At 42.1% G+C, this 72,089-nt stretch overlaps 1 long non-coding RNA gene across 1 annotated transcript; it reads right to left on the reverse strand.

The window, feature by feature from the left end:
* Positions 1-22,601: 22,601 nt before the first annotated feature.
* On the reverse strand, positions 22,602-51,819 carry LOC307226497. Its single transcript, XR_013843473.1, has 3 exons — positions 51,771-51,819; positions 26,656-26,829; positions 22,602-22,786 (listed from the first exon to the last, which is right to left on the reverse strand). It is a non-coding gene; the product is annotated as an uncharacterized lncRNA (long non-coding RNA).
* Between the last annotated feature and the right edge of the window lie 20,270 nt (positions 51,820-72,089).

Here is a 72,089-nt window from a genome sequence, read left to right on the forward strand (position 1 = left end):
GTGAACCTTTTGAGGGTTGGCACATTTTAAAAATTATTATTATTTATTTGAAATAAGCAAAAAGATGAAATAAATAAAAAACATAAAAGAAAATTGAAGAAGAAAGACGAGTGATCATCATTGTCGTTTTCGTCGTCATCACTGTCAGCTCATACTGAAGATAAAGTAACCATCAGTACACAAATCTGAAAACGAAAAGGTAAAATAAGCCCTTCAGATGTCCAGCATTGATGCCTGTATGAAATAGGTTTGAATGTACTCAAGGCAGTGAGGTCCACAGACCATGGTGTAATAGACGGTGGGTCCAAAATGCAGCAGGGTGATTCCTATGTCACCTGAGCAGTGTAGCTGACATTTTGACATGGCTTTCAAAATGTATATTCTATATTCTTTGTAAACTGCTTGGAGGTTTTATTTATAGTTAACCAGAATACAGATTTTGTCAAATAAAAATAAAAATGGTCTGTTGGTCAAACTGAGCTCAGCAGCAGACCTGATTTGGCCTGTGAGGAGATTTTCCACAAACCGTGTCCATCAGGAGCTTGGACAGGCAGGGCTAGTTGTGAGCACCAGCCGGCTGACGCCAAGCCCTGCTCAGATTGGCTGCATTTTGCTGTTCCTAATCAGGTACACCATAGCGCAACCACAGGGCTTGCTATAGGAGCAGATCAGCTGACTGGTGCTAAGGTGCATCACTAATCTGATACAGCAGGCTGCTGCAGGTGTCAGAGCGAAGCTCTTGTGGACACAGTGATGGCAGAGAATGCATACTCTCCAACATTTCTCCAATGAAAATAAGGACATCTTATTCAACAACAAGGGACGCGGGTGGCGCTGTGGGTGGCGGGTGGCACTCCTTGCCTGCTCTCCAGCAGCTGCTACAAGGAAGGAGGTCAGTAAGGACAGCTGTGGAGAGGCCAGGGAGAGGCAACGGGATGTTTCTTTGCGGCCACCACTGCTGCCGCGGTTGCTCAGAACAAGTGCCTCCTCCCTGAGCTTGGTGGCAGCAGCACTGGCAGGGGAAATAGGGACATTCCAGAATGAAATAAGAATCTGCGATGGCTTTCATAATTCTGGGACTGTCACTGGAAAATAGGGACACTTGGAGGGTATGAGGTGGTAGAGAAATCAATGCCTGATCTGCAGGGCTTTTGTCCTGTGATATCTGCTGCTTTGTCTTAGCATGGCTCCTGTACCAGGTGTTAGCAACCTGTTTTGGGTTCATGGACACATCTGCAAACCAGGAAATAAATGGTGTGTGCACCATGTACCTATCACAAGCTATTGTATTGAGTATCATAGAATGTATCATTGAGGTGGGGGGGAGGAGACCCAGTGAGCACCAGGGAAGATCTGTGGGCGCATGTGCACCCACATTTATGAAGCATGATTTATAGTGTGCACTAATAAGAAGCAGAATCTATCCATATGTTTCCAGTCACAGAGGAATTTAGATCTTTGAGTTTTGTGCTTTACATGTATGCTTACAGGATGTTCTAGTGCCAGGTATAAGGGCTCAGAACAAATTGACAAATGCATGTTTTGCATGACTTCAGCATCAAATGATAACTTGAAAGTATGAGATGGCCACCAGGAGATCAAGCAGCACAGACTGATCCTTAATACCATTGCATCGTATCACCTCACATTACAACATGGCCAAGAACTAAACTAGACATGATGTCTGGTATGTATTTACCATTTAAGAATTAGCTGGTGTGGGGATCCTGATCATAATTGTACCTGCACTCTGCTATTTGCAATGAGAGAAAAGCTCCCTATTAGCATCAATATTTTTTAAAAGAAAAATCTTGCACGCTAGCCAGGGCAAATGCCATGTCTAGCTTGGCCTCGAATGAGTGATAGGATATTAAGTGCTGCACAGGAGGCTGATACTGCAATTAATCTCTTTTCTGACCATTTAAAATCCCTCAGTTGCATTTTTAAAAAAATCTTCCCAGTCCTTGCTCAACAATGTTTTTGCTGTTTTCCCTCACAGCAACGGATGCATCTCAGTCTAAGCCAGACAGGTCTCCATCTCTTATGAGTAATTCTGAGGCAAAAATCTCTTCTCGTGACCCTTTACTATACTAGTGGAAAGATGCTTCCTGATCAACATACAATACAAAGGGCATTTCACAAATGACAGCAGTGAGAGATGCAGGATAAGGAGCCTGTTAAAGAGGTCAGTCACCTTCTTGGTTAATTAGCGAGAGTCTTCTGGACAAAACCTTGAGATTTGATTATTAGTGTGTGGTGTCCTCGGAAGAGGTGTGACTCACTTGCAGCTGACAGCCTTGTTCCCCGCAGCTAAAGGATGTTTTTAAGGGTAACATATGATAAAAAGCTGAAATTGGATTTCACAAGAGTGAGGCACGCCATGAGTAATCATATTGCTTCAGGCGTGATAGATGCTGCTTTGTGCAACATTATTTCCCTCAGCTCCACGGTTCATATACAGGCACACAACATAATCTATAATTGCACTAAATGGTGTGAAAGGGAAACATGTTCCAAGGGTGATATGCTAATGACACATAGCTGGTAGTTGAAGGAGAGAAGGGGAAAAGGCTGGTATCATGAGGTGCATATTCAATTGTTTGCTGGCTTTGAGGACAGGTGAATTGGAATCTTCTTAAATATGGTATTGAATGAATTAATGCTGTTGGGTTTGCGCGCACACACACACACACACACACACACACTACTCTGGTCAGCCATCCATCAGCTACTTTCCCATTTGCAATGTTGGTGCTTTGATGTTGAACTGGACCAACTAAATGCTTCCCATAACAGCAGAGGGCAGTGCAGAGCTAAAACTGACGCTCAAACCAAACAGCTCCCTCCGAGCGCCTGCTTCAAAGCATAGGGCTACTTTAGTCACTGAGGAAATTAAACTGCTAATTATGTGTGTGTAAACAACTGAATATGGTCTAATTTGTTGCACATGATTTCAAAAGCATCCAGAGCAGTTTCTTTGGCTTAAATTTTAAAGCATCAATGGCAATTCATCCACTAGTAGTTGTTGCATGGTGCGTGTGACTTGTGTTTTCCAGGCAGATAGATCAAAGTTGATCAGCTGGTCACCTAGTCCAGCACTCTGTCCAAGGCAAAACTTGCCACTTACTAACTACACAGAAACCGTCCCACGTAATGCATATCATGCTAGAGTTGCTGCCAAATTTCACAAAAAAGGAAGTTACACAGTGAATCTGAAAGCTATAGGGCCCATGAACTGTGAACCAGGAAGTCCCCAACCCTGGCTTCTGTCGTGAAATCACTAGGTGGCCTTAGGCAATCCATGCTCTCTTTGCTTCACTTCCCACAGAGGCACCAGCTTCTGAAGAATGGGGGGCTGGCAGCACGTGACGTCCGAATGTTGTACATGTGGTGTCAGGACGTTGGAGGGGCAGAGTTTTCTCCCACTGCTGCTGCCATCACCAGTCTGGGGCTGCATCCTGCCTCCTTCCCCTCTGTGGGAGGGGGAGGAGATGGAGACAGCCTGAGGCTGCTCCTTGCTTGGCCTCCTCTACCACTTTTGGACACTGGGGGGTGGTCTCCTCCCAATAAATATTCAGGGAGCACAAAAGGGCTTGGCCCCTAGGAGAGGGAGCCCTTGCTTCTCCATATACAGTGGTGCCCCACAAGACGAACACCTCGCAAGACGGAAAACCCGCTAGACGAAAGGGTTTTCCGTTTTGGAGGCGCTTCGCAAAACGAATTTCTCTATGGGCTTGCTTCGCAAGATGAAAATGTCTTGCGAGTTCCTGCGGGTTTTTTCCCCTTCCCCCCCCTTTTTCTAAGCCGCTAAGCCGCTTATCAGCTGATCCGATAATCCGATAAGCCGCTAAAAGCCGCTAAGCCGCTAATAGCGCTAATCCGTCAATGGGCTTGCTTCGCAAGACGAAAAAACCGCTAGACAAAGAGAATCGCGGAACGGATTCTTTTCGTCTTGCGAGGCACCACTGTATATAACATACGAATATTACTGAGTTACTTTGCACAGTTGCTGAAAGGTAGAGGTGAGGGCAGGCTTCTGGGCCTCTCTGCCCTGCCCTTCTTACTCTCCCTCAGCCACACCATCTCTTCTCAGATGTGACAGCTGATCCATTTTTAAGTGGCTAATTTAGCTGGCTTAGTTTGTTTTTAAATCGCCAACTGTTTTTAATCTGTTGTGGTTTTTTTACTGCTGTTGAATTGCTTTCAGTGCATTTTTTAAATATTGTATTTTGACTTTCAGATTTTGTAAACTGGTGTTAGAGAGTAGGGTAGAGTACAAATACGAAAAGCAAAATGAATACACTACATTTGTTCAGAAGTTCCTTCTGGGGTGAAACGTAATTCTAAGGTCCATTTAAAAAAAGATGAGACTGCATAAATTTCACTTGGGGGGGTTCTGTATCACCCTAAAACATGGTGTAACACAGAGAACAAGCACAGCATAGAATGCCGCTTAGTTACAGGGCAAATAACTCAAGACAGGCTGTGCCAATGAGCTAAAATTACACCAAAGTGCAAAGACAATGCACAAAACTTACCAAACAATGTGCATAATCTGGGCTACACTGAGTTATAAGTGAGAGTCTAAGCCGGACCAGCTATGATGCAAGTGAGGACGTTGCTTCAGGTGGCAGCATGGCCTTGGGTGCCCTGCCTCCTACACCAGCGACATGCCATCAGTGCCCATTCTGGGCAAGATGGCAGCCATTTTGGGAAAGTTCTCATCCAAAATCACGTGATTTTGATCTCAACGTGATTTTGGGTAAGATGCCACCCAAACTTGGCGTAATCTTGGCCAAAATTGGCACCGGTGGTGGTGCTACTCACCAGTGGCTGATGGGGCAGAGTATATGGTGCCGACAGAGGAGGTTGTATCAGCAGGGCAATGTGAGACTTCCTGTTACACCACAATTGGCAAAAGGGGTTGTGTCACCCCTGGTGAAAGTAGCACCTCTCATCAAGGCCTTTGGTTTATCCTGGCACAAGTGGGAGACATTTTTTACCTACTACTTTTATGTAAAGAGCAAAGTTGCAGCTGACACTTAATAAATATCAATCAATTAATTAATTAATCAATCAGTCAATCCAGTTTAGGAAATCCATACTTGCTGAATAATATGCCCTGTGTAACCTGCAAGCGGAGTGCTAATTGATTGCGGTCAAGACTCCATATATAGCAGCATTGAAAATGTAATTTTCTCTCTTGAATTAGCCATGTGCTCCCAGTGTGGGGATTAATTAAATAATTAATATTTGTAAGCCACAAGCATGTTTAAATTTAGCACCAATTCTTGTACATTTAGCAGCTGAGATTAATTTGTTTACTGCATAATTTTGCCATATGCGTGTAGGAAATTTCTGTATCTGAGATTACATATTGCTCCTTCTTCTTTGAACACGGCTGGTATAAGGCAATGGACATGGACATGAGGATACTCCTTATTCCCAAATATTTTTACTGCTTTGTCAGGCTATATCGTCTGACTCATAAGAAGCTTCTTATGTTCCAATAGTACTGTACATGTAGACTCTAACACCAGCCTAAAGTCAATCATCATCGTCATCACCATCATCATCACATTGTGCTGATGGCTTAAGAACTGATTTGCTCTGATAGCAAGATTAAGTGGCAAAGGAAGGGTTAGTGCCTGACAGTCCCATCTTAGGAAAACGCTATGCCTGCAAAAAGGGGGGAGGGATGCATGGGTTGGGGTTTATTAAAAACAGCATGCTAACCTGTTGTGTATGTTGGACTTTCAAGCAAGCCTGGGACATTGCCTTGGGACACCTGAGTGCTGGAAGAACAAGATGTTCTCATCAAAACAGAATTGCCACAAAAAAGGCAGCAAGTTCTCTCCCTCTTTTCCTTTAATGGCTAGGCCCACATATCAATGTTAGGACACCATTACCAAGTATTATTATTATTATTATTAAATTTATATACCGCCCTATATCCACAGGTCTCAGGGTAGTTCGAATTGTGCTTTTTCTGCTCCCATCAGTAGCAACCATCTGATACAGGAAGCAAGGAAAAGCACATACTGTATGCTCCAACATTTCCCAAGAAGAAATGGGGACATTTCTTGCCAGATTCCCCCCCCCCATACATAATCACCACCACAATGACCCTGCTTGCCCCGCACAGAAGCCCTGCGCACTTACTTGGAAGTAAGCCCTACTGCTGCTCCCTCCTAAGCCTGTCGGTGCACAGGGAAGCCGAGCTGTAGCAAGTGGGCGGCAGTGAAACCAGGCGCTCACGTGAGCAGCTAATTGAAATTGAGTGCAAATAAATGGACAAAGAAGGTAAACAGTCCATAACAGTGACTTGTCCCAGAGCTTTGTGCTCTGTGACAATTGAAAGCAGGGTTTGTGCCATTGGGAAGGAGTTTGTTTCTAGGTGCCCTACACATTGTAGATGGAGAGAGCGGGGGGGGGAACTTCCCTCAATTCATCCAAGCCACCAACACAACCTGGCCACAAGTAGCCGCTGCTGCAGTGGCTTTTGGAGAGGAACTCCCCAAGGCAAGCAAGGACATGGAGCGTGCTTTGCTGTTGAGCAGTTGGAGGTGGAAGAGGGTTGTTTTGCAGCCACTAGGCTCAAAGCGCAGGTATCCTGAGACAGGGAGGAGGTACTGGGGAGAAGGTGCCAGGGACTCCATTCACCCCACAGATGCTAGGCCAGTTTCACTTGTCTCTATGGTCTACGGAGCTCATAGAGATAAAAAAAGTGACCATAGAGTTAGTAGAGTCAAACACAATTCAGAACATTAGAGACAAATCTGTGATAGCTCATGTTTTTCCGCGATTGTCCCAGCCAAATTGTGGCACTTGGAGGGTATGAAAGCACATTACGGTTAAGTGGTCCAACCTCTGTGGAGGGTGTCTTCTCTTCTGCTGTTTATGTATGAACACATTATGAGCTGAGGTGAATTAAGCTTTACTCTTGAGGAGGCTTGGGAGTCTGCACTGAATGGAAACTAACAGCAGGCCACACCTCTGAGTCAGATGTTCTCCAGGAGCTGGCCTCCTGGGTCATAGCTGTTTCTCTTTGAGGGGCCACATGCCAGCTGTTGAATTGGTAATGCATACATTACAGAGAGGTCTGCTGATTTGGGGTAGTTCTGCCCTGATCTGGTGGTACTAAATATGAATGTTTTGAGGCAGAAAAATACATAAACAGATCACTGTCTTAAAACCCCCAGTATTTGCTGGTCACGCCTCTCCTGTTTGCCCAGTACAAACAGTGATACTGAACAAGCACTCCACATGATAATGACTGTTGGACAAGCTGCTTTTTAGATTAGAAAAGGTCAATTAACAACTGTCCCGCTGGACAAATGCAGTGATGAGAAAGGAGTGAGCTTTGACTTAATGTTCCATATTATCTATCTATCTATCTATCTATCTATCTATCTATCTATCTATCATCTATCTATCATCCATCTATCTTCAGTTATTTGTCTAGGCTTTTAAGGGGCTTTCTTGCAAAGATAATGATGATCCATTTTACTTATCCAGTGAGAGCTTTGAACTGAAGGCTTTTTTCTTGAGTGTATAGTTGGAGCATTAAGGACAGTATTGGGTAGAACAGCCAATCAGAGTAATGAGTCTCCACTGCTTGGGAAAGCGAGATTAATCTAAATCAAATACTTTCCACTATGGCAATTTTAACTAATTCCCTCATGAAAGTACAAGAGATATGTGAAACCCCTACAGTCAGCATAAACCTCCTGGTAGGGCTAGACAGGTAATACCTTTTAAGCTTGTTAATGTCTTATCCTGCTGGTTTCTACAAATGATTCAAAGAATAGCTGAGTACTTTTCAACCTGTCATTACAGAGAAATGCAACTTTCAGCCTGGAGATGGAAGGTGCAGTGTTGTGTGATGTGATTATATCTATATATCTATATATCTATATATATCGCGCATGCGAGCACACACACACACACACACACACACACACACACACACACACACACAACTACAGCATGATAACAGAGAGATTGTTTCTGCTGTCTGTACTGATTTAATTAATGTCTATATTATGCACTTCCCTACTCGCCCCGAGATATTTATACACCTTGGGAGCCTATAATATGGAAAGCTATCGTGAAATAGCAGCACATTTTCATGTCAAGGCTTTTAGAATAAGAAGCAGTTATCCTTAAGATAAGAGAAATGGAGGGGACTTGATAAAGGAGGGAACTGATAATCCATATTCCCCTTTACAGAACTGGGCTCAACAACATAGGTAGTATAAAGGGAAGCAAGAGACAGTTTAAAGAGGGGGGGAGTCTAAAGTAGGTCTGGTGGGGGTCTTCAATTAACAGCTCACAACTGAAAGCAGGTAATAGGAGGCTGTGCATTCCCTTAATACACGGATGAGGAAGCCATCCCTCCATCCCCAGCCATTAGCCATGCTGACTGTGCTGATGGGAGCTGGAGTCCAGCAACAACTGGAGGGCCACAGACCACTCACCTTGCAATATAGGTTGGATCCAGACTTAGTCAGGTTTAAAATAGAGCCAGTATAAACAATGAGTCTGCTGTAAGCATGACTATTGTCTGGACAAGCCTGGATCTACCCCACCATTAACTCTGTGACTTAAGTAAAGAATGGGTGACATTGGGGCATTGATCCAGGACGTACTTGAACAAAGCTTGTATAGTTCATGCAAGTAAGGGCTGGGGAACATGTGCCTGTTGGACTCCATCTCCCATCAGCCTGTTGGCATGAGCAATGGCCAGGAATGATGGAGGTTGTAGGTGTAATCCAACAAGAGTGGGGGGAGTGGGGGCACAGGTTCCTTGCCTTGATAGCATTGCAGCTTCTGCAATAGGCTTGTAAATAATGTATAGTAATGTTACAAGCCCGGGATCACATGGGAGGGACCCACACTATGCCTCTTTCTGTAGCACTGTTTTTCCAGTTCCTGAGAAGGTCAGGGATAGCTGTGTCAGCCTGTGTTGCAGCTAAAGCAACAAAAAGTACTGTGGCACCTTAAAGATTAGCAACAACAACAACTAGAGTCCACTTCTTCACACGTGCAAAGGGGTGGGGAGATTGTAAACAGGTCAGAGGGAAAGAATATTCAGAAAGTACAGACAGTGACAGTGAGTTGTTTAACAGTGGACATTCACAAAGAACGTGTAGGTCAGTGGTTCTCAATGGGTGTAGCAGGATGGCAGGTGTGGCAGGAAGATTCAAGGATAATGAAAGAAAGAAACATTTCAGTGTAGTATAGTATCAAAATAATTGTTTTATACTTACTGGGTGTCCCATGATCATATAATAAAGTAGTTGTGTTATATGTTATAAATCAAGCTTGGCTAGGATTTCTTTCTTTTTGTTTTCCAATGCATTACTCATCAATTAAAAAATCGTGACAGAAGCAAACTTTTCAAACTGAAAGTGTGACCCAGAGGAAAAAGTTTGAGAACCACTGGTGTAGGTGATAACACAAACATCCCGGCCCTGCTCAGCTAATTAGCATGTGTCTAGAAAACCATCCTTTTCTTACATTCATCTCATTCTTACATGAGAGTAATCACCAAGGAACACAGTAAGACTTACTTCTAAGTTCCCCCCAATCAAGTAAATAAATAAAAATACTGAACTAACTGACCAATTGTGTCACAGATAAATCAGTTCTGCCTGCCCCCCCCCCAAAAAAAAACATAAAGCCTGCTCTCCCTAAAATAAATCCTGGCTATGCTCATTGACACATCTTGACTTTTACTACATCAGTTTCACATGGGGAATAATTTGCTTAGAATTGCCCCAGTATTGCCCCAATGGCTGAACTAATTGTGTCAAGGCAATGACTAGAAAAATTAAGCTTCTTGTTCTCATCAATGAAATCAAGTATGAACTCTAACTTCTGATTCCAACAATTATCTGACTGAAAGATGCATCTTTTCTAGCAACTTTAATATGGATGAACTCAGACAATCATTTTGATCCCTGCAGGCATTTGGTTTTTGCAATCACTGAGAGGTGGCGACAAATGGAATGTAGTTATCTGAAGTGATCCAGCATAAAATAAGACTCTGTGGCCATTACATTTTGGGCAAACTGCATGCTCATTGTCGATTAATGTCCTGTTCACTCAGTAGTGCCATGGCCACCAAACTTAAAACTTTGCTTTTGGCAAATATAACAAAACCTGTTTTCTCCCTTTCAATATTGCTAAAGTATGCAGATATGCCATCCATAATTCTATTTGTGTAACCTCACATTGAAAAGGATATGATATAGTATCTCACATATAGTGTTGGTTGAGAAATGAAATATTTGACATGCGTTTCAAAGAGCTGTCAGAATAAAACTCACCAGTTATACATCTGTGGTGGAAAAATAATTGGATTAGAGCTGTATGAAAATGTTGTTTTTCATACGCCTGCATTTGTGAGAGATACTTGTGTTCCAAACCAAACAGAAGTGCAGATACTCTGATGATGATAATAATAATAATACTGTATTTCTCTGTGTTGAAAGAAAAGGTATTATTAAGAACCTAGCAATTTATCATACTAAAAGCTCAACTACTGGATAGAGCAGCCATATTTTACAGCAAAAAGAAGTATGATGACAGAATAAAATAAAGAGGTCCTTGGTTTGAGAGGCTGCATATAATTATCAGTGTGAAACAGATTCTTTTTTGTTCAGACCTAAGACCTAGTCAACTGTTCAAAGAACACATACAGTGACTAGAGGGTGCAGGCGAACACACAACTTCCCTGTCACTACCAACTCCACTCTTGACCAGCTAGCACGGAGTGGGAAGGTCTGTGTGATGTTGATGATACAAATTTTTAGTTGCTTGTTTCACAAAAAAGGTATGCAAGTGCCTTACTGCATATTTAAAAACACAAACAAAAAATGGATTATAATAGATGCATTCACATGTAATCACATGCAATTCATTAAAAATATGCAAATCAGCTCCCCATAACAGCAACAGAAAACTTTGGCAGCACATGAACAGCAAAACAGCCAGTAGCAGATGACATGGTGGGCCACCACTACTCTAGTCCAGGGCCGGATTTAGGTTTGATGAGGCCCTGAGCTACTGAAGATAATGGGGCCCTTTATATGTCCAGCTGTCCTTTGTCAACAACAAATTGCTGCTGTTTTTTGTGTTGAATATATTGTTGTTGTTGTTGTTGTTTAGTCATTTAGTCGTGTCCGACTCTTCGTGACCCCATGGACCAGAGCACGCCAGGCACTCCTGTCTTCGTTGAATATATACTATATGGTAATTTATAGACCTAATAGGTATCTAAAGCCATTTGCAGATAACAAAATATGTATTTTATCACACTGGTTTTATTTTATTTGTTTGTTTATCTTATATTTTGGAAATGTACATCCAGGTTTTTTTTTACTTTAATTATTTTTGGGGGGCCCCAAGAGAGTTGGGCCCTAAGCTATTGCTGGTTTAGCTTATACGTAAATCTGGCACTGCTCTAGTCAGTCATGATGCTGTTTACTGGGAGGTGGAGCTGAAATGTGGCAATGAGGTTGGTTCATATCCATTAGCGGAATCAACCCAGTGCTCCCACTGCTGTGTCTTCACCATGGTGACCTCGTTGTTGCCTCACCCATTTCTAGATGTTGAGATATGGAGTAAACTTGAATGGTTTAGTGGATACTAACTTTTTTCTGTGACTGGAACAGAGTTCATGGGATGCTGTGGGGTTTTCCTATGTCTCCGTTGCCTTTCACTGCCCTCTGCCCAACCCCCCCCCTTAGGAATGGTGTGGGAGGTTACAGATGGGGGCATTTGCTCCTTCTGTGAATGGGAAAAGCATCTTAGGAGCCAAGCCGTAGTAAAGATGTAAGAAGGTATTGTTTGCCATTCCTACCTGTACTGATTGCATGCAACACTGTTTCTGTTCCTCTGCAGCTTATCTTCTGCCAAAAAAAAAAATGTTATTCCTCTCATTGTCTGCTGCGGCAAAATTATGTAGCTTACATAATTTACATAATTAATTAAACAATGTATGTATATTACACTGTCCCATTCATTTCAACGTAAAGGAAGCACCGTGCAAACGCAGGAGAACATAATCTATTACATATCATTTGTAGACTTAAAGCAACAGCAACAGTGAATTCCAATCCTATTCACTGGCTTGACTTCCACTCTGGACATGGAACTAATAAGTGAACTTCAGCAATTTCCATTCCCATTTCCAATGGAACTCTCCAAGATCCCTAAGCTATAGTTAAATATGCTCCAATAAGTTATGTAAGAGCCAAGTCACTAGAGGTAGCTTTTCATATAATGTTCTGTTTACATTAAGGCAATCAGCACCATGGACCAAAGATTGGTTGCTTGGTATTTAAAATTTGTATTTCATTACATTTATGAGATGCATTTTCTCCAGCTTATTGGACAACCTCAGAGCTAAGAGCTGCCTCTGTTGGAGGTATTCCCAGGCTTTTTGTGTGGTTGGTTGCCCAGAATATTTTGGTAACTCTACGAATTTCAATATGTTTTCCCACAGAACTTAAGCCAAACCATTCAGTCAGAGACACTAATTGTCCAAGTACAAGTTGGACATGCATGACCCACCACATTTTGAACTATCATGGTGAGCAGAGAAGATACAAAACAATTTATTAGTTAACATCCATCAAGTATCCTGGCAACTGTAGGTGTTAGAGACAGGGTTATGTTCCTGCCTGAACAAAAATGAGTGGTAAACAGAAGATGGAATGTCAATAAAGAAAAGAATAGGTTTTTTATAGATGCTATGGAGAAATCAGTAGAAAAAAACATTATTCATGCTGGATCACCACAATATCTGAAACAATCTGAAAATAGATTCTGGCATATACAAATACCACTCTTGCAAATACATTGATTTAACTTTGCTATAACTTGGGTTAGGGAGTACAATATTTTAAATTATAGAGGCACCAAAGATCAGGGGCTGCCATGTTTTGGAGGCTCAACAGAACATTTTGAATTTTGAGAGGGTGCCATGGAGGGAGCCTTCTGCTTACTTCTTATCCTCCTTCCTATGTTCTTTCCCCATCCTAGGCAGTTAAAGAGAAAGTAGGTATATGCACTCATACTCACATAGTGTCTTTACTTTTCCTTGGGGCAAAAATTGAATCCAGTAGAATAAAAACACATATTCCCCACTCAATCAAATCAAATCAAATCAAATCAAATCAAAGCTTGTATTGATAGACTGCTCAGTAAAGATCACTGTTCTTGTGCATTGCCACCTGCCTGGGCATGGCCCGCAGCCAATGTCCAGCCAAGCAGCAAGGCACTGCCCCTCCAGCGAGGTCTCTGATTGGCCCATTTTATCTTGACTTTCTGCTGGGAAATCCGCCTTGGTACTTCTACCAGGCAGGGAATTCCCTGAATGAACAGCCAACACGTAGGCTTCTGCTGCTGGGGATGCCGGATGGGGTGAAGGTCTGTAACTGCTGCCCACCTGAGAAGGGGGAATGGCCAATCTTGTGCTTTCCAACAGGATGAAAAAATGAATCCAAGCTGTAGATCTTCCTGATTTTTGCGTAGCATGACAATAGAAGATCTCAGGGGCTTTGTGGGCATGAGGGAGAGTCCTCAAGAGTGCTGCTGCATCTGTGGGTCCCAGCCATACAGTCTTTTTTCTAACCCACTCTCTGAAAACAAGGAGCAAGGTCTGCCTCTTAGCTGGCAAGATTGTGGTGGATATCCCTGTATGGTTAAGTCCAGTCAAAGGCAACTATGGGATGTGGTTCTCATTTCACTTCAGGCCAAGGTGTTTGCCCACAGACAGCTTTTCGGATCATGTAGCCAGCATGACTAAATCGCTTCTGGTGCAACAGGGCACCGTGACAAGTGCCAGAGCACACTGAAACATCGTTTATCTTCCCATCTCAGTGGTACCTATTTATCTACTTGCACTGGTGTGCTTTCAAACTACTAGGTTGGCAGAAGTTGTGAAAGAGCAATGGATGCTCACCCTGTTGCAAGCATTCATCTAACAATACATATAAAGAAATAACTGTAGATAAATTTACTACTGTCAAGCAAGAGATCATTAGATGCTGACTGGCATCACAAATAATTCAAAATATCTGTTTGAAGTCAGAATTAACAACTGGCAGTTTACAGAGCACATGTTCACCAAGGCCAAAACAGATAGAATGTGGAACACATCACTAAAGTGCTGTCACTTTTTACCACAATAAACAACATTTGCTACTGTAATTTGTTAAAGGTGCTGGAAATTGTAGCTCTGTGATTGTAGCTCTGTGAGGGAACTCCTAAAAACTCTCAGAACAAATTACAGTTCCCAGGATCCTTTGGGGGAAGTCATGACTGTTAAAGTGATATAAAAGTGCTTTACAAGTATGGTGTAAATGTGACCCTTTTCATTTGAGTTGTGGTACTTGTGGTACTTCATGGCCTCAGTGGAAGCTCCCCACCCCCCTCAGGAAATAGCAGCTTCAGTGTGCGGGGAGACATTGATCAGGACTGTGGCGGGGGAAGAAAGACTTAATCCCATCCCTGCATGCTTTAGCCTCCAAATCTCCCTTCTCCCCTACCTCACACAATGTTTATGTATGTGTGTACAAAACCCACAACACTTGGAATGATGCATTTAGTACAACTTTTAGTTTGGTCCAGAGTAAGGGAATGGAAATGGCATTTTAGAAATTGCATTAGCATTTTGGGCCAGTGTTCTAGCAGAAACATCTGACAAGAAACTTCAAAACAGAGCTTTAAAAGAACTGTACAGAATACAAGGCCAGTGCAAAGCTTAGCCTGAGACCAGGCTTCCTCAATCTTGGCCCTCCAGATGTTTTTGGCCTACAACTCCCATGATCCCTAGCTAGCAGGACCAGTGGTCAGGGATGATGGGAATTGTAGTCTGAAAACATCTGGAGGGCTGAGGTTGAGGAAGCCTGGCTTAGCCTTTGGCAATAGGACTGGTTTTTAGAGTCCAAAAGTCTATAATATTAATATAATAAGCAGAGATCTATTTCCCCCTATCACACACACTCAAACAACTATTGAAAATGTAGTGTTTAATGTACTATTAAGCTGAGGCACTTGAAAAATAATTGTTACATTTGAATAAGATTTTCAACAACATATAGTTGTTGAGGGACATGGAAATCAAATGCTAGTATCCTGCTAGACCAATTACTGTTCAGTTATTGCCTCACAGAGAAATGTACAGCAATTGACAGATAACCTATCAAACAAATTATAGTTTGTTCTTGATTTCAACAGGGGGGAAAGAGGAAGAGGCAACTCAATATTGCTACTTGTCATCTCCGCTCATCCATGAGACAAGAAGGTTGCAAATTCTGACAGATACTTATATTCCCATCATATTTTGCTATCCAATATCTGTGCTTCTCATCTTCTGGGCTAGAGGGGCAAATGGTCATGGATGCCTGCATGTCGAAATCAGTGTTACTCTCCCTTGTATGTTGTTTTAATATGGCCTAAGGACAGCAAACATCCACCACCCATTTTATAATTATCTAAAGTCTCTATAAAGCTTGTAATATGCAAAGGGCTTTGTGGTCTCTATCAACAGCCCTGTGAGGCAGAGAACTATCACTCCCTCTGTTTCCGAAGTTCAGAGCCTGAGTGCAGAAGCTGATGTAGCTAAGTGGCACCACACACACACATGCACACACGCATGCACACACATGCAAACGCATGCACACACGAGGTATCAGCAGACTTGAAGGAAACCCAAGATTTGCAGTGTGTGAAGAAACTCAGTTCAAATCAAGCCCCCAAAATTAGGAAATTCAGACTGCATGTAAGCTTACATACAGATCAGATGAGGGGAAGGTTTGAGGAGGAAGCCTTTGAAAATGTAGATAAGTTGAAACTCAGCCAGTCTGATCCATGCTTTCAAACCTCATGTCATATGGGGAAGCTTTCCCACTGTGGGAAATCATCCTGTCTGAGGAAGGGAAGTTCTGAAGGTCCCCATCCAACAAACACAAGCAATGTTTCTTTCCTGGGCCCACTTCTCATTACAGTTTTACAATACTTGAAATGGACTCAAGATGGCCCAGCAAATCTACGGTTACTGTGGGTATTTAATCCTCGATTCCCTAGCCATGTCCTACTTACTGGTCCATGAGTCTACTTTGTTGACGTACATACTGGTAGTTGACTTTGCTTTCTCTTGCCTTTCATCAGCTTCTGGTTCAGAATAGAGAACAATGGAACATTATCTTTACACCCTGTGACACAGTTCTCTCTTAATCTTAAATTTGCCAGTCCACATCTACTTTTATTCTTGTTAGATTTAATTCCTCAGTGTTGGTGAGTATTGAATGTGTTTTGTGGATTTGGTCTGATATTAATGTGTTTTGTGGATTTGGTATATCTTTTCATTATAAGCTGCTTTGATCTCCTTTTTGGAAGAAAAACATAGGGTGTACATTTTTAAAGATCTGTACATAAAACATATATACAGTGGTACCTAGGGTTACAGATGCTTCAGGTTACAGACGCTTCAGGTTACAGACTCCGCTAACCCAGAAATAGTACCTCGGGTTAAGAACTTTACTTCAGGATGAGAACAGAAATCGTGCTCCGGCAGCACAGCAGCAGCAGGAGGCCCCATTAGCTAAAGTGGTGCTTCAGGTTAAGAACAGTTTCAGGTTAAGAACGGACCTCCGGAACAAATTAAGTTCTTAACCCGAGGTACCACTGTATAAGATTTTTAAAAAATCAAAAACTAAAAACAATAACTGAAGGAAAGTATTTGTTTCTGCACATGTTTCTGCACATTTTCTGTGCATATACTTCACGTACTTCTAACAAACATATCACCCTGTCTCTGTTCCCATGTTCTAAATGGTCAAAGTTGCTAAGGAAATAATGATACAGGCCTGTCACACGCAAAATACTTCTTGCTTACAATGGCATTGCAGTCTTGTGTGCTGGTCTTCCTTCTCAAACTTTTCAAAATGTTTGCGAAGTACCATGGTTTGCTTCACAGGTAATTCCAAACCATGATTTGGAGGGCCAGAAATATGCTGTGAGTTCTCCCCCTTCCTCCTCTGGTCATGAGCTCCCTCTCTCCTTCCTTCCTTCCTTCCTTCCTTCCTTCCTTCCTTCCTTCCTTCCGTCTTCCAAGCCAAGCAAATTGTGGTTTGCATAAACCTTAATTTGCCTAGGTCAACATGCACTGTGTGTGAGTCAACAGCACTTCACCAATATTCTGTAACTGAGTTTGAAGGACTGGGGGCATTACGTTGGAATCAATTCAAAGAATAGTTTATTTCTAATCCTCTTTCCTTAAATAAGAGGACAACACAGAGATGGCAGCTGCAGACAGGAAAGCGGCACACCTTATGGCACCTGCTGCTTGAAGGAACTATTTCAAGCAGGTTCATCATTCATTGAGTAAGGTTAGCTTTGTCCTGAAGAGAACTCAGAAAATTTTGATTCTAGATTTTTCTGAAGTTCAAAGGAATAGATTTGTATAGCCTTTAAACTAATTTGTTTCTGCCTCTTCCATCACCCTTTTTTTAAAGGCAGCTATTAAATAGACACATTCCTTCAGCTAATTCAAGAAAATAAAAATCAAGCATGCTAATATTTGTGTGGGATAATAGCAGCTGTGCTTTGTTGTCTGGCTGAAGAAACAGGCAGGCCGCCTTCCTCTATGAATAAACACAACCAGTGACATAATTGCGGGTTTTCTTTTGAACACTATAGTACAGTATTTCTTATACCTAATGAAGATGGCTTGAAATCAATAATCCTTCCTCTGGTGATGAAATTTTTACACAACTTTAAGCAGACAAATTGGTCATAATGTATTTTAGTAGCATTAAGGTATTCATGGGCTTACCCTTCCAGTTGAAGAGAGACCCTGTTAAAACTATTATTCAATGACCGCAAATTTAAAGAATCTTCATCATCCCAATTTAAGAAAGTTGTGGGCGGATTCTGAACAATGTTTTCCTTCTACGCAATTTGAGAAACAAGTTGTGGACTTTTCTATTGTGCAACAGTGCATTCTCGGTTTTATTTATTACAGTGGTGCCCCGCAAGACGAATGCCTCGCAAGACGAAAAACCCGCTAGACGAAAGGGTTTTCTGTTTTTTGAGGTGCTTCGCAAGACGAATTTCCCTATGGGCTTGCTTTGCAAGACGAAAACGTCTTGTGAGTCTTGCGAGTTTTTTTGCTTTCCCCCCACTTTTTCTAAGCCGCTAAGCCGCTAATAGCCGCCAAGCCGCTAATAGCGCTAATCCGCTAAGCCGCTAATAGGGGTGCTTCACAAGACGAAAAAACCGCAAGACGAAGAGACTCGCGGAACGAATTATTTTCGTCTTGCGAGGCACCACTGTATTCGGTCTATGGGTTCATTTGAGACAGAACCAAAGAAAAGCCCTTATTCAGGTAGTACTCTCCACATGAGAGGAACAGAGAGTGAGGCCAAGTGTACGGAGCTTGCCTCAGATGTTGTGTCCCTGGCCAGCTCCCCACCCCACAACACTGCCCAATGTAAAAGGAAGGTAGTACAATGGTAGCACAAAGGAAGGTCTTACAACAGGGAACCTGCTTAAATGCATAGGCTTGCCCCCAAGATTTGCACGCCAGATTGTTCATGGTTCTGCTGGCTGGTGCCAACTGGGACTGTTAGGTTGGGAGGCAGGGAGCCCAGTAGTGTAGGAAGGTAGGGGCAGGAGGGAGGCGCACCAGGTGCCACGAGGGCTGCAGGGCGCTGGAGCCACTGTCCCTCCTGGGTACTTGGCTTGGGCACCCGAAAAAAGCTCAACCTTGGGCGATATCGGGTGCTGGTGGGGTACACTCTGCCCAAGGCACCAGCAGGGTTTGCTATGCCAGTGAGGGAGCCCAAACAGAAGGTGACAGGTAGAGCCAGTTAATTCTAGTTTTGTTCCCATCCTCCTCCCTGCTGAATTCTACAAAGGCAAAACTGAGATTTAGGAGGCAGAAGCAGACAGAGAGCGCCACACCCTGGGCTAGATGTGAGACAGAAGGGAGGCAGGTGGGGTCTGATTGTGGGCAGACTGCAGTTAATGGGGCACTGCCCCATTTTCCCCAGTAGAGTGTAGAATATAAATCACAAGACATTTATATGCACTTAGAACATACTCTCTTCTTCACACCTTCCTTAAACAATTAATATCACATGAAGGATAACAGCTGGATAGAGCTAGTGTGTGAACACATTTTCTTCCAAGCCTTCTCAGTCAACAAAAGCAAGAATTTAACAACCTGCATGGATTCCTAGGATGTAGTGTTTGCGAGCAGGTGAGCCAGAGAAGGAGGAGGTTTTATGGACTCCAGGAAGAGAAAGATATATTGACTCCTTTCCCAGGAAATGATGTTGAAATTTTGAACTGGGAACTGAGTTCTTTTAACAGAAGAGGCTAGATGACTGTTCCCTCAGATTTTGTGCTGTGCTTTACTATTCTGAGCTATCGAAAAAAAAGAACGGGGGAGTAAAGAAAAGAATTAACTGAGCAGTTTATTTACGTGATATCATACTGCATCATGCAAAAAAAGAGAAAAGCACGGTGTCTCAAAAATAGCACACAGCTAAAAGGTATGGTAAATGATAAAAGACAAATATAATTCATTCCACTATTATCTCAAGGCAAAAGAGTTTCATTCCAGATTTTAAGACCCCAATAAGAATAAATTGCAGTGATGCAGTTCAATAAAAGCTTGACACATCTCTTTAGCCAACGAGTTATAAGGACTTCTGGAAAGTACTAGGGTGGTCCTGAGGAGGGGGAGGGAATTCAAGGATCAAACAATTTTGTTAGCTCAGTTGACTGACAGCATAGCAAAGTAGGTCTTTTCCATATGGTGAGAAACAATTAATGCACTTGATTCATTGATGTAGTCATTGAACGGAAATGACTTGGTTTTGCCTTAATCATTGTAATGACCTCACCAGCATGTGTACTGTCAATTGCAAGCAACCTATCACTGCGAAACAGGTGTCACCAAGATTAGGGTTGCCATAAGTCTGGAATTTCCTGGACATACCCAGAATACTGCAGTCGGAAGCAGTGTCCAGGTGGAAAATTGCTTGAATGTCCATGAAAATCTGGACGTATGGCAACCCATGTTGGCAGTGTCAAAAAAGCTCAACAACTTTTCTGGCCAGATTTTCACTGTTTGAAATATGGCAACCCTACAATCATTAAGTGCTTTGAGAAACTGGTGCGCCGTCACATTATTTCCTGTCTTCCACCAATTTTTGACAACTACCAGTTTGCATACAGGGCAAATAGATCCACAGAAGACGCTATCACCACCACTCTCCATGCTGCTCTGTCCCATCTGGAGCAGCCGGGGAGTTATGTGAGGCTGCTGTTTGTGGATTTTAGCTCTGCTTTTAACACTATCCTCCCCCATAGACTGGTGTCCAAGCTAGAGGCGATTGGACTCTCCAACTCCACCTGTCTCTGGGTTTTGGATTTTTTGTCAGAACGTTCTCAGAGGGTTAGAGTAGGGTCACATATGTCCAAAGCCCTTAGCCTTAACACCGGCTCACCACAGGGTTGTGTGTTGAGTCCCCTGCTCTTTACTCTCTATACGTATGACTGTACAGCCATCTATTCCAGCAACAAAATCATCAAGTTTGCTGATGACACTACGGTGGTGGGGCTCATTTCAGGAGGGGATGAGTCCGCCTATCGGGACGAGGTGGAGCGGCTCTGTGTTTGGTGTGGAGAGAACAATCTGGCTCTTAATACAGCTAAGACCAAGGAATTGGTGATGGATTACAGGACAAAAAAGGCGGTCATTCAGCCCTTGTATATCAACGGGGAACGGGTGGAGAGGGTGGCGGAATTCAGGTTTTTGGGAGTGACTATCGATCAGGGCATGACTTGGAGCGCAAATACCACTGCTCTGGTGAAGAAGGCTCAGCAGAGAATTTATTTCCTCAGACTTTTAAAGAAGAACAATCTGAGTGAGAAACTGCTGGTGTCCTTCTACCGAGGCTCCATAGAGAGCATTCTCACATACTGTATTTGTGCTTGGTTCTCCAGTTGTACAGCTAGGGAGAAGAAGGTGCTCCAGAAGGTCATAACCACAGCCCAAAGGATTATTGGTCATCCTCTCCCATCTTTGGAAGAACTGTACGGTTCCCGTTGTCTTAGGAAAGCAAACAACATCCTGCAGGATGCATCTCACCCGGGATACAGTCTGTTTGCACTACTGCCTTCTGGCAGGAGATATAGAAACATCAAGTCAAGGACAAATAGACTGAAAAATAGTTTCTATCCAAGAGCTGTGGCCTTTTTGAATGCTGTAACTCGATAGTGTGACCTGGGAGTTTGATGGGTGTGGGTGTGGGTGTGGCTGGAATGTGGTTTGTTTGGTTGTTGTTGCTGTTTTGCTCTTGTTGTTTTTTTTAAGGGATGACATCCAATTTCGTTGCACTGTGCAATGTTGCACTTGTGTAATGACAATAAAGAATCTATCTATCTATCTATCTATCTATCTATTAAATATTTTCTTTACCTTTACCTTTAAGTGAAACCAATACAATCTCCTGCCCATTTCTAGTTTTTGAACTAAAGAGCAAATTGTTTTTTATCACCAAATGGAATGTTGAAGTTCAGGAATCAATAGGCACCATAATAATAACAACAACTTAAAAGTAATAAAACACAATTTTATTGATTTCTGAAATGAGTTGCCTTGTTTCTGTTTTTAAAATAGTATACTATTTTGGAATGCAAGAGTCAGACCTCAGTAAGCAGCATGTGAAGTGTAAGCATGTGAACTAGCTTCAAACAAGCTCCGTTCAATCTTCTCTCCAGGTGGTGCTGCCAGAATATGCAATCTGGCCATGCCCAACAGACGTACCCAGCAGAAGCTCTGAAGTGGGCTTCTGTGAATATACCCGAGCATACTAAAGTGTGTCTCCACATAGACTGGCATCCATAATATAGCACAGAACTTGCAGCAATCAGGCAGCAGGGACAACAGATGCATGGAGGGTGTGGCTGGGGCCAGTGACCCTACCTCTCCTACATATATTCAGAGGAAGGGTCTGAATACTCAGCAGTATTGTTTACTCCGGGTGTAGCCAATGCGCTGTCCTCCAGATGTTGTTGCACGTCTATAAGCTCCAGCTAACATGGTGAATAGTGAGGGATGATACAAATTGCCATTTAGCAGCATTGGAATGATGGGAGTTTTAATGTAGCAGTTGGCTACCCCTGGTCTGCTTCAGCGAGCAGAGAGGCTATCTGCTTATGCAGAGTTCTTTCCCAACACAAATACTAGAGATGTTAGGATTGAATGTGTGATTTGTACACGTGGAGCATGCTCCACCACTGAACGATGGCCCCTCTCTTCTACCCGCGAAACCATACAGCTTCAATGTCATGGCTTGCCATTGTTCAATGGTGTTTCATTTTTGAAACATTTGGATTTGGTTATTATTATTATTATTTGTATACCACCCTATACCTGCAGGTCTCAGGGCGGTTCACAAGATAAAATCACAACATAAAACCACAAAATACATAATCAAAACAAAAACAACCAACCTACCCCCAACACATTTTAAGAGGACATTGGATGTTAAGCAGCCAGAGGCTAGGTTAAAGAGGAACGTTTTTGTTGGTCCCTAAAGGTGTATAATGAAGACGGCAGGTGAAGCTCCCTGTAACTTTGCTTCTCGCAGTGAGGGAACTGCCAGAAGGCCCTCGGAGCTGGACCTCAGTGTCCGGGCAGAACAATGGGGGTGGAGATGCTCCTTCAGGTATACACTCCGCCGCTGCCCCAAAACTAAAAGTGATGTCAATATATTAGTGTATTTATTCTATTATTAGTGCATTTATTCACCACAACTGAATCTTTCATAGCCTCAAATTTAACTCAAACAGCATTCTGGGATTTTCTGTTTACTTTATTCAGAAATGTCTTGCCCTATAATCCTCCTATCCTTATGTATAATTCTGTGCTCATCCAAAATGCTACTTGATTGTATTGGATGTTATCACATCCTATTGGCAGTCTATGTTTGCCGCTATCTCTAGGGGGTGTTCATCCTTTTGTAATTAACATGTTATTTGATTCAGTGGCAGCAGAGGTCAAGACGTTTTGTATTTTGTGCATGTTATATTTCGGATGGATTTTCATCTCCCCTTAGATATGTTGGTTCTAATTAACTATCAATATATGTCCACTGAATTTCTGAATAAATGATTAGTTAGCACTCTGAGGGGTTTTTTAATGCCCCTTAATCTTGCAAAGCTTCAATTTTTTATTTCATCCTCTTTTCCCTTTCACTAACAATGGCACTTCTTCTGTTTGTAAATATTTGAAAAAGCTGATAGTGTCTCTTACCAAACCCATTGTGGGCGAAATATTTTTGCCATCTCAGTCACTGAAAGAGGTAAGGTCATCAACAAAATCAAACTTTTTCAAACTGCCTGAGCAAAAGAAAAGCAATTGAAGGTTTATTAAAAGCATGAGAAAACCACCACTTTTTTTTTAGCATCTGCTTTCTCCACTGGGCAAGATCACAGCCAATCTCATATCATATGAGGAGCATTTAAGGACTTCATCAGAAACATTGCCAATTTGGCTGTGTGTTGATGCCATATAGAAGAAAGGCACAATAGGTGAATTCTTATCTTTGAGCTGCTCCTGTGCAACAAATAGAGCGCCACAAGCACCTATGGAAGCAGTATGATGAGACACCAGCCCTAAATATTGCACAAAGCAATAAAGGCCTTCCTTCGATTTGGAATGTGGTTGTGATTTTGCTGTAATTTGATAAAGAAAAGAAATGTTGATGCTATTGCTGCTGCTTCTGCTGTTTCCGCCGCCACTCCCATTTGAGGAAGGACCAGTTGTAGAACAAATCTTTGGCATGCAAAGGTTCCCAGACACAACCCCTGGGGTCTCTGGGTAGGACTAGGAAAGACTGAAAGCTTGGAGAGCTTCTGCCAGCCAGTGTTGGTGATACTGAACTAAAGGGCCATATTCCCATATTCCCACCCTCACTATTCTTCCTCCAACTACAACAAAATGTTCAGAGTATTCCAGTTGCTCTGGCTATTGAAAGAACACAATTGTTATATTTTATATTGTGTTTATTCTCCCTGTTACTGTCTCATAGCTTTTACTAGTTGCTTTCTAATATCTCTGCTTGTTTCTTTCCTTTCGTTACATCTACATTTTCAACCTTGTTAGATACTTCCAGTTTGATGATGTATGCCATCCTCTCCAAAGCACGTAGACTTAAAACAAGTACAGTGGTACCTCAGGTTAAGTACTTAATTTGTTCTGGAGGCCCATTCTTAACCTGAAACTGTTCTTAACCTGAAGCACCATTTTAGCTAATGGGGCCTCCCGCTGCCACCGTGCTGCCGGAGCACGATTTCTGTTCTCATCCTGAAGCAAAGTTCTTAACCTGAAGCACTATTTCTGGGTTAGTGGAGTCTGTAACCTGAAGCGTATGTAACCCGAGGTACCTCTGTACTTGTGAAGCTTAAACCACTACTGTAAAGATCTGCACCTGTGCTGTCATTTTCTGCATTTGAGGCAAATCATGCAAGCCTGCAACTCTCTTCCTGTCCTCATCAGGACTGAAGATAAAGCCGTTCCAAATGTTTCCTACTTTAAGGAGAGACTCATGATAACTTATAATAAACCCTTAGGTATTAATTTCCACCATCCTAAAATGAAAAGGCAAAGCTCCTCACCGGAGGGAGAGAAATAATAGCTATAATATTTCAAAGTATTAGTTAGCATCCTTTGTTGGTAAATTTATGAAGAGAGGAATAAAAGAATGAACAAAATCTTCACAAGATACTAATGAAGGGATTGAGATGAAGTATTTAGTAAAATATATGCAAGCACTGAAGTTCTCACCTATAATGGAGAAGGCAAAGCAATTAGCGATCTGTGGTTTTTTGCAAAGGGTTCTCGCTTTTCAACACTCACTGCCATGTTCTTTATGACTAATTTAAAATACTGTTCACAAAGAATCTGAATGATATTTTCATTAGTGTGTTGAGACACAGGATGTAAAACGTCTATCTCTGACACTCTGCATGGAAGCTTTCCAAGTATCATTAAGATTCTTGCAATGCAAGGATACAAAAGAACAGCTTAAATGAAGAAAGCCAACAACATGAGAAAACCTCACAAACAGCTGGAGAAAGTTAGCATTGTTGAAAGCAGCAGGGAGGGGGTTAGCAAAAACAGCCACCACCATAAAATACACGTGTTTCTCATGTAATTTTTGAAAGGATTTCATTATCTTTAAGGTGAAGGTGTCACAGAGCTGGAGCTAGGGGGGAGCTAGCCAGTATTTTTGCCCTGGGTGAAGCCTCCAGGGGGTGCCATTAACGCTCCTAGCCTGCCAGCCATTTTGCTGTGGGCTTTAGGTGAAGCCTCCCACCCCCATTGGGAAGGAGATGTCCGCACTGGGATCCTGCAACACAAATCCTGAAGGCAGCAGGAAGGGGAGCTGCTCTACAGGGGAGCAGGGAGGGGGATACTTTCTCTCCACTCACCCCAACTTTTAATTCTGATCCTCCTTCAGCAACTCCCCCAATAAATGGGGAGGGGGGCAATTTCTTAACTGAGTCCTAAGGGCAGGATGCAACCCTAGCTCTATGGGTCAAAGCAGGCTAAATAAGCCCCTCAGGAAATGGGAGGTTTTAGAAAGCAAAGGAGGGGTGACAGTTGACAACCCCCCTTCCACTGCTTCATATTGAAGGAAGGAAAATCGGAATAGCAAGCGGGGGGGGGCAGGTGGCCAGAGAGGACAAATTGGGGAAGGGGGGAGGGGCAAAGAAACCACACACACCCAAGCTCCTTTCCTAGGACCCTTCATCATGGGCCTGGATCCATGCAGTCCAGCTGCAAAGTGGGGGCCCAACACCTGCATGATTGCCATTGCACAATCTCCCCTGAAGCCTTTCCGCCAACAAATAGTTGTTCCTTGAGGGCCAAGAGATGCTCAACTGCCCTGCATCCATTTTGGTATGTTTGCCAATATGGTCTTTTTTAAAAAGACATAACACACAAGGAAAAAGGATTGGGAGGGGAAAGGGGGAAAGCAAGCTCAAACTACATCCACTGCCATTGTGGTGTCTCAGGTTGTCTTGCTTTCAGTACAGAGCTGCCCCCTTCTGAAGCACCCCATCAGATCCAGGAGCAGGTGGAAACATCCAGGGCAGCACCTGCCACACAATTTCCCCCTCAAGCAGCGTCCATACCCTCCAACATTCCTCAGATATGTACACAAACACGAATGGGGGTGCCAAACTGAGTCTTGGACCAGAGTGAAAGAAAGCCTAGTTTCGCCCCTGGGTGTCATGAAACGATAGACTTGTCACAACGTTGTCCTACAAGAGAAAAATTGCTGGTATTCAGAAGCCCTCATGAGACAGACAGGGATGTATCCACACCCAGTAGACTCTTTGAAGTTAATGGTTCTGAGTACTTCAGCTTCATTAACTTCAATGGGCCTACTCAGTAGAGCAAGCATTGACTTTATACTACTTAGGGCAAGAGTAGAGTACCTCAGGTTTAGAGACCAAATGTAGCCCTCAAATCCTCTCTTTCTGGTCCTCATTCCTCTCCTCAGGCCACACCCCTCCCATGTGGTTTGTGCCCTTCCCTTTTGGCTTACTGACTTGAGGGAAACCTGGAGTAGGACATCTCTTCTCAGGTCCTGATGTCCTCATTGAAACCACCAGCTCAGGACCCAATGATGTTGACCAGGGCTTTCTTGGCTCAATTCAAGATATGGAGTCAGTGAAGAACAAAGTCCAGTTACATCCAGTGTTTGAAGCCAGGGCAGGGTCACTCTACAAGGCAAGGAATAGAAGATATCCTTTATATTCTGCTTAATACATAATTAATAAGCAGTATCACATTTAATATCACAATAAACCACATAAAAATCAGATGAGAGAAGCTGAAAAAATAAAGAAAGAACATGCAGACAATTAAAAACATGAAGTAAAATGCAGAGATGAAGTAATAGCCAATAACTTGGATAACTTTTCAAGGTAAAGGTAAAGGGGACCCCTGTCCATTAGGTCCAGACGTGACCGACTCTGGGGTTGTGCCGCTCATCTCGCTTTATTGGCCAAGGGAGCTGGCATACAGCTTCAGGGTCATGTGGCCAGCATGACTAAGCTGCTTCTGGCGAACCAGAGCAGCGCACGGAAACGCCGTTTACCTTCCCGCCGGAGCGGTTCCTATTTATCTACTTGCACTTTGACGTGCTTTTCAACTGCTAGGTTGGCAGGAGCAGGGACCGAGCAACAGGAGCTCACCCCGTTGCGGGGATTTGAACCGCCGACCTTCTGATCGGCAAGTCCTAGGCTCTGTGGTTTAACCCACAGTGCCACCCTCGTCCCTAACTTTACAAGAGGATTAGATAAATTCATAGAGGATTAGGCTATAAATGACTAGTAGCCATGATGTCTTTCTTTAAGTGTCTGTTGGACGCAGAATCCATCTGAGTATCAGATGCTGGAAGTCACAAGTGGGGAGGGAGCTGCTGTGCTCATCTCCTGTTTGTGGGCCTCCTATGGACATCTTGCTGGCCACTGTGAGAAGAGAATGTTGGACCAGATGGGCCTTCAGCCTTATGAGCAGTGTTGAATAGCCTCACATTTTCTGTGTGAACAGTCCAGTTACCTGTTTCATCCTCCCTAGTCTTTCCTTCTCATCTGCTCTTTGGCCAGCCCCTAATTCCTTACCCAATAATAAATACGGTATTTTGAATTGGGAATGGGGCTAGAGGACAAAGAATCCATCTTGCATAGAGCTTGTGCTCTATTTCCACACAGCCATGGCACCATCTGCACATGCCATACTGAGCCCTAATTTCTGATTTGCAAGCTCACAAGCTAAATTTATAAACTTCCTTTCCCTTCATGACATGAAAAAAATTGGACAAGTGTTATAAAATTTTATGGAGGAGGGGAAAAAACTTTACATTCATTTCAAGGTTGCCGGATTTAAATACAATGTTTTCTATTGCAATTACTACTGGGAACAGCAGCAAAAGGAACAGTCTGAGGAATTTCCCAGCTCTCTGTTATCTCACGCTAACTATGATGCCTCAATATGTATTTTTTCTGCTCGGCTTGAAACACAAACCTAAATTATAGTTTGGAATTTGACTGGCAAGTGAGGAGGCAAAAATGTATGTTGAATACCAGCAAACATGACAAGGGCTGGCTATAATAGCAATAGCAATAGCAATAGCAACAATTTTATTATTTATACCCCACCCATCTGGCTAGGTTTCCCTAGCTTCCAGCATATATAAAAAGGTAATAAAACGTCAAAAATTAAAATCTTCCCAATAAAAGAGCTGCCTTCAGATGCCTTCTAAAATTTGTGTAGCTCTTTATCTCCTTGACATCTGATGAGAGGGCATTCCACAGGGCAGGTGCCACTGCCGAGAAGGCCCCCTGCTCACTGTCACTTCTTGCAGTGAGGGACCCGCCTGCTGTTCTTAAGTCTTCCCCTCTTGTCTATTGGAGCTTATCTGGATATTGTTGGGATATGTTTCAAAGCCAGGAACTTTATGGTTTGAATACTTCCTACTCCTTCCTCTCGCATTGACATCTCAAGACTACAATTCCCTTTCTCCAATATCGTCTCCATGGAAGGTAGCATGTGGATTATCCACATACTCATCCACAATCATGAGCCCATGTTAGCAGCCCAGTCGGCCAGGAGCACCCCCCACCCAGCCCTCCCTCTAGGCATTACTGCCACTCTTGTGTTTTCCTTTTTAATCTTTTCCTTTCAGATTTGCGGGCTTTGCTGTGGTTTCTCAATTGTTGCCATATTCAGACCAGAACCCGAGTGCCACAAAAATACTCAGCATTGTCTCACTGACCCTCCCCTATCACAAGCAACGGGGGCGGGGGCGGGGGCAGCCTGTTCTTAAACAAGGCCCCCCATGCCAGTCAAGACTCAGGACCAACTAGTTAGAAGCCAAATGGTCCAAGTTGCCCTAAACAAACACCTGTTTAACCAAATATATGCTACTTTCTGCAATCTATACCCCACCTCTCAACCCAGCTCTAACCCCAGCCCTCTTCTTCTCCCACCCACCACACTTTACGTCAGCAAACACGCTAAGTCCGAAAGACATTACACACAGAAAGACACGGGGCAGCCCAGAGAGGTTGGCAGAGAATCACCCCACAGAATAGACACGCAAAATGGCTAGCTTAATAGCAATCACACCAAATGTGAGGGGGCTGGGAAGCCCTATCAGGAGAAAACACATCATTGTCAAGAGTTCAGCCTACACTCGAGTAGGACCCTGGCAGAGACACATGCCCGACTGGCATGTTTCCTCCCTCCTGGTCGATCATTTGGGAGCTTCAAAAGCTTTCTTCATCCCGAACATCACAGGGACTGATGCCAACCGACACCAGCATACTTAGGGATCCGCAGAGTTTGTGCATCATGCGTGACAGACCTAAGCAACTCAGCATTTTGGCTAATCTACTTTATTTACATATAAACACATATGGAGCACTGCAACATGGCTCCCTCTCTCTCTAGCATCAGACAGCAAAGAGAAAAAGAACAAAGGACAATAGTCCCACTTCAATGAATACAGTAACACAAACATCCTGTCTTCATCACTTCCCACTTTGTGGAGTCCAAACATACAGCGTCATGTGATAGACAAAAATCCCATGACTGCAATCATGGAGCAGGAATTCTAACAATCACCTCATATGTAAATGCCATGAAACCCCACATAGCCTTCCTACAGGAAATACACACCCAAAGGAAAGAAACTCCTGAGCGAACCCCACTTTAATCAACAATGGGTGGCACCCGAATCAGGAAAAGCTTGCAGAGAACCCCCAGAACAGTGCACAGGGGAGATTATTCCACCAGGCAAGCAGAAATGCTTGTGTTGATGAAGTGATCTCCTTAGCACTGCTTTGAATTCATACCCCAGTCTCCACCCCTGTTGACTTTAGAAAGAAATCTGAAAATGGTGCTCTTTTGATGTGACATTTGCTCTTCTTGTTGTTTTTTTTAAAGCAGCCAACAAATTAAAAAGATATTGTGATTGGAGCCTATATCCTAATAGCACACTCTGTGTGGATTCTTCTGTAGCCAAATACTGACCCATACACACACACACACAAGGAGGAGACATCAGTAGACTTAGGGGAACCTCAAAGTTGCAGACAGATAGATGATAGATAGATAGATAGATAGATAGATAGATAGATAGATAGACAACACACACACACGACCTCCTACCCCACTCCCCAAATCAATCCAATGAAGACAGAGAATGCTCAATGGACACATAAGTCTGACAGACCAAATGGAAACTGGAAACAGTATTCCATGGACAGGGTGCTAAATCCCTGAACAGGAGCAACTCGCACTATAACATTTTGTTGCAGATCTAACTGTCTTTCCTGGTTCCTCTCTTCCTCCCAATCAGCAAATGACCTTAGCCACCTACCACCAATCAGTCCTACCAGGGGCAGGGCTTCCTGTTGAATCGGGTAATTCTTAAGAAGATGATAAACTGCTAGGTTTTAATAATGTTCAAGGTGTCTCTCCATTCTCAGGGAAACTTACTGAGAAGATAATATACTGACAGCTTTATTCTCTTTTGGTATTAAAATAGAGTTAACTTTGGGAACATGGTACTCCGTAATCATATTACTTTCAAAATTTCAAGGCAGAACACTTAACACTATTCTCAAGGGACTTGCTTCTCTAAGGAAGAATACATTGTTGGGATCTATTTGGAAAGGCACTTTGTAAACAGCTAAAATGTTATACTAGATTTTTTTCTTTAAAAAGAAAAAAGAAAATCCCCACAGGTACCAGAGGTGTTATGCCGAAGAAAATTGCAGCACAAGTAATGGGAAAATTTAGCTATCACATATTTCTTTGTATTAACAGAAATAACTCAGAGTTGGAAAGGGGGGGGGGGGGTCCTGAATGACAGGCTGAATAAATGAGATGCAAGACGAAATACTGGCAATATAGAAAACGGCTGCAGATTCACATTAACATGCTCCAAGAGAGAAATAACAATCTGTCCTTTTTAAAAATCAGATAAAAGCACAAGAAAGGGGGTTTTCAAATATAAAATGTGTATCTCCTTGTACCACATATTATGTATGTAGATGATTTTACCTTATGCTGGCCTATGACCGTAATAAAGATTTGACACTGGCACACATTAAAAGAAAAGCAGGTACCCCTCTGAGGCAGCTCTCTGATTCCACAGATAATTCATAGGTACTCCTTCTTGCTGGTTACGTTGTCCTAAATGCAAATTACAGTGACATCCATAGAGGCCTGGACAACCTCTGTGATTCCCCACCTTACAAACACTAATTTAGATCTATATTCCATCAATTTACAGTTACTAGCAAATCACCACCAAGATAGTGCCTTTTAAAATTTGCAACAGGACCCCATCATTGGGACAAGGGCACAAGAGATGCTCTCCCAGGCAGCCAGACCCGCTGGCAGTGCAGCAGGAGCCTTTACTGTGCCTACTGCAAAACTGTGGTACTCCACCATGCCATCATGATGGAAACTGGGAGAAAGAGGCAGGGGTCTTCTTCCAACACACTATGTTACTTGATGACTGTTTTCATTTTGATTAGATTGGTATAAATCTGAGTATTTTGAACTAGCTCATTTGCAGAATCAACACTAAATTTGAAAACCTCACAAACTGGCAAAGGGTAGTCAGTGAGAGTAAACTATCGTAAGCATAGTTGCTGGGGTAAAAGTTATGTTGCAATTTTGGTGGGAGGGGTAAAATGTTTAAATACTCTGCACGCAGCCTGGAGCTTTCTCTTTGCTGCATGCAACGGATCACCCGCCCACCCGCCCTTGAGTAAGGGGTTGTTGCATTGACCTTGCTATGCCTGTCATGGGGTCGTCTGCCGTTGGGGCAGGGGCCTGGTAGGAATTTTGTCCATCTGGCTGATTGGCTGGGCCATTTGGTTTTTGCCTACTGCGTAGCAAATCGTCACAACTTGTAAGGTTGCGGTTAGGCATTGGTTATAAATTGGTGGAGGAGGGGTTAGGATAGGCTGGGCCTGCCCCTCCATGGTTGCTGCGGAAAGGGAATTCCATTAAAGGAATCCTGGGGCTTGCCATCTTTTCGTCCAATCCCTGGAATGGGACTAGGGCCGGCAAGCCTTCGGGGAGCATGCGGATGAGAATTGAGGGTCTGTGACTCAGCTCCATTTCTCCCCGACTTGCTTTCCCCCGCACTGTCTTTCGGTGGTGCCCGGAAGTCAGTTCTGTCCCCAGGCGGGGGGACAGATAGTCTTAACCAATGCCTAAACAACCACTCACAGTTTTGTATTTAAATAAAGTTGTGGCCAAAATTATGCCAAAAACCTTAAACAAAAATTAAGTGTGCGTTGTGAGTTATTTGGGGGGTGGCTTGGGGACCTCGACACGCAACTAAAAAATGGGATACAGTGTTGATGGTTACAAGGTTTATACATAATACTAGGTGAACCATGGTTTAATATAAGTATCCAGAGAGGAGATCATGGCCACTTGCTCCCTCTTCTGGTCCTGCTGCTTCTATGTTGCCGTGGGCCAAGCCATGATTTCTTTCAGCATGTTGTCCAAACTCATGGTTTGTCCTGTGCCAGACAAACTATGAGCTGTAACCAAGATTTGTTACTGGTTTATAGCACCTGGTTTGTCTGGAAGAAGTGAACTATGGCCTTAGATTCAGATGCTGTGCTAAGCCATACAATGGCTTAATTCACTATAGCACAGCAGCAGGAGGACCAGAGGAGGACGAATGAATGAATGAATTTATTATAACTGTACGGTCACAGACAAGTTCCGGCTCACTTCCAATATCAGGAAAATCATAAAACACAACAGGGATACATTGAATTGCAATTGGGTATAACAGGCACAATACAGATATAGCAGCAGTTAAAAATATATAAGTTAAATCTTAATCACTAAAATATAACCTAAAATTGCCATTTAAAACCTTAATCATTTTGGTAGTACAGCTTGTTCCCTAAGTTTTATGGCAGTCACACAGAATTTAGCCACCCTTAGCGTGATCTCCGGATCCTTGTCCTCTACCAGGAGTTTTAGATGTTGAAGTTTGGACCCGTTTGGAGATTTTTGTATAACAGGAGTAATAAATACCAAGCATATATCCCCGTAGAAAAAGCAGCGTAACAAGACATGAGACACAGTTTCTACCTCCGTCAAGTCGTGCGGGGCAGACTTCTTCCGTGTATGGTTTACCCTCAGATCTGCCCTGCAATAAGGCAGATGGCAGCACGTTGAACCTGGCGAGGGTAAACGACCATCTGTATTTAGGTATTTGTAATTTGGACAGATATATTGCTGTGGTGAACCCCCTCCCATTGTCTTTTATTGCTGGGCGTGAGGAGGACCAATCTCCTCCTTGGGAGCTTGTGCCCTTGCGCATTCACACCAAACCGTGGTTTGCCACGTGTTACATGTGAACTGAATCAGTGCTACAGCTGTTGCTAGAGGGTCTAATGGTAGGAGGCATTTAACTGACGTACCTCCAAAGAGCAGCCGCATTTGATGTCACTTTTAAAAATATAATTTATTTTTCCTACATTTCTTTTAAATGTAACCATTTCTTTTCTGTGTGTTGAGAATCAGGGCTGAATTAAGCATTATGATAGATAAGCTGTGTCCTCAAGTACCAGCCATACATGGAGCCACTGGGCAGCATAATTAGCTGGGAATGCCTTCCCAGCTTTGTAATTGTGAGGTAGGGGAAGGGAGAAGAGTAGTTAAGAATAGTTTTTTGCCAGCATTGTAAATCTGTGCATTAGCGACATTAAATTAATAGCTGTTTTAACAGGTTGGACTATTCTATCATTATCTCAGGCTTTTGTGGTATCATTCCCTCATTAAACATTCTTGAAGAGGATTTCACTTGAGTTAGATTCTTTAAATTACTATGCTATAAATCTATTCTTTTAATGAGTTTATTCCTTTTTAAAAAGATATTAATTAAGCTTGGCTGGGGAAGAGATAGGGACAATAAATGGATAAAGTAGTGGCCAGGCAAAAAGGTTAAGGATTTGCTGTCCTTACGGAAACTCACCTTGGAACCACCTCATTAACAGGAAAAACTTCTCGTTTTACATGCACCAACAAGAAGTTCATTACCTAGTGAACTTTTGCTTATCTGGGATTACCATTTCTCCTTTCTAAAAAGATGTCTTTATCCTCTGATAACTGAGTCGTGCATGCTTCAGGGTATGAACCTGGCTTAATATCTGAAATAGTCACGGATTTTGTTATTGCAGCTAAGACCCCCCCCCTAATCTTACCGGTCAGAGAGAGCATGTAAAATGAAAGGACATTGGAAATGGCTATAAACTAGGCGAACTTTTAGAGTGGTGGTTGAGGGGGGAATTTAATTCACAGACTGGGAATGGAAATGTCACTGCCTCACTCAGAGGGTTAATCACTTTCTAATTTAAACTGGCAAATTTTATAATGACACTGTGAAATTAGCAGCATTTTATTGTGTTAATTATCTGCAGGACACTACATCATTGCTTCTAATAAATGTAAATGAGATTGTCTCTCCTAGGACAATATACAGGCAAGGTGAATTTTTACTGGCTAAAACCTATTTACTTGATTCCAGGCAAATCTTGCCTTTCTCTCTACCCCCCCCACCCCACCCCAACCAATAAAATACATGGGGATGATTTATTGTGCTGTGCTGTCTTCTCTGAATTTGATTCCAATAAAGTATAGACATTTTGTAGAAGGTCATTACAGTCCTTTGTTCATCTGAGCCCATTTCCACACAAGGAAAAGCTTAAATTGGCTAAAATCTTAAAGTTTTACAGTCTATCAATAATTAAATATTAAGGGATGGGGTATAGAATTTTTAAAAACATGTTTAAAATGCCTCCCACCTTATGTGTTACTAAAGTCCAACAAGGGGAGTGTTTGGGAGGTTTGCTACTCAATATACTAGCTACTTCCACTTTTAAGCAATGCAATTTGAGATGATGCTTTTAGATGAACAACTCTACCTAAAGATGCATCAATTAAAATAATAATAATGAATCATGAGTAAAGGTCAGCCATTACGGACCTCATGGATGGTAAAATGTACCACAGTGGACCTTCTTATTTTTGGAGAAACGAGGCTATGGTGGTGATAAACAGGTTGCTTTATGACACAGTGTAGTAGAACTAAAATTTGATTCTGGAAGATGCAATTTAAATTTAGAGTGAGATAGCACAGTACATTTCATTAGCGAATTAAGATGTCAGAACCCTGTTGGGTCAACCAAAGGCCATCTAGTTCCTCCAGCATCCTGCTTCACCTGTTGGGTAGCCAGGTGCCTGCAGGAAGTCCATAAGCAGAACATGAAGGCCATGTGGTGATGCACATGTGTTAATGCAGAGTCAGAGGTATTGGCCAGAGTTTAAAAAGTGACATTCCACACAATTTCAACAATGATATTTGGCACAGAGTTGTGTGATAAAGAAACACGCTGAAGTATATGTGTAATAAAGAACATGTGACTTAAGTGCTCCCAACTTATTATTGTACTTCCCTATGGCATGTGGCCTAGGGATGTGGGTGGTGCTGTGGGTTAAACCACAGAGCCTAGGACTTGCCGATCAGAAGGTCGGCGGTTCGAATCCCCGCAACGGGGTGAGCTCCCATTGCTCAGTCCCAGCTCCTGCCAACCTAGCAGTTTGAAAACACATCAAAGTGCAAGTAGATAAATAGATACCACTCCGGTGCGAAGGTAAACGGTGTTTCTGTGCCCTGCTCTGGTTCACCAGAAGCGGCTTAGTCCTGCTGGCCACATGACCCAGAAGCTGTATGCCGGCTCCCTCGGCCAATAAAGTGAGATGAGCGCCGCAACCCCAGAGTCGGCCACGACTGGACCTAATGGTCAGGGGTCCCTTTACCTTTAATGGCATGTGGCAGAAAATCATGGTATAGACAAGAAAGATACAGTCCTGCATTCCATGCGGTATGCCCTGGGAGCAGCAGCTGCATTTGCAAAAAATACCAGCAGAGGAAGCTGCTTACACAGAGCCAGACCATTCATCCTCTTAGCTCAGTTCCATCCACACTTACTGGCAGAAACTCTCCAAGGGTTCAGGCATCTCTCAGCTCTACCTGGAGATGACAGGGAATGAACCAGGTGATGGTTGGTCATTTGGCTCCTTCTTTTCCAAGCTGTCATCCTGAGGACTCAGCTACATTCATGAAGATAAAGCACTTTATATGCTTTATAACACTGTGGTACCTGATGGTGCTGTGGAGTCCCGTCTTTCGCCAATGGGATTTCCCAGTATGATGTTTACAATGTGTTTAACGGAATCACATTTTTGATGTGTCTAAAGCCCAGCCAGAGTGGCACTTCCAGTCTGTCATTAGCCCCTGCCCATGCATTACTCCCATATGGAGCGTGGAGGATTGTAAAAGGGAAACCCATGTGCAGAGAACTCTATTGGCAAGCATGGTCCCCAGTTCTGTGGAAGTCTGCATGTGCCGAGAGCTACGTACACAGGCTTCCCCTTTGCAGACATCCATGCTCAGTGTGTGGATATCAGGCATAGGGGAAGTTTCATGACCCTGGGCAGGGCCAGCACAGCCCTGCTGATGCTGCGTCTGTACGTGGAGCCTTTGTTGGGGGAGTAACAAGCAAAGGGAGCTACTATGAAACTTGAAAGTTTGAGTATATGGATTTGTGTCTTTCCTCTCCTCTCCACCATAGCTGTTCCCATTTGTGCCATTTCTCTTAGACTGTAAGCTTGAGGGCAAGGCCTCCTGTGCCATTTAAAAATCTTTGCACTTTGTCTAGGAAAGTGGAGATACTTTTAAAATAAATTGTTTTGATCTCGAATTCTCCCCCTGGAAAAACAACATTATCTCACAATGCGACTGAAATTCAGACATGTTTGATTTTGAATTGGCCACCTGAATGGTGATGAGTGACACAAATGTTAGGAGCTGTTTCTTTGACACATTTGTATGGAATAAAGTCAACATTTGGCTGAATTACCTTGGATGAGATTTTCTCTTATAGACCAGTAACTGTGACCCCCCTCAGACTTCTTTAGAGTGTAACAGCCTAAAATGGTCCTCCACCACTGGAATTGTTAGAAATATTAGTGTGGGGGTGGGGTGAGAGTTTAAAGGCTTAACTATTTACTACTCTAAAGAGTACTCTATTGTCTAAAAGGATGCAATAAGGTGGAGGCAGGGTTTGCACAGTCCAATCCAGCATATTAATTCAACTCAACACCCCCCCTCTTGCTGTGTGTGTGTGTGTGTGTGTGTGTGTGTTTGTGTGCATAGGTAGGGGATTTAAAATCTACATCTTTGGATCTGGATCTAAGGTTTCATAGTGGTATTCCTTAAAGAAGCACTTGAAGGTGATATTATGTGATATTATGTGACTTCATTTTATTGCCATTTTATGCCTGCTTCTTCCTTTATAAGATGCATTCCGTCTTACTGGCCATGTGTCCCCCAGAACATTTTGGCTACACCTAGACAATCTGACTTTCATTTCTCAAGGCAAGGCCTTTGATGTCTGCACAGGGACTATTTTTTCTTAAAAGTTTCCATCTGGCCCCAGCAGAGGAGTGCCCTGGGCCTTTAACCAGACTAAGCCATATTGTTATACTTAATGCCTTCTGAAAATCATCCAGGTTGGACCCGCTCCCTGCACCAGGATATGCTTGTCCTGCATTAATGATCAGTGATTATGCATATGAACCCTCTGGGTCACTTCTCTAATTGCTCTGAGTTGTCAGCAAGCTCTGTTATTGAGAAAACAAATTAAGCACTTCCCAAAATCTTTCTCTACACAGACTAAACTGAAATCCCTTGATTTCTTCCCCTGATTGCATACATCTGGAGGGATCCCAAACCTACTCCAGGACTCTACAATGGCACACTGCTGAGGCACTACACCAGATGTTAGCTCTTTCATTCACTAACACATTAATCCCGCAAAGCACTTAGCTACATTTGGAACTTAAATCACCTGAATTGTTCCAGTGAAACAACTCAGGTGATTGTTTTCTGTCGCTTGGCATTCCTTTTGGAAAGGAAAGTGATGTTAAAATCAGTGCAGCCCATTTGCTTCTGCCTACTCTCTTTTTTACTGAAAGTTCAATCATTAAAAATGCTAATGATTAATCTTCCCATTTCCCTCTAGTGGTCCTTGGATTTTACTGACAAACTGTTCTGTTTCTGATTCTGTGCTCTTCTACCTGAACAGAAGAGATTAGCAAGATTCTGTGATGAATTTGTGCCTGGGTGCATCATGCAAATGTAAGTACAACAAAAGAAAAGAAAATGCTCCAATGTTCCAATAGTGAAAGAAGAAGGGATGAGACGGTGACAAGCAACAGGATTCAGAGTAAGTTTGGTGCTCAAATCAACCACGCTGCTCCTCTTGAATGGAGAACTGGAGTCTGAAGCAGGAGCTATGGTGTCAGAACACAGAATGCGGTTTCGAGTGCACCACTTCTTTGTTTGTGAATAGCCAATTGCATGAAATGATGCTTGTCTGAATGTAACCTAAGTCTTCATAACATCTATATGAAGCCCCTGTGAGTTGTCATTTGGAGATTTGAAGTGAAGTATCATCTGTATGCAAATGACACCCAGCTCTGTCTCTGTTCCAACAGAATCAGGAGAGGTGCTTGATGAATGCTTGGAGGTGGTGTAGGGTTGGATGAGGCCCAATAAACTGAAGCTGAATCCGGAAAAGACAGAGATGTTATATGTCCAAGGTTCTCATGTCTGGGAGGTGGGGAGATGATGGAATTGCTCTCCCCTGGAAGGAGCAGGTCTGGGGTCCTAGATTCAACACTATTCATGGAGGCTCTGGTCACCTCAGTGTCCAGGGGTGCCTTTGCTCATCTTTGACTGGTTCACTGGCTATGGCCCCTGTTGGACAGAGTTGATTTGGTCACTGTACTCCATAATCTGGTAGTTTGCAGATTGGATTCCAGAAATGCTCTTTATGTGGGGTGCTGCCTTTGGAGATGATGGATAGAGAATTGCAATAATAAAAATATTTTTTGACTGGATCATCCTTCCAATAATTTCGGACTAGATCGTCCTAGTGTCTTCCAGAATTTGTTGGATCACAACCCCTATCATCCCTGACTATTGTTCATGCTACCTGTGGCTGATGTAATCCTAAACCAGGGTGGAGGGGGCACCAGGCTGGGGAAGGCTGGGCTAGAAGAACCTTTGGTCAGAAGGTCTCTTTTTATATTCTTATCTGAATTGCTGAAGTTGGAAACAAATTTCTGGTCTAGATGAACCAAGCAAGGTGACAGTGATGTTCAGATAGACAAATAATATTCAGGACAGATTGCCTTGAGCAACTCTAAATCTAAAACATCCATAGGATAATGCATCCATTAATTTCTTTCCCTTCTTTGTTCTGCATTTTCTCCTCCTACTGGCTACTCCACTTTCTCTCTCAACAACTTTCCTGTCACAAAGATATGGGTTATATAAGCTGCACTTGATGAGGCCAGCAATAACTGGTACACTTTGGATGTTACCTCAGTGCTTTGAATGAGACACAGCTTTAAAAGACCCCTTACACAGTTCTGTTTTGTTGAAGAGAATTAGCATCACATTGCACCTGTAACAGCAACTAATTCAAAGGTATCTTTTTAGAACAATCTCTGTAGTTAAATGAGATTGCATGTACATTATCTGAATTCTCCTTAATAACACTATCAGCAAAAGAAAAAACCTGAACCGCTTCTTTATTGCTGAAAGATTAAAAGCATTTCTTAAGGTAAGTTAAAAAAAAAAACAAAGCCACAAAACATTTTGCTGAAAATTTGGGGTTGGATTGATTTTCTTAATGAAAGATTTTTTTTTTGGGGGGGGTGTAAAAAAATATTTGGGGAGATCTCTCAAAACTGTTGAATAATTTCATACTCACTCACACACAATCTGGCGAATACTAATTATAGCTTCAGTCAGTATTAACAAAGCTAAATTTTCTCAGACTTTTCTTTCTCAGCCATCCCAAAATGGTTGGAGAATTCTTCCCCAATAGTTGGTGGGTTCCTATTTTGCCCTGTCCCTTTTTTGACATCTGCTAACAGGATGGAGAAATTTTGGGAGGCTGCCACCCTAAAACTGTAACTGAAACATCTGAATTATTAAATCAAATCGAATTTGAATTTATATAAACATACAGCAAAGTAAAGCATAGAAATGCAGGCTGTTAGTCTTTAAATTTTTGTCTTCCAAGTTTCTCCAAAAGCTTCCCACTTCCTCTTTAGCATATAAAGAGACCACATGTTTGACAAGTTAAAAATGGTTTACTTACAAACTCTTCAAAGTTCAGATTCATGTGCACACAGCAGCAAGAATTAACAGGCAACATATTTTCAAAAACGATAATAATTTCTAAATTATTTGTATAGAAACACAGATAGCTTTGGAAATATTTGGAAAATATTTGGAAAATAGCCGTAAGCAAGTGAAAATGCTAGCAGGATTAAAGTAAATTCAACAGTATAACCTTCTATAAAGAGAGATAATTGGGAGGGGGTTAAATTAAATGGATTTTGGATCCCCCCCCCAAGAATATGCAGAAACTATGGGAAAATTTAAAGAACCATGAAGGGAAAGGAGGGAAGTTGATGGATGTTTAATTTTGGTGGACATTCAATGATGGAAATGTATACCTGAAAATTTCAATAAAGATAATTAAAACGAAAAACAAAGATGGCTTGCTAAAGGCACATGATCTAAGTTTAGCTGAGACATCCTTACTAATTGGTTCACATGGTGGAAAGAAAGGAGAGAACAAAGAGTTTGGTAACATTTTCTCCCCAAGTGAGGGGGTATGACCTATCTAAGCCTGGCAGGGCAGCCTTCATGAATCATTTAGAGTTAAGCATGTTGGTTATAAGAAGGAGGAGGAGTTTGGACTTGATATCCCGCCTTTCACTCCACTTAAGGAGTCTCAAAGCGGCTAACATTCTCCTCCCCCACAATAAACACTCTGTGAGGTGAGTGAGGCTGAGAGACTTCAGAGAAGTGTGACTGGCCCAAGATCACCCAGCAGCTGTGTGAGGAGGAGCAGGGAAGCGAACTCGGTTCACCAGATTACGAGTCCACCGCTCTTAACCACTGCACCACACTCTTAACCACTATACCATGAGGCTGGATATATCTCACATTTAAGTACATCCATTTCAACGGGTTTGTTTTGAGTCTAAGTTGGACTGCTTCATTACAAATAAATCGGATTACATAAGCACCACAATAATAACAACAAAACACAACAGAACTACAGCAACCATCAAAATCCTTCTGTAAAACCATATACAGTGGACGCTCGGGTTGCGAACGTGATCTGTGTGGGATACATGTTCGCAACCTGCAGCATCCGCAACTTGCAGCAGCGTGTCTGCGCATGCGCGGATTTGGCGCTTCTGCACATGCACGACCGCCAAAACCTGAAAGTAAACCATTCCGGTACTTCTGGGTTTCGGCAGTCCGCAACCCGAAAAAACCCAACCTGTAGCGTCTGTAACCCCAGGTATGACTGTACTATGCAAAAACAAACAAACACACAGAGCACTAATCAGACCATGGTGAGTTCCCTCTGGATTGCATCTCTTTTTTTTCCAAATAATATTTATTAAAGTTTCAACCATTACAGAAAGAAAAAGTAAACATACCACATTAAACATTAAACAAAAACAAAACAACACATCTCAATATAAAAAAACAAAAAACAAACAGAGAAATAAAACCCATTAAACAAAAACAAAAACACAAAGAAAAATACATCCGATCTCCTCATTACTATTCTTTCATTAACTTATTTCCTTGACCTCCTCACACCTCCCTTTTTTGTATTCTAAGTCGATTATCTATTTCAGCAAATCCTTTCCCTCTTTTAAAATTTTTGTCCTGTAAATTGTCTTAATATAATCTAGCTTTACTTTTCCTCCTTTCACCAATTAACAGTCAGTTATTCCCAAATCCTTTATATCATTCCTGCTAAAATCAAATAATATTATTCCAACATCCTTCTAACAAATATTAATTTTACAATGTTTCTGTAAATAGTCTTTAAATTTCCTCCAATCTTCCTCCTCTGGATTGCATCTCACAGCAAAGGTGTTACAACTGAAAAGACCCTGTCTCTCATACCCACGAGCAGCTTGGGATCCTGGATTTTGTATTTCCCATTCTTTTCTCTCCACAAATCAAACAGCTGGTGAATTTGCTGGTTTTCTGACAGTGGACTATGCACATAAGATTGGATTAGAGTAGTGTACAGCACTCACATTTCCAAAGAGAATATACTGTGTACAATGAGACCGATGGAAACTTCTCCTGCCTCACAGCACACTTCATAAACAATTTAAGGTGCATGGGGGTAGTTTGCTCAATTTCCTCTGCAATAAGTTAGCTGCAAAACTGGAGGGGACCAGGCCTCAGCTTTTCAACCATTTCTGCCACTTCCTTTCCCTCAACCAAGCCAGGTTCAAGGTCCTTGGACAATTTAGGTCCAGGATACCTTAGGGATGTCCTGAACCCTTATACCCCATCTCATTCACTGAGATCATCTGTAGGAGCAGTGTTTTCTTTGGGGGTACTCGGGGGTACTCAGTACCAGCACATCTTTTTGCTGTTGTTAAAACGTGTGGTACTTACTGTAACAACTTCATGGTGAGTACTGGCATCTATATTTCTTGCGAGGGGTGGGGGAAGCACTGTGTAGGAGCTTCCTGGGCTGTCTTCCAAGTTGGTGAGGCTCATCTGACTTCAACTTGAAACTGCTCCCTCAGCGGTATTGGCCAACTCCTGCAGAATGTTCTTTCAATAGAGATTTACCAGGTGCTCTCTATATTAATCTCCAAATGTTTGCTGAAAACTTTCATTTGATGCCCGACTTATGCAGACAATTAAGAAAAACATATTCTGTAATAGTCAGCTGGTGATTTATTTTTTGTGTGGTTTTTATAATACATGTTGTAAACCACTTTGATTTTTTAAACTGAAATTGTGGTATACAAATACTTTTATGAATTAATGACCCGGAAGCTGTCTGCGGACAAATGCCGGCTCCCTCGGCCTATAGGGTGAGATGAGCGCCGCAACCCCAGAGACATCCGCGACTGAATTTAATGGTCAGGGGTACCTTTACTTTACCTTTTAAACCCGGCTGTCATTCTTTGCAGCCGGCCTGATCAATGTGTAGAGGCTCAGAGTGGGAACCGCAGCTGTGAGCCTCTCTTCTTCCTCACCTTCTGTTGATTATATCCCATTTTAGAAAGGGGTTCAGGAGCAGAGGCACAGGGAAGAGAGGAGATGGAGAGCGAAGGGGAAGAATCCGAGGGGAGCGTAGGAGAAGAGGACAGTGGACCGAGGGATTCCATGAGCCTCTCCAGCGAATCGGAAGATTCACAGAAGGGGGCGCCAGTGGCCAGGGGTAGGGGGTTCCCAAGGGGAACGCCCCAGGAGCAAGGGGGCAGCGGGGACTCCCAGAGCAGTAGTTGGAAATCAGGACCAGCTTCCCCACCAGAGCAGAGTGGGGGGGAAGAGTCCCAAGGATCGGGGCCAGTGCATTCCCCACCAGGGAGAGAAGATAAGGCAGGGCTGACCACACCTCCATCGGAGAGTCAGACAACGGAGGGGAGGTCAGATCCGGCCAGTATCCCGGAAGAGGGAAGCAGTGACAGAAGTAGTGTAACGGTCAGGAGGAAGGTTACTGGGTTGGCGCGAGAGGCAAGTTCAAATGTACAGGAGCGCGGGACAGCAGAGAATGAGGATTGGGAACCGGGTCCTAAAGCACGCCGGAGGGAGGGGGAGGAGCTAAGCGACTCAGCGTCGGAAGAGTCCAGAAAGGGCAATGCCCCAGCAGGCAGGAGGACCCAGAGGAGGAGAGAGCAGCGTAAAAGGTGGAGCAGGGCTAGGATCTTAAACTGGTGTCATAGGGGAGGAGACTCAGACGGTACTTCGCCGGTCTAGGGTTAAGACGTAGAGCTGCGCGCTGCGGCTTTGAAATGGAAACTGAACCTCAATAAAGACTTTGTACATAACAACAGCCTCGCGTTGGTCCTCTGTGAGCTGGGACCTAGGGGCAGCTCTGACAGCTATGTTTCTCTTTTGATATTCTGTTAATCCATATGAGGTGTCTTATACGCCATCTGGTCCAGTTTTATGGGATCAGTTTCAGCTATTGTGGCCTGAAGATCTGGACCAGGAGCTTGTATCTGTCTGATCAACCATGCATATCTGAATTATGTCCCCCATGACTAATTTGAAATAGCCAAATAAATAAATAAATAAATAAATAAATAAATTTTTATTTGTGCCCCGCCCTCCCTGGCTGGAGCTGGGCTCACGGCGGCTAACATCATGAAACTAAGACAGTATACAAAGAACATAAAAACAGGCAATCAATTAATTAAAGTACATCTTAAAATTAGTTCAGAGCAAATTGGCTGAGTCCAGTAGGTGGCTATGCTGTCTGGGCTGGTGGGAGCTGGAGGCCAGCAGTATCTGGAAGATCACAGAGTCCCCACATTTCCTCTATGGTGTCCCCAGCAGAAAGGTGTTCTTAGAGGGTTAAAAATGTAAAGCTGGTTTTAAATTGGTTTGAATCCATTCGGCACGTTCTTCTATATTGCCCGCTTTATCATGATACCCGAAGAGAGCTAATTCGACTGTTATTAAGGAAACTATCAGGCTGCTTAGAGAAAACTTATGTTAAATACCTTCTTTCTGACAAAGATTTGGATATCACCAGGCCCGTTGCGAAATTCTGTTTTATGGCAACGAGGACAAGACAGACCACAGTGACAGCGAAGAACGGTGAATGAATACTGATTTTAAACTCTGGATCATAGATTTTAGCTGAAGGAGTGCTATTTTTAATGTAAATAAGTTTATAGGGAATTTTCAGTTTTGTCTACTGCTTCCCCAACCCCTTGATGTAGATGTGTTGCTGTTAATGCTGTTGTTTGGTCTTTGAATGCAATATTGATTGATTGATTGATTGATTGACTGATTGATTGATTCACTGGTTTTAAAATGGTTTGATTATGCTAGATTATTTAGGTTTCTTGTTTTGGTTTTTATTACTCTCTCACACACATTATTATTATTATTATTATTATTATTATTATTATTATTATTATTTTGTAATGGTTTGGAACTTAGGTTGTTATTATTCTATAGACTGTATTGAATCTATCGGGGATAATAGCTACCCTAAAAGGCAGTGCATAATTCTTTATAAATAAATAAATACAACTTTTCAGGCATACATAGTTCCTTTCTAGGATGTCTTTTATCTTGCCATCAAAATGCAACAACCAGATCAAGAATATAATGAACTGGGTTTAATAAAGGGAGGAGTTAGTTGTTAAGTTGTGGGTTGACATAGCAGACGACACAGTGATTTCTCCAAAGCAGCTCTTTATTTTGTAAGCTGGAACAGAACTAAGCTGAGGAGCTCAGTCAGCCTGCTTATATAGAGCTCCAGAACAATTGTAACTGTTGCAACGTTCTAAAACTATCCAATCACTGAACGTCACTTTTCGATCCTTCATTTGCATACAAAACTATCCAATCACTGAACGTCACTTTTCGACCCTTCATTTGCATAACTATCTACAGTATCCCCCTGCTGGCCCAGGGTGAGAACTTCAGTACATAACATTAGTCAAATTCTGTTGCAACAAACTGTTACATGCTGCCATTAGCTACAGAAACTGTAAAATATAACAGGTGAAGTTTCAGGCATGAACTGCATCAAGCAAAGTGAATGATATAAATCAAGTGTTTCATAGAGCAGAAGTCTTATCCTTTTGATAATATTAATGCTTCTTAACACATGTTTCCCTTCAGTAATATATTACAAACATACAAGGCTGCTGGGCAGATAGAAGGATGCATCCTAAAATTGATGAGTTAAGGCTGCAATCCTAAACACGCTTACCTGGGAGGAAGTGTAGCTGAACTCAGTTAAACTTACTGCTGAGCTGACATGTAAGCAGAAACTAAGTAAACTTATATAAGACTGCAGTGTAATTTCCCCTCATTATTATTTCCCTCAAGCAAGAAATATTTTGGGAAGAGATGTTCATCATATTTCTCCCCTAAAAATAAGCTTGACTACAGATCATGGATAAGGATGATCCATAAGGATAACGCCACAGTTAAGAGGCCTTAACTGTGATCCCAGGTTTGGATCACATGCTAAGCCATGCCTGAGCTTAGCTGCTGGGGTGCCCTGACTTTAAAAGTCTCGAGAGGAACAAAAGTGTTGCAATATCCTCCTCAGAAGCCAGCAAGTCCACGTATTTGCACTAAGCCATGGTTTATTACTTTCTAAGGTGACATGCCTCAGAACCAGCACAGGTTCTACCATTAAGGAGCGGAGTGTGGTGTGTCAGGATTCTGGGAGCCGAACCAGAAACCTTTGGCCATTCCTCTGGAACTTCCAAGCTATTTCCCACTGTTTGGAGTGGGAATATGTGTACCATATTGTGTGCTCTGCTTACTGTCCCATTGCCTGTGTTGAAGTAAGATTCAACTTAAAGTTCAGTCAGCTCACCTTGCCCTTAACCTTAGTCAGCAAAATGTATTGGCCTTACTCAGAACTGCAAATACTTATTTTTCTTATGATGTTAAAAGTGATACAGTGTAACCCTAAAGAAAAATTCAACCATTTTGTCACTAATGTATTTTTGATTGAGAAGATCCCTCATCTAAACCTAGCTATGTGATAATCCATTTCCCCCACAAATACAATGAGGTCTTATTTTTATTTTTTTAAAGGCTTTTAAAAAGAACTGATAAGGAGGAGCGTCTGAGGGCATACCACAAAGCATTTGATTTAATTAAACATAAATCCACGTGAATTCAGACACCATGGTCATGTTTAACATATCCGAAATAACTGTTTGAGTAAGTATCTAGAAGGCTTGAGTGAAGAAAAGCTGGGGACATGTTTTAGCTGGATTTTAGAAAATGCTTTTGGATACAGTGCGTTATAGGGGGCTAATCCATAAGACGATAGCTAAATACACTAGGAAGGTGAGCTGCTTGACTAGATTAAGCAGTGACTTGTCAATTGAATTGGTAGAGGGTAAGACATTTTATTCAGTGTCTGCAAAAAAAACTCCTCCAAAAATCCTACTATAAAACATTTAGGGTGATAGACTCTTACAAGTACAGAGACTGTATTACACAGAGTGACAAATGAAGGTGGCATGTCCAATTGTCCACTACCAATGTCCAGAAAGAGACAAGGGATGAACAGGGTCACAACTTTATTATGACAATTCTTTGTCCTTTAAGGTGATGGCCTTACTCTGACACCCAGTTTGAGATCAGCCAGTATCTCTTCCTTTGAGGAAGCTCAAGGCAGCAGCATTAAGCTTGTGGAAGAAAAATCCCACTGCAAGCCTCGAGCTGTTAGGCCTTTGAGATCACAGAAGTTCCCATCCCCAAAGAAGGGCTCCATCATTTCTTCATGTCCAGAGATGGGCTGGATATTACTCCCCTCACTACAATGGTGCCTCAGTGTGGGTACCAAGCCTCTTGTTATTTTCCTCCATACCAGTACTGTGCCACCTGCCAGTTGTGATGGACTATCAGGCCTTCTTGCCACATATCTTAGCACCGCCCCTAACCAATAATGTAAAGTGGTTGAACTTCTTGCATGCACATGATGCCAATCAGGTCAGGAGCAAAAGGTGACCAGCTGATCCCACACATTGTTAATATTGTTGACAATTTGGCGTGTGCTGAGGCCTTAGGGAAGGCTCTTTGAGAGTTCTGGGCTCCTCCTACCAAAAAGTTCAGCACAGAGCAATATTTCAATATGGCCAATTGAATTTCTTAGTGAGATTCTGTATATCTATACCTGTGGTTCTCAGAAAACATTAAGTGTCAATCAAGCTGATCTGTCTGTGACATCTGGCTCACTCCAGCAGCAGGTGCACTGGAAGAGAGGCTCTTCTTTCCGTGTCTTCCCGATCCCCTCTCAGCTCAACGTTGGAAGCACATTAGTGAAAACAAAGGTCTTCTCAATGATCACTACCAGGCTCTTGAACATCTTGCCAAGATTACACTGGCAAGTAGAGATGGGCATTATCTAGACAGGCATTTGGGCCATCAGCTGACTATTAAAGGTGGACTAAATGTTTCTGCTGAGCAGAAACTATAGAGCTTCTGAGGAATTAGGGTACAAAATCTACCTGAAAAAATATGGGCAGACATTTCGGTGGGGAAGGTGGGTTGTTGGGTGGATTTTGTTGGTTTATGATTATAAGGCAGTCTGAGACTTTTTTAAACACGTTTTTTAAAAAAAGTAGATCTAAGTGGCTAATAAGTGCGATTCACACTCAAAATGGAGCCAGAACAGGAACACTTTTGGCCTATTTTTTGAAATGTGTAGCATAGGTCATAGTTCCTAGTCATTTTATCCTTTAAAAATGTTTTTTTAATTCTTACAAGAAATACACAACCCACCCAGAGGGAGCAAACTCCTGAGCGACCCCGGCTTCAGTCAACAATGGGTTGCACTGGGCTCAGGGAAGGCCCGTGGAGTAGCCATAATACTTAGTAGGGACCCGTATGGCTCCCCTTTATCACATGCACAGCCTAACAAGACAATGACAAAAATCCACCAACAGCATACAAATCAATATGGCTAACCTGATCCAAAACACCCACCCACCCCACTCACACAAAGATCACCACAGCCAATCACAAACAAACAACCATACCCTAGGCCAACCCCAACCTCTCTCACCACCAAAGGAACACAAGTGAATAGCAGAGAGCCTGCACAAGCGACACTGACACAAACCCCCACATATATTAAGTAAAAATAGAAACATTGCCACCTGACCCCAATCCCACTCATCTTTCCCCCCTCCGAGAGAGAGAGAGAGACATTGCACACACTTTTGTAAACCAAGAAAATCTTTAATAAAAATACAATTAAAAAAATTTAAGAAGAAGAAAATTAAAACAAAGTAGCTCTTGACTCACATTGTAACTGTAATTTTGCTAATTCCTCTTTCCACTAAAATTCAAACAATTATCTCCCATATCTCCATAGACATTTCTGAACTCCCTTCACCCCCATCACTGAAGAGAGAGGGAAGGTTCAGCAAAGGTTTGATAACACAAATGATCCAAATGATCCAGGCTGCCTGGTGCTGGATACATGCCCAATCCCTTACCTTTAATCAATAAAGCTGTGGCTTAATTCAACCCAATACCAGTTTCCTGTGTTCATTCTCTTGGTCTTCCTCACACTGGACACAGACATCTCATGCCGGTGGTGGCAAATTGTTACTTCCCAACACAAGTCATGGAGAAGACCACCAGCAAAAAAACCAACAACATCAGGGAACAAGAGAGCTTTTAAATCCAGGTAGAAGACTTTGCCATGTGAAACATTTGGAAGAAACACTGGAGATAACTGACACACCCAAGGAGTAGAAACTCGTGAAGCAAAGGCTGCTTGATTGGGTGATCTGGTCATATAATTCACAGCAATGTAAGTTTCATTGCGAATTAGAGGTTGTTGTTAAAAAGCACCTGGATTTGTAGTTCATGTAGTTTCACAACCAGCAGCAGGAGCTTCAATAAGAGTTCCATGGAAAGTGAGGAGCTAACTTTAAACAACTTGTGCACCTTTGCTTACAAAGCACCTGGTCATTCTGAAAAATGAAGGAATCTCTTGTGCAGAATCTCATTTAATATTCCAGGTCAAAGAAGAACTTCCAAGGGAAATGACACTCAACTCACAATGCAACCAAACAATGTGGAATGGATAATTTGTATTATCAAACAGGCAATTATGAATCTCAGTGGCATGTCTGATTTCAAAGAAAGCAAAAAGAGTTTACATGTGGCTAGCAAGAATTATCAGATGAGATTTGGGGGTAGTTCTGCACATCCCATTTATATACAGCTCTGTCACAAATGTTTGCCTTTAAAAGGCAAATGTTAAAAGATGCCCTTAAATTCCATTCTGTCTATGGACACTAGATGGAATAGATCTAAACCATACAGCACTTCCACGTATTAATCCCCAACAGTAATTAACTATGCCTTAATTATGCCACCTTCTGGAATAATGAAAAAGTGCTATGTAAAATAGTTAAATTTTAAAACCATCACTTTATATCTTGCTTTGACGAACTGAACACATTCCACCAATGTGTTTTCAACTAAGAAAAAATAAGCCCATGCTTTGATAAGCATGTGAATGCAAACACTTTGCATACATTCTTCTTTAGCTATATGTTCTGCAAGTAAACGTTTTTGAATATTTTAACAAGTGGTTGGACATAGTTTTAATTTCAAGAAATCAGTATTGAACATAATTTGACTTTGTAGCTGCAATTTAGCTACTCCGCCAACAACCCACATCCAAATAAAACAATGTGTAATCAGCTAACTATTAACCAGCTAAATATTATTGATTCAAGCCAGAAATTTTATATCAAAGTACGGTTTAAAAATCCACCAACATTTTTCTGTTACACAATTATGGATTGCTGGCTCTGGTTCAAGCATAGTGTTCACTAGGGTATCCAGGAGAATTCCTTTCCAGATAACTATGGGCACAATCCTGCCACAATTAGGTTCCTTTGAAGTCCCTCTAATTTCAGCACACACTCAATCCTTTGAAATTGATAGGAATAAAATGTGCTTAACTCTTATGAGATTGCACCTTCTGATTTTATCCCATCATTGGATATTAAAACAAAGACACAAACCTCTACTAATTGGCTGGTGAACTACGTGGTGCACAAAATTAAATGGTTGGTGCACATCATGTGTCACACTTTATACATGGAAATGAATTTTGGAACATTTTGGCAGAAGCTTGTGAGAGTTTGTGCTGGGCATGAGGTGTGATGAAAGATGGCCTAGCCTGGAGGGAAAGGGTGTCGTTGAGGAGTGGAGTCATGAATAATACCAGGATTCTTCTTTTTCCTGGTCTTCAGATTGGAAAACATCTCTCCTTTGGTATGAGATGCACACATTGTTTTACTCAGTTCTGCTATCTTTGCCCAGAGCAAAAAGTAAGTCCTTAATAATTTAGTCTTACAGATAACTCAGAATCATCATATCAGAGCTTTAGCCTTAAACCAAAGCTATTCATGGTCTGAACGTAGCGTCACAGCTTTAAAATTTATAACCTTGGGAGCAGAAATCCATTTTAAATCTGCCTGCCCCCGCCCCTACCCACACAATATATCTATATCTGTAGATCAGACCATTGGGGCTTAGATTTATCATTTTTCATACTTTCCAAAGACTGTGAAAGATGAAACTAAGCTGCTGTGACTAAGAGCCTGTGAACAGTTCTTGTGATCTCAGTTTCACTGCCAGCCTTCCTAATGCTAAAAGTAAATTACTTCTCATTTGACAGCCAGTCTCAGTCACAGGGCAATCATCATCAGGCAACTTATACGAGCACTGTGCTCCCTGCGTATCTTCTATGCAAAGTTTCTCTGATTGGGTTCTGTCTATGGTCACTGATAAAGCTGAAGCTGCAGAGATCATACAGAAACTTGTTAGCTGAATAGGGCAATACATTATTCTCTGTGCAGCGTCCATAGGCCTGGATCCAAAGGTCCCACTGTGTGTGTGTGGAAGGCACTTCTGGTCATGAGGAGTTCCATCTGTAGCTCCACTTACCTTCTGAAAGCTCTGGAGAATCTTGTGCCCAGCTGGAGCTCTTTGAGTGTGGGTGGAAAAGAAGAGAAATCTTGGGCAGCATGATTTTGCAATACGAAACAGGCAATGTTGCACTTATCAGAGGCATGCAGGAAAGTTTTTACTGCGCCTAAGCTGTGCAGCATTTTCAGTTGGGAATACATTTCTTTTCTTTTCTTTTGGGCTGGCAATCAGATACGCCCTGCAGCGTCAGGCTCCTGTTTGCTTTGTCTCGCTGCCTTTTCAGGCACCAGGTGTGAATGGACTTTGCAGGATCAGGGGTTGGCAATGAACACTGGCAGAACGAGGTCTTGTAAAAAAAAAAAAAAAAAAGGTGACCAAAGTGCACAGTGCACAGAATTTGTAAGGACTAAGAGGTCAGGAACCAGAGATCAAGCCAAGCTAACCATCCCAACCAAAATGGCAGGGTAATAAACAAGTGAGTTCACAGTGAAATCTTCAGTCTGTGAAGAAGAAGGGGCAGGTTTCAATAATTAACAAGTCAAGCAAGGGATCAGGGCTAATACACAGAGTAAGTATGAGAGAAGGCATACATTACAGTGGTACCTCTGGTTACGTACTTAATTCGTTCTGGAGCTCCGTTCTTAACCTGAAACTGTTCTTAACCTGAAGCACCACTTTAGCTAATGGGGCCTCCCGCTGCTGCTGCACCACTGCCGCACAATTTCTGTTCTCATCCTGAAGCAAAGTTCTTAACCTGAAGCACTATTTCTGGGTTAGCGGAGTCTGTAACCTGAAGCGTATGTAAATCAACACACATTTTTGTAAGCTCTTATCCGTAATATAATGGAGATTTATATGTTATTTTAACTACTATATGCATTTTTATGCACAATTTACCCAGCTACATGCATTATTGTATGAGTTTTGGGAACTGCATTGCAAACTTTGGGTGCAAATTTTGAACAATAGCTGCATGGTGAATATGTAGACAAATACCACCTTCTTCTTGGCAGTACGTTCTTCTTAGATGTGCACTGTTAATCTTACCCCAAATAGTACCCTAGCTGCTGACTCTTTGCATTTCCCTAGCTTCCTGGCAGGTGGGGAGATGGCCGGGAGGTCAGTGGAATGCAAAGACTGGTAGCACTGGCTCTGCCAATGCTGATGCACTATATTGGCCTCCTGGTCATCTTGCCCCTGACCCACCTGCTGGGAAGCTAACATAGCAGCTCCACCCCATCTGGTGAGCTGCTCCTGCATAGCTCAGTGGTACGCTTTGGATTCAGAACATTCAATATGCACCATCTCCAGTACAGTGGTACCTTGGTTTACAACCATAATCTGTTCCAGAGGTCCAGTTGTAAACCAAAACAGGTTGTAACCCAAGTTGCGCTTTCGCCAGTGGGACCTCCCAAAAAAGGGGGGGAAGTTGTAATCCAAAAATAGGGACACACACTTCCGGGTTTGACGTGGTTGTAATCCAAAACAGTTGTGATCCAAAATGGTTGCAAACCAAGGTAACACTGTATTTATTACTGATCTATGTATATGGTGTAGCAAGTGTATCTGCAGTTGCCTATTTCTGGACTTACAGATGAGCTTCCAAGTCAAGGAGGTGACTCAGGCTCAGAAACAAACATATTCTTCCTATTCTGGTAGAAATCAGCTGTGCAGGACACTGATTGGCTAGCTCTGGTGACAATCACAAATCCATGTTCCTCCCTTCTCTCCAGTCACCTGTCCAAAGTGCTGATTGGCCTGCATTTGTGGCAATCATGAAGTCATTCCTCCTGCACAAAACAATGCTTTAAATATTGTTTTGAAAGTGCTGAATAGACTTTAAAATAACTGAAGGCCACCTGAAAAAAATCTTTAAAAAAACCAAAACCAAGAACCCAAAAGCCTACAGGGAAAGGAAATAAGAAAATGCACACTGATTTCCAGAGGGATTTATTTCTGTACGCAGCCAAAAGACTCTCCGGTAGCCGCATGGTTAGGAAAGTCTATTGTGAAGAACTTGCAAATAAAGTCAACAGCACTGGTCTCGATAGACCACTAGTCTGACTTAGTAACGTCCACATTAAATCTAAAGGCTCACTATATTGTGATCTGTAGCATACAGAAAAATTCAATAGAAGTCCTAATAGGAAAGACAGCTACTAACGAACCGCTACTCCTTCAAGGCTTCTTTTTCCTTGCCAACTATGCTCCCTTTTACAGAATATTTGGAGAAATATTCAGGCACTTGTGCCGCTACCCTCCTGATGATACATTTGCTAATCATATTCAGCACGAGTCCCGCAGATTAATAATACCATGCCAAAATATTTCTACAAAGGTATATAAACTTGGAGCATCTGGGATTTTTTTTTTTTTTTGCCAGATTAGCTATATTGTTTCTAATTTGCCATTTTTCTTAACGAGCCTGCTGGATGAACTGGAGCAAGATTACAATCACGATCGTTTGCCAGCATTTGAATACTCACTCGAACAGCCTCTTTCTCTTGTATCATATATTTACACCATAGGAAAATCAATTCTGTTTAATCCTGTTGCTGCATTCTAACATTTTCTTCCCAAGACAACTTAAGTAGTTTTATTATACCAATTGCAACCCCACAGGGAACACACACAAAAGTTGCAAATTTAAATGTCTTTTATTTTAAGGGGTTGCTGGAAAATTGGCAGTATATAAGCAGACAAGTGAGAGGTGTGAGATGATGAGGATCTCACATGACTCCTCCTGGAAATGCTGTCTTCTGCAGTCTTTGTTGCCCTCTCCTTGGGCTTGTTTGTATTTTTCAACCCACTTGTGATGATTATTGGTTATTAGGTTTTTGTGTTACGGGCAATTTTTTTTTACCTAATTCAATAAAATATGATGACGAGAAACAGAAATGCTATAGTGGCTGAAACACACATTTGTAAGCATATAAAAGCAGCAGTAGGTTGAGCATGTACTTAACTTCAGGTAAATGTGCATAAGATTACAACCTTATTTGTAGTTTCCATCATCACCCTTTCTTGATATGAAGTACAGGTTCCTGGCCTGGGAACAGTCAGCAGGGTCAGCCGAATGCAAGCGATCCCTCTGCAGGCGCACACACCCCGCCCCACCACTGGAGAAGCGAGGGGAACCAGTTGTGATGGCTTCTGGGTTTTAGCAAGGTCCCTCAAGAGATCTTGCTTTCCAGGATATCAGGATAGCTGTGTGAAGCTTCCAGAGGCCTCTGTGAGGTCTCTCCAGAACCCAGGCACCACAACCATGTGACCTGGTAATCATGGCTTCAGCTGAGGCAGCAAGGACAGCAGCAGAAAGCCATGAGGATGCCATCTTCCTATTTCGCCTCCTGTGGAGAAATGGGATGAGCCACCCTTGACTCTACTTCCTATTTCAGTCAAGACAGCACTCTACCACTTAGAAATTGAGAGCCTGAAACTCTTGTGTGACTTTCCAATCAGTACCAAAACAAATCCAATTATTGTTGAGCACCCGCAACGTTGCAAATAGTACAACCATCCTCTTTTTGTACACCTGGAAATCATAATTCCAGCTGCTACTCTATTTTTTGTTAGTTTTTTGTCTTTGTGAGACAACAGTTGGTCTTGGAGCCTTGCACTCAGTTTGATTTCAAAAGAACCGATGTGCTGATAGACACATCTTGGGCACTATTCAACTCTAACTACTTCTGCCTTGCAAAGATTTCTGCTTGTGCCATGAGGCTCCACCTTTCCTTCATTTAAGTTTTTTTGAAAAAGAAATCCTATGTTGCTCTGCCTCAATAAAAGACTGAAATATACTCAGAGTCACAAAGTGATTTCATGCTCTTTATTCAGCTCATAGTGGTGAGGAGGAATGAATGGAAGTCCCCTCAAAGTATCTGCTTTATATATATTATTTACACAATGGGCTGCACATGATTGGCTAATTCTGGAATTCTACTGTAAGCCAATCAGGTTGTGGATTCACTTATATCTGGAGCATGATTGGGTGGTTCCTGCCAACCAGTCATACTGCTGCATTGTTCTAGGACCAATCAGACTGCTGCATTCTGAATCCTATTGTTCTAGGACCAATCAGACTGCTGCAATTTGGATCCTATTCAACTCAGTACATAACAAAGACAAACCCCAGCTCTTCAGAGCTCCACAGGTAGCATTTTGGATTCACGTAGGTAGCCATGTTGGTCTGATGCAGTCAAAATAAAAAATTAAAAAATAGTCCAGCAGCACCTTAGAGGCCAACTAAGGTTGCTCTAGGTATAAGCTTTCATATGCATGCACACTTCTTTTGTGCATGGACATGAAAGCTTATACCTAGAACAACCTTAGTTGGTCTCTAAGGTGCTGCTGGACTATTTTTTAATTTTTTATCCAGGTAGCATTTTGGACAGCTTTACCTTGTAGGAGGCCTCCAAGGGACAGTTCAGAGGCTGTAACACAGATCAAATTGGAGAAGGCACAAAGTGACTCCAAAACAGATTGTGTTTTTTTAAGAAACATGCATAGATACAGATACAAGAAGAATATTGGGGCGTGTGCACACTCCCAGAAAAAAGTACAGTGGCATCTACATTTTAACCCAGATTTCTCTGCATTCCACCTAGTGTATTATGGAATCTGTGGTGTCCTGTGAGGAAAAGGCATGGCACAGGGGTGGATTTAGGGTAGTGTGAGTGGTGCAGTCACACTGGACGCACAGGAACGGTGCCTTCTCAAATCCTGGCAAGCACTTGCCCGGCTTTGAGAAGGAGGTGGGAGGGCTCTAGGACCCTGCCAGAGCTTTGCCCCTCCTTCCCAAAGGCAGGCTTAAGATGGTCCTGTGAGGGCTGGTGAGAGGGTGTCAAATAGCCTCGCAGAGCGTGGCATATTACCAAGGATCACCCCTGCATGACATTTATGACTGATTATTAAAAGTATGTTGGCCAAATCCTAAATTGGTTAATCTGTTCTTGAAGGGTGATACAACATATAAGCATATTCAGAAGAGGCAAATGTGCTTTTAAAAGAGCCTGTTCAGATGAGTGCATTGTGAATTGCATAGATTTGCTTTCCTGGAAAGCATCTGTTACGTCTGCATGAATATTCTCTATTTCTATTTCTTGCCAGAAATAGCTATTTGATGAGGTAAACACCATTTACCCAGAATACTTTCATAGTTCATATGGCCGGTCTGAATACACATGGGGGAGGCAGGGGGACTGACCGTATAGCAAGCTTCAATCCCTACATTTGATTTGCCATGTGAACAAACTGTGTACAAATTGTACACGTAGCCATTTCAGTGCAATTTTGGACCTTACACAGAGCTATAGGGTAGAGTCAATACACACAGCTAACTGAACACACAAAAGGTTGAGGTTTATGGAACTGATTAAATACACTTAACGTTTGCTTCTCTCCACCCTGCCAGTCTACCCAGATTGGTTGTATGAGCAGGAGTTGCAAAAATATTCCCCTTTTTAAAAATCCTATCCAGTGTCATTCCTTCTTTAATTTCTGTTTTACTCACTTAGATGATCCTACTCAATTAATGACATCACATCAGTATATCAATAACTTCACAGCCTTATAAGGTTTATATATGCAATTGAATTTGGGTAAACATGGATGCCAATTCAGCCAATTCTTTTATATAATATTTATTCAAATTTTGAAAATTACAAAAAGGAACAATAAAAAAGAAAAATAACGACATAAAAAATACAAACAAACATTTTAAAAAAAACAGATCAGACCTTTACATAGCTTTCTTTCCTTTACTTATTTCCTTGACCTCCTCACACCTCCTTTTTTTATATTCTACTTCAATTAAATGTTTCAGCAAATCCTTTCCAGCTTTGTTTTTATCCTAATAATTTATCTTAATATACTGTAATTCTCGTCTTTCACCAATTAATAAATCAATTTTAACCTAAAACTTTATATCATTTCTGCTAAAACCACATTACTTCATTCCAACAACCTTCTAACATTTCCTTAATTTTATAACAGAAACAGAAACATTGCCAATTCAGCCAATTCAGAACAATGGAAATGACCATTTTAAAGGAATTATTGAAAGAAACATCATAATGGGCATTTCAGCATTGCCAGAAAGAGTGAGCCCTTTTGACTTTGCTGTAGAATAAATGCAGCTCTGTATAACTTCAAACAGCACCAAGAATTAAATAAGAATGACTAAAACTTTAGAACTAAAACTTGGAGGGAGGCTCTGTTCCGGTTTGGGGCACTAACTGTTCCCAAATTTATGATACAGGTGCAGTAGGGAAATTTAACTCTGTTGCATGACCTGAATCTCCCAAGCAGAAATTTTAGTGCAATTCTGATCAAGAAGAGTTCAGATAGTGTGTAGATGGATGGATGGATGGATGGATGGATGGATGGATAAATATGAACAAGAACAATTAAAAAATTTAAAAGAATTAGACAGGTTAAGCTTCAATCCTATGATCCTTGGGGGGGGGGTCTCCAAGGGGAGGGGGTAGCACAAGATTCTGCAGATTTCCTCCTCTGCCTGTGGAGATGGAGAAGTAGAAGGTCCAACCACAAAGGCCTCCTCATTACAGCTGTGGAAACATCTGTGGCTGCCCATCCTTGGTGCTCCAAGGCCAGAGATATGTTTGCTCAAACAGGCAATGCCACCATATATGAATATGGTGTTTCATATATTTCACCATATATGAAAATGTGCTTTCATTTGATCACATCTCTAGCAGGACTTTTTAAAATCAGGACTAATCTTTTAACAGGGGACCTTAGCACTTCTTAAGGGCATGATACATAGATAAAATATGTAGGCTATTTTATTTTTTCCACACTGGGCTGTTGAGATGGGTTAACAGAGATTGTGTGCTTGGAATCAAGTTTCTGTTTGAAATGGGCTCATGGACCAACTACTCATTGAGCTTCAGAAATCAATATATAGTGTGATTACAGTTAGAGTGTATTTGACATATTTGTATAGAAATTTACCATTGCAACCTATCCACACATCTGTGCTATTATATCTGGGATGTTTGCTTTCATTTTGAGTATTTTGAGTGGCTGGTGCCCTTTCTTCACTTTATTTTCTTCTGCCCTAGGGAAAAAAACCCCACCTTGACTACTAGTACAAGCTGAACTTATTTAGTGTGTCTCCAACTGGTTGATAAAAAGGAATGCACAGTGCAAAGGCCTGTCTGAATAACACAATTTTTAGGAGATGTCTAAAAAGAAGGCAGGAATGATTCCTGCCAAATCTCTGCTGGTAGGCAGTTCCACAGGGCAGGTCCTGCCACATTAAAAGCTCGTTGCTAGTAAAAGCAAATCAAAGTTCAGGGGCATGGGGAACCACCAGAAGTGTCCTGCCAGAGGATCTCACGGATCAAGTAGGGCCATGAGGAATCAGATGGCCCTTAAGATAATTTTGACCCAAGTTGTTTAGGGCTTTGTGCATTAACACAATAACCCTGAACCTGAGCCAGCAGCAAATTGACAACCAGTGCAGTTCTTTCAAAAAGGAATATCATGTTGCCAACAACCAGCTCTGTGCATTCTGCACTAGTTGCAGCTGCTGGACCAGATATAAGGGCAACCCTACATGAAGTGTATTCTAGCTATCAAGTAATCTGGCTTTTTCATGCTATTGTCAGCCCCTCTTAATGTGGATTAGCCATAAGAACACACTAGGTTGAATCTAGAGGGGCTTCCATCAAAGCTCCTGCATCAAAGGAAAGTCCTTCGGATCCAGCTTGCTCTAAAACAAATTTATTAATGATGGTGTATATTAATAAGGATGCATGGTATAGTGAATAGCTGTAATCTGTTGAATGTAGCTATTCATATACAAATGCTACATTCTAGATAATTTTTTATAAATTTCTAAGAACTTAGAAATGCATTGATGAATGCTGACAGTCACCTAAATATGATTGCCGTTTGTCAGCATTCACTGTTGTATGTCTGAGAAATGGAGAAATAGATATATGTTTTCTGACATTCAGAAAATTCCTTTGAGAGTGTCAGCATTCATATGAATGTCAACACTCGCCAAACTGTGGACATTCACTGAAATGTATTTATCATATGCAGGGTTTATAACATCTCAATGACTTTGCAGTCAAAAGAAACCATGCAAATGTAGGCCAAACGCTGTTTACTTTCTAGTATGTCTCATTGAATTAAGATGCACCTATTCACGTGAAAGAGAAAGCATGCATAAGATTGCAAACTAAATTATTTGAAACCATAACAATAATTCATAATTTAGAACAGTGTACAACATATGACAATAATTCTGATGGTAAAGATGAGGGGTAGAGGAACAGGTTCTTTCCTGCCTTATTTCTGTTTCATTTTAAATAAAATAAGTTGAGTTCTCAAGTACCTGTACTTTTTTAATAAGCAGTAGACCTGCACCAGTGTAAGAAACCCTTTCTAAATGTTTTGGCAAATGATTAGTTTTTTAATCTCCAAATTCACCAATCCTTTGAAAAAAAAATCAATAAAATAAGAAATTCTTCCAAGAACAGTTTCCAACTGAAACTTCCCTTCCTTGCTTTTTTAAAAAATATATTTTTAAAAAGCCCTTGGAATGTATTTTATCATCTGTCAGTTTTGCCCTATGATATGTCCTCTTAAATTGGATCTGTAAGCCCTTCATAAAGTTTAATAAATCTTCAGCATTTCACCCTAAGGAAATTATATTAAAAACCTTCAAATGTGAAGTTGGGCCCGCAGACACACAGCGCTGGGAATTATATCACCATAATCAGCTTGTAATGAAAGCCTCTGTCGCTGTTCTCTCCCAATCATAGTCTGCCTGTCTTTAGGGGGGGGAAGAGGGGGGTGTCTGGGTTCATCTGCAAGCTTTAATTGGAAGATGTCTTCATTTCATTCCAGCCTACTGGGATAATAACTCAGCCCTGTGTTTAAACACAGGCCCTTGCTGCTGATATTTTTTCATTTAGTAAAGCATGTCTCTTTAAATGATTTAGCAAATCATCAAGAATGCCAAGCCTCTGTGATTGGCAGCTGATTGCTAGTGCACCATTTGCATGACATTTGTTCTTCAGCTAAGAAAGCTGCAGCAGGTAAACAAGCAGGGCCTGTACTGACTCCCTCGGAGTCCCTTCCTGTTTATTTTCTCATAATCAAATGACATTTATGGAGAGGCAAATGCAGCTGCACATATATGGAGGGGGAAAATGTAATCAGGCTAAACATGATGACTTCATTCAGGTGATATTTTGATTAGAGAAAGGACATTTTTTATGACATAGGATTTCTTCCCAGGAAAATCAGTCAAATTTCATATTATAATCTCTAGCTTTTTTAATATAAAGGTTGGATTCCAACAATAGGCTGCTGGTTGATGGCACCATGGGGATTTGATTACAATATGTAGGAGCAAGCAATAAGGTGTCTCCTTGCTTCTTAATAATAAAGAGGGACTTTGGAACAAGAGAAGGTGCTACAGGCTGTTTTATTACATCTGTGTAGGTTTCCACAAACAAAACTTCAAAAAGGAAGGGTGCTATGAAGTTTAGATATTGTTAGATGTATATACCAGCTTATCAACTATTTCAGACAAGAACAAAGTATTTTGGGCAATGAGCAAATAACTTATATGGGACAATGAACAGGTCTTTTGTATAATGGAATACTCTTACAACAGGGGTGAGAAAATTTCAGATGTTATTGGACTCCATCATAGTCAGGGATGATGGGATTTGTAGTCCAGAACCATCTGGAGTGCCACCAGTTCCTCAGCCCCATTATGCCACAACCAGTATTGACATTTTTTGTAGCAATGTCCTGCCCCTGGCACTTTCTCTGGAAAAAAACCCCTCTTGTTTAAGTGACAGTAATGGCCAGGTGATGCTTTACTGAGGTTGGCAATTTTAAGATGGTGAAAACACACAGTCATGCCTTCTTACAAGAGTACATTTTATTCTTGAAAAATCCACTCTGAAAGACACCTAGAATGCACATTTGTGACCTTGTGCTAATCTTCCCATAATGGGGAAATCAATAGAGAGATATTTCTCATGGAGATATTGACACACCTAGTACATATCTATCACGATGTGCATAGGATACCATTTTATAGTGGGCAAAGATTCAAGTATTCATGATTTCAAATAGGTAGAGCAGAGCAGTTGATCAGATCAAAATATTGCTTTTAGCCTTGTGACATTTTGGCCATAGGTATCAGCTCCCATGGGACCTATTCCGTGTGAGTCATTAGATTACAGTGAACCCAATCCAATTCAGGTATATGAGTTAATATAGTTCTACAGCATTTGTACCTTCTTTATTATTAGAATGTCCTTGGGAGAAAATTGCTTGTGTAGCCTTTGACAGATTTGCTTTTGGACACACTCATTCATGGAACAATTGGGTTTCATGCAAGCAAAGAATAAGAGAAGCACCTTATATTCATTTGTAGTACATCTAGAGGAGCCAGTGGAATGATTCAAGAAACTGCTAATCCTGAGATCCATGAAGAAAGGTGTGGAAGAATATTCAAGGTGGACACCGTCTTAAACTGCATGGAATTTGTTCAGAGAAGCAAGATTGATACACCATCTTCTAACTAATTGTGACAAGCCAGCAGAAGAGCCATATAATAAATACAGGGAGCTTTGCCTTGTGCTCATTCCCAACATGAGAAGACAACCCAGCCCACTTTGCCTCCTCTTCTCCCTCCTTTTGCAGCTGCACCACCCATTATCCCTCTACCTTGTGGGCTTTGACTTGTCACCTTTTATGGGCCTGAGTAGGAATTTGGGAGGAGTCCCTGATTGGCACTTGGGATTCCCTTTTTATTTGCTTACTTCACACTACAGGACATTGTAGTATTGATTTGGTCCTTTTGACATTCGTTGCAGGCAGGGAAGGGAAGGCTGATCAAAGATCATGCCACAGGTTGCTGCAATCTGTGGACGCAGCTCTATTAGCTCTCCCAAGGCTGCAGGTGTACATTGAAGAAAAGCGTAGAAAAGAGAGTTCTCCTACCTTGTGCCGTGGTCCACAGAGTGGGATGTTTATACTGACAACTGAAAAGGTGCCGATGAGTCTTTCTCTGCCTCTTAATATCAGCGTTCTTGGCATTCCTGTTCTATGATATTTTAACTTGCTTTAATTGATCTGCTTTTATTATAATGTTTTGTTCTTGTTTTATTTGTTTGAAAACTGCCTTTGTAGTTCCTTTCTGAAATGAAAGACATTGTGTGCATTCTTTTAATTAATTAATATTTGATATAATTAATCAAATAATGGGTCAGGTCATTCATTGGAAACTCCAGTTTTGCAAACTCCTTCCAAAATGGAGCAGGGATGGCCTTTTCAGCTGCTTATTTTAAGTAATGCATGCTGTTCAGTGCTTGCCCAAACAGGTGGAAATTGGCATTCCAGTAAAGCCTGTAACTTATCCCAGTGGAGGTGAAAACATTTCCAGGTTCCTGAGGCCTCGTAGTTGGGCAATAAATATTAGTTTAACATCCTAACATTGAGAAGAAATTGGTATGAACACTAAAAGCTTTTTAATAGAACCGACTTTCATTCCACATCTGAACAACTCTGAACTGGTACCAATAATGTGGATTTGGCTTTCTGTTCAGATTTTTTTTGTTTTTGCTAAAATGTTAGCCTAGTCTAAACATAAGCTCCACAGAGCTTTTCACATCCTTAGCATTCACATACCTCTAAAATGAGAATATCTGGATTCTGCTCCAGGGGGCAAACATATTTGCAGGACTGAATAGTTCTGCGATTGCAACTAATTTTGACAAACAGCCAAACAACATTTAAAATTGTGGTTTTTTCTTCGGTGGGAAGTAACATTTCCTCAAAGAAGAAAAAGAAAAGGGTTCTGAGCAACTGAAAGGTGAAGATGCTGACCCACAGAAAATCTGCTCAGGGAGCCAAAGGTCTGCTTCAAAATAAGGCTTCAGCTTGGTTTGTCTTTGACACTTAACACCATCTTGCCTGATGCCTTGCTTGTTGTTGTTTGAATTGCTAGGCTGGGGATTCAAATGGAATTGACTTGCTCTAGTTTGTCAGGAATTTAGGCGCTGTAAACCAGTGTCTCTTTGCTAGGGTAATTTCCCAGACATAGGCAGAATACCATAGTCGGTGGCAGTGTCCGGGCAAAAGTTGGCAAAATGTCCTGGAAAATCTCAATGTATGGCAAACCATGTTCTTTTTGCCAACTTCCCTAAAATAGCTCAAAAACAGTGTTGTTTTTTGCGGTTTTGAAATATGACAACCCTATGTTTGGCAAGTGTGTTTAAATGTGTCTATCCCACACCATCAGTCAGTGTCAGTGGGTGTTTAACATTACAGACCTTTTGTACATGCAGCTTCAGAGTAGTTCCCTTTCACCTCCTCACCTGCCCTCTTCAGGCAAAATGAAAGAGGTTCTCCTTGCACAGGTAGGTTAGTCCTGCCTCTTAGGTGCACAGTTTTATAGTGAAGGGCGGAAGCAGGACTTTTTTCAGGAGTGATGACTTCATATTTTGGAGTGCCAGGGTAGTTGATGGAACCTTCCTTCTTCTTGGAAGTGAATGAGGTGTTAAAGAGGTTTCCAAGTTTTTTTTTCTGACAGTTTAGCATAGAGGAAGTCAAGAGAATGAGCAAAATAATCAAGCAGAGGATGAATGCTTCTCTCCTGATCATTGATGCATTCCCACATTATACTAGCAGTTTAAATGGTAACACTGCTTTGCAGGGCTGTTTGCATTTCTAATTATCAGAGCACAGTTGCATTTCAAGCCATTTAAGACATTTTATTAAAACTCAATGTGTTTTACAAGTTAAGCCTATGCAGCGAGAAGGGATGATGGAGAAATTTATTCAGTTTACATTTTAACGTGAATCTACCTAATTCATATTTTCCAAATCAAAACAGGAACCAAGCCACAACTATCCTTTGAAATGTTCATTAAAAAAGATATTGCCATGTAGTTCTTCAACCAAAAAAAAAAAAAGATGTACCAAAAATTATATAGTGTTTTAATATTCAGGTAACACACACTGTATGTGAGGGTTCAGTTCTGGGGGTCCATGAGTAAAGATAAAAATGCAGAAAACCAGGCACCCCCATAACTAGCCCCTCTGCATGGTGGAGGGCTGCTTGCCCAGCTTTGGGAAGGTTGCATGACGATGCTGGGATGCTGCCAGAACCCTTGTACTTCCTTTCCAAAGTTGGGTATGCCCACAATCACAGCTTTGCATGGGTGGGTGGGGGAATGAATAAATAGAGGGTGGGCTTCCATTTATTTATTTCCTCCCCACACACGCAAAGCTGAGATTGCGTAAGTAAAAGAAATGTAAGATGCAAGTTACCTGAGGTTGTGGAAGTGTTCACAAAAATGTGTATATTGTAGAAAATTCCATAGACTATTGTATAGTATTAGGGAAAATTGCTTGCAAAAATGTTATTTTGGTAGAAGTGCACCCCAAAATGCATACAAATGTTAATCAAGATTTTTTTAAAAAAACAACAACAACTTTGCAAATTGATGTGGAATTGTGGAGAACTAAACCTAAGACTAAAAAATTAAGAAACTGAGAGAAACTGAAACTGACCCTACTGAGTGCAATGGACCTTATTCTTGGGAAACTCCCGGTATGTACAGGATAGCAGTGATACTGATCCTACTGAGCCTAATAAACTGGGTATTAGACAATGCACTGCTGATCTTCAATCTCTGTATATGTTTGTACGTAATAGTGGGTCAACACAGTTACTTGCATTTTGGGATTCTCCTTGGGGGACTGCCATGACAAGCTCGTGCACGTGAAAGGGGAGCACCACACCCCTGCGGGGGCATCCACTGAGCACGTTCCCTGGGTGCTGCTCAGCTTGAAGTGGGCCTACACAGGTAGGAATGCATGTGCAGAGGGCTCTCTCCATGGGGACAAAAGCCCTAGCAACCAGGGTTCACACTTCATGCATTCATGGCTACTGGCTACATGTGCACACATCTCATTTGGCAGCCACTGGGGTGAAATGCTGCCTGGTTCTTAATGCAGGCAGGCATTATGAGCTGGACAAACTCATATTCAGGTAATGTTTAACTTCAGTGACATCAGAAATTATTTTAAAAACTGTCTTCTAGTTGTGGGGATGGTATTAACCTCATGAGAAATATTTTCCCAGCTACCCTTCTGGCTTATATATGTGGTATTTTGTTCATTTAGTTTTGAGGGTATTCTAATAGGCATAAAGGCTGGAACTTGTTTTGGTGGTGGGTTGTTGCTGCTGTTGCTGCTTCTTTTTTTTTTTAAAGAAACACAGACAAAAGGGAACTTAAATTCCATGCCATCCAGAAGTCTGCTCTTTTATTTGCCCTTCTGTTGAATCACACAGCATATGCTTTGTTTGCCATAATGGTCTGTTTTTGATTTTGATTTTTTTTTTTAATGGTTATTGCTGCTTACTTTTTCCTTGGCTTGAAGGGCACACGATCTTCACATCATTTGCTGGCTTGATGTTATACAAAGGCCTCATACTGCTCAATAAACTTCAAGCTGCAGTGAAAGAGACATGTAAAAGGGATTGTAGCAGGATGCCCTATTGATGATCCCAATGTCAATGAAGGTTGGCTCTGAAGTAGAGCATCAGCATTATTTTATATTGATGAAAACATGAACTAAAATGTTGCAGCTGGAGATACACTGGCCTGCAAATCCTGCTTTGGTATTGCCTTTAATTATCTAGAGATCCAAATGCTAACAAAATAAAGGGTATTGTCCTATTTAGGTAACCTGTTGTGAATTGAGGGTCCAGTTTATTGACATTTTCCACACACATTACTCCTCTCTTCCTGCTTCTGTGATGGAAAAGAGGTCGTAAGGGTTGCTGTGCAAGCATCCCTTCCTCACAGCAGGAATGTCAAACTCCTACACATTACTTCTGTTTTCCTCCAATGTATTTAACGTGTGCTGATACACCACCAAAATGACATCTCCACCTCCCCTGCAGCCTTGCAAAGGCTCTCGCTGAGACAATAGATGAAGTCTTGCTTATTCCTATTGGAGTAATTATAGTATGTATGGTTTTGTTATCCTGGGTATCAAAGGCACACAGTGAAAGCAGCAACTGCATTTAATTCTCTGTTGGTGGGGTGGGGGTGGGTATTGCTTTCTCGCTCTCCAAGACACCACAGTGGAGTTCTTTAAAATTGCAGAGTCACACACTTCTTGCTGGTGCAGCCATGTTCCATGAGGCACTTGCAGAGCCAGAAAAATGACATTGGTGACCGTGACTGCAAAAAACACAATGAAGCATTTTCAGCGCTCAATTCTTACCCAGCCAGTGTAAAGAGGTCTCCTTCTATCAATTTATACTATTTTATGAATATACACATGCAAGTGGTGATCTGTAATAATTTGTGGTGGGTGGAAGACAAAGCAGATGGAGAGAAGAGACTTTCCGTTGCCATCTCTAGCTACTCATACAAATTATAGGTCCCTTCTGATGATTTTCTACACTGAAACATCACCTGTAGAGGCCGAGCAATGAACTGTTGTTACTCCATGAGTTTCAGGGAGCCCCAGCTGATGAAACATCTTGGCCCAGTAAATAGTGGACCTTGGGATCTCAAATTTCAGCAGTGCCCTGGGCAAAGCCAAAATTCAGTTTGCCCAACTTCTCACCTTCCGTTCTACATCATAGTTGCAGTGCCCCTGAGGCTCTTCACTCAGTGTAACCAAACCAGCCCTGCTCCCCTAAATTTGCCTTTGGATCAGCTGACAAAGTGCTAGGGCGAGTATGGCAGATGTGAGTTTTGGCAGCAAGGGGAGGAGACCAGGGCACATCACTCTCTACATCCTTTCCTAGACTTAAAGAAAACCCAAACTCTCAGTAAAGTAATTTAAACTACCAAAACAAATAAATAAATGTGCAGGTAGAATGCTAGTGGGAGTGTGGTTATAGGGCAGTATAGAAATAAAATTTATAATAATAATAATAATAATAATAATAATAATAATAATAATAATAATGTAATTCCTGTACAGTGCTGAGGACACCATAAATGCCAAGCAATAGTGGCTAGAGCAGAAGTAATAATGCACTAGACAAATGTTCCAGGTAGCAAGTTCAACGCTGACTCATGCTTCTGTACATTAGTTGATGCTTTCCCTTCCAACTATTTTCAGATCATGATAGAACTTTGTCACCTTCAGCACTTTGTACAATGGGTCATCCTGATTTCTCTGCAGTTCAGGTCCAGAGGCATTGTGGATTAAATCCAAGCCCAGAATATGTGTGACTGTAGATTTGGTGCTTCTTTAAAAGAAAGAAGCCAGTCAGGTAGGGTTTCTTTCCCAGCTTTTCGTGTCAGAAATTTTTCTTGAATCTGCATTAATCAGGGCAGGTGATGCTCTTCAGTAATCAGGAGAACATGTTGGATTCCTATCAGGGAGAAAAGATTTTTTCAGGGTGGAAGCACTTCCCACTCTAACCAGAGTTGCTCTACCTGGCAGTGATCATTTAAAAGTTCTCTGTCTTCTTTGTATTAGTTATGAGTCTGAAATTCATTTTCGTTGCACAGAAGAGATATTTGGTTGTGCTGTCTTGGTGGACCTTTTCTAAAAATGTACTCCTTGTTGTTCCTTTATGTTACATTTGTGCCCAAATCAAACTTTTATTTTGGGGTGGTGGTGATGGAATGGGGCATGGGCTTCTTGGTTGTTGATGTTTCTTCATATACAATGAACCCACTTAGCAGCTCCAGACATAATATAAGAATCATACTGTTTAAAAGCCACTGAGGATGCAGTCCTTTACACCACTGGTTTTCAACCAGAGTGCTGTGGCCCCCTGGGGTGCCTTGAATGATGGTCAGGGGTGCCGCGAGCAACACTGGCCTCTTCCTTCCCTTCTTCCTCCTCCCCAAGGCTTGCACAGCTGTTTGTTGCAGCAGCCCTGGCTACGAGCAGGCGAATCGTATCTTGACCAGGGGGTACTGGTTGCCAGGATCTGAGGCAGCCTCGGCATAGGCAAGCGAGTGGATGAGGGAGGCGGGGCAGACAGGCACTGCTCAGGCCTTTCTTGGGTTTGCTGTGTGCAAGGCCTGCCTGGGAGCTGAGGGCCCAGTGCTGAAGGAGAGCCTATCTACCATGCAGGCCTGGCAGCTCCCATTACTGCCACTGCTGCCTCCCAAGGAAAGGCTCTGGTCTCAAGTTCACCTTTGGTCAGTCTCTGTTTGGCCACTTATGCTGGGGGCATCTTCTTCCCAGGCCCCAGTGGGGCAGTGTGAGGGGGAGTAGCAGTGGCTGCCCAGAGGACTCCCAAGGAGAGGGGAGAGGAGGCTAACCCTCCATGAGGGTGTTTGAAAAAGGGTGGGAGCCTGCCAGCTCTGCAGGCAAGGGGGGGCATAATTGGGCTCCTGAGCCCCACAGGCATGCCACAGAAAGAATTGGACTCAAAAAAGTTGAAAACTTTACACAATTCCTGAATTCAAGCCTTATGGCACTTACTTCCAAACAGACATGCATAGGCTTACACCAGGGGTCAGCAACCTAAGGCCCATGGGCTGAAAGCGGCCTGCGGAGGTCATTTGACCAGCCCATGAGCTGCCCCCAAACCAAGCGGCCTGCTTGCGTGCTGTGCTAAACTGGCACGGCATGGGGACTTGCTTCCGCGGTGCTGAAAATTGCATCTGCGCATGCACAGACACCGAAAATTGCATCTGTGCAACACACACACACGATCCGGCCCATGGCAAGATAAACCTTGCTGGCCCCTGGCTTACACTGTTGATGTTCTCCTGAAGCTTTGCTGGAGAGCAAAGACTAGAAGTGAATGCAATTTTCTATTCAGTCAGAGCTGGCTCCTAGTAGAGTACTGGAATACCTGAACTGACTGAATCAGAGGAGTGACTTGCTAGGTGGGGCAGAACTGCTGCACTAGCTTCCCAGAAGGTGGGTTCCTCACCAGGAGTAGGTAAGGGCAAAGTGACAGGGAGGTTGATGCAGTGCAAATGTACCACCAGGGGTGCTGCATTGCCTCTGCAGTGCGTTTGCACCATCTCCACCTCCCTGCTACCTGGCTCCTCTTCCTCCCAGTAACACCAGCAACACACCTGCCAGGAAGTTAGTATAGTGGCTTCTCCTCACCTGTTGAAATGTTTCAGGACTCATAGAATCGATGCAGACGTAACTGCTCTGTGATTAGACCATTTAGGGTGACCAGATGCAAGTGGTTTTGAATGGACATTCCAGCCAGGCAAAAGAGTGCAGGACTCCCACATATTTAATAGTTGTGGAGAACAGGAAATTTCAGCAGGTGATTATTTTACAGAATGAACTTGCCTGTGCAGGAAGAACAGTGTCTCAGATCCTGCTCACTGGACTATCACTTGTTGGATTAAGGGGTGCTAGGAAGATTCATTTCTCTATGGTGGCCAGGAGAGCCAGCTTGGGCCCCAGGTTATGGTTGCTCAGTGTGTGTGGCATCATGACATCATGTTACAGCCTCAGAACCTGACTTCCAGTGGCAAGACTTTGGAAAACACCTCGCAAGACCTGGCTGAGAGGGCAGTTGTGTCATCTGGGCAACCCTGGACCTCAATACACACTGCCCAGGCTTTTGCCTTAGGGAGGTCACGTAGGTGCTGCTAGCACAGCAGTTTAACTTCACCCCTGGAGATGCACTATGAAACTATTGGGGGGGGGGGTTACAGACAAGTTCCATGTTAACTCCTAAATTTCTTAGGAGAAAGGTGGGATTAAAATGCCATAAAAGGCAGTTGCAGACTGCAGAGCTGGATGGTGATCTGTTGAGATCAATGACACTTGACCTTACCTAAGGATGTGGGGATGAAAGTTTTCAAACCACAGTTTGCAGAAGTTTGTTTAGCATTTATCTTGACCATGAACTCATTAGTCAGAGAGTACAATATATCTTCTCTCAACAATAAAATGTTTTCTGACAGCATACTGAAGTGTATCATTGAAAGATAATCACTCTCCCTCAAGATGAGATAAATGGCTCTATATCGTCTATAATTACAAAAACAATTTTATTTCAAGGAATGTTTATTTCATGCAAGCTGGAATGGTACTTTTCCTGGGATAACCATTTGAATTAAATTTATTACATTAGCAAGATGCTTGACAACATTTACACTCAGGTACCTGTAAGGCAGTGACTTTTCCACCATTTCCTATTAATGAATGGTTAACCTTTTCTGTTTCAAACACAAAGGAAATAAACTTTGATTCCTCTCTCTCTCATTTGCTCAGTCTGTTGCAATGTAATTTAGCTTCTTTCTTTACACCTGGGATGATGAAATATATTGTTGGACAACAACTACCAACATGCCTGTCCATTGGACATGTTGGCCAGGACTGGTGAAAGCTGGAGTTCAGCAGCACCTAGAAAGCCACAGATTAGCCTCTACAATACTGCAAAAATCCAGGATTTCCTTTCTGTTCCCTTGGCAAAAACTCTGCCCCAGGCCATGTTTGTTTCTCCCTAGATCATGCAGTCCTTTCGTTTCCAGCATTCTTGTGTCCCATCTTCATCTCCTCATGTCTATCCCCAGCCCTCAGTTGCCACAGTCATTCACTTCTCACCTCATATAAATTGGCAGGAGCAGCCAATCAGGCTTCTGAAAGAGGTGAATCCACAACCTGACTGGCCTATAGGAGCAGCCCGGAATTAGCCAATCATGCGGGGCCCATTGTGTAAATAATGTATATATAGTTAGACGTTTTGGGGAAAGTTTCATTCATTGCTACTATGAGCTGAATAAAGAGCATGAAATTCAAACTCAACTCCGAATATATTTCAATTATGAATTTCATGGTACCAAACAAAGGCTAAGATCACTGAGCACAGCACTCCCTTCAAATTAGCAATAATTTTATGTAAATGCCTGACATATTGATTTGGATCTCAAGAACCAAACTGAAAAGAACTGGATTTGCCATCACTGTTAACACTAAAAATTTAGACACATTCCAGCTAAGCACTTCAGTGAAAGACGTGTAAACAGGCATGTGGCTTCTTATTCTTTTCTCTTTCTTTTTATTGTATATCTTTATTGTTTTAAAATGGATACATCTATGTCAGGAAAGCAAACAAACCAACCAACAAACATACAATCAAATAAACTATAAATTGATAAACAGACAGTAGCAATATATGAAACAACACAATTCTTATAACTAACATCCTGTGTATTCCCAATGATGTGAATGATTGTAAAACTTGTAAAAGAAGAAATTAAAAATGACTTCCTATTAGTCTCGCTGTACTTTATCTGTTGATTATCTTATACTGCACAGTTACATATTTCTTATATAGTTTCTGTTAACTTCCCTACAAACTTATAT

This window comes from Podarcis cretensis, assembly GCF_951804945.1.
Source record: "Podarcis cretensis genome assembly, chromosome: 11".
Taxonomy (NCBI): Eukaryota; Metazoa; Chordata; class Lepidosauria; order Squamata; family Lacertidae; genus Podarcis; species Podarcis cretensis.